Genomic DNA, 72,089 nt, shown 5'->3' with positions numbered 1-72,089 from the left:
TTTTTTTACTTATATTGCCTACACCAAGTGTGACTAGTGTATTGGGCACAAAAAGATGTAGTAATAGAGCCTCCAGGGACTTCCAGTTTGGTGTTTATGATGTTTTGTACCATTTTTTTCCCTGAAATGAGACTTTTCACTCACTCCTGTCACATTGAATTACAAATAGTGTTTAAATACCATGAAAATTAATTAACAGTAGTGCGATGAATTGGACCACACTTGTATGGGAGGCAGAAAAGCTGATATTACTTTTTGCATAGCGATAAAATAACGTTTTTTGTGGATTTAAAGTGTACATGGCGAAAATCGTAAAATGTCAATTTGGTAAGCCTTCCGATCCATTTAAAAAGCGTTCTATAGCAGAACAGCACTCCTACTGAGGGTAACCCACAGTTAAACTTTAAAAATTTGAGTCAAAAAATTTTTTGCCTTAAACCAATTTTTCTCTCGGGCCTAAACAGAAAGTTTCATATGTACTTTACCGGCGATAACTTATTTGAAAGACCGGTTTCAAAAAAAATTATTCAATAGTTGTTTTTTTTTACTTATATTGCCTACACCAAGTGTGACTAGTGTATTGGGCACAAAAAGATGTAGTAATAGAGCCTCCAGGGACTTCCAGTTTGGTGTTTATGATGTTTTGTACCATTTTTTTCCCTGAAATGAGACTTTTCACTCACTCCTGTCACATTGAATTAAAAATAGTGTATAAATACCATGAAAATTAGTTAACAGTAGTGCGATGAATTGGACCACACTTGTATGGGAGGCAGAAAAGCTGATATTACTCTTTGCATAGCGATAAAATAACGTTTTTTGTTGATTTAATGTGTACATGGCGAAAATCGTAAAATGTCAATTTGGTAAGCCTTCCGATCCCTTTAAAAAGCGTTCTATAGCAGAACAGCACTCCTACTGAGGGTAACCCACCGTTAAACTTTAAAAATTTGAGTCAAAAAATTTTTTGCCTTAAACCAATTTTTCTTTCGGGCCTAAACAGAAAGTTTCATATGTACTTTACCGGCGATAACTTGTTTGAAAGACCGGTTTCAAAAAAAACTATTCAATAGTTGTTTTTTTTACTTATATTGCCTACACCAAGTGTGACTAGTGTATTGGGCACAAAAAGATGTAGTAATAGAGCCTCCAGGGACTTCCAGTTTGGTGTTTATGATGTTTTGTACCATTTTTTTCCCTGAAATGAGACTTTTCACTCACTCCTGTCACATTGAATTAAAAATAGTGTATAAATACCATGAAAATTAGTGAACAGTAGTGCGATGAATTGGACCACACTTGTATGGGAGGCAGAAAAGCTGATATTACTCTTTGCATAGCGATAAAATAACGTTTTTTGTTGATTTAATGTGTACATGGCGAAAATCGTAAAATGTCAATTTGGTAAGCCTTCCGATCCCTTTAAAAAGCGTTCTATAGCAGAACAGCACTCCTACTGAGGGTAACCCACAGTTAAACTTTAAAAATTTGAGTCAAAAAATTTTTTGCCTTAAACCAATTTTTCTCTCGGGCCTAAACAGAAAGTTTCATATGTACTTTACCGGCGATAACTTATTGGAAAGACCGGTTTCAAAAAAAATTATTCAATAGTTGTTTTTTTGACTTATATTGCCTACACCAAGTGTGACTATTGTATTGGGCACGAAAACATGTAGCAATATAGCCTCCAGGGACTTCCAGTTTGGTGTTTATGATGTTTTGTACGATTTTTTTTTCTTGATATGAGACTTTTCACTCACTCCTGTCACATTGAATTACAAATAGTGTTTAAATACCATGAAAATTAATTAACAGTAGTGCGATGAATTGGACCACACTTGTATGGGAGGCAGAAAAGCTGATATTACTTTTTGCATAGCGATAAAATAACGTTTTTTGTTGATTTAATGTGTACATGGCGAAAATCGTAAAATGTCAATTTGGTAAGCCTTCCGATCCCTTTAAAAAGCGTTCTATAGCAGAACAGCACTCCTACTGAGGGTAACCCACAGTTAAACTTTAAAAATTTGAGTCAAAAAATTTTTTGCCTTAAACCAATTTTTCTTTCGGGCCTAAACAGAAAGTTTCATATGTACTTTACCGGCGATAACTTGTTTGAAAGACCGGTTTCAAAAAAAAACTATTCAATAGTTGTTTTTTTTACTTATATTGCCTACACCAAGTGTGACTAGTGTATTGGGCACAAAAAGATGTAGTAATAGAGCCTCCAGGGACTTCCAGTCTGGTGTTTATGATGTTTTGTACGATTTTTTTTTCTGTATATGAGACTTTTCACTCACTCCTGTCACATTGAATTACAAATAGTGTTTAAATACCATGAAAATTAATTAACAGTAGTGCGATGAATTGGACCACACTTGTATGGGAGGCAGAAAAGCTGATATTACTTTTTGCATAGCGATAAAATAACGTTTTTTGTTGATTTAAAGTGTACATGGCGAAAATCGTAAAATGTCAATTTGGTAAGCCTTCCGATCCATTTAAAAAGCGTTCTATAGCAGAACAGCACTCCTACTGAGGGTAACCCACAGTTAAACTTTAAAAATTTGAGTCAAAAAATTTTTTGCCTTAAACCAATTTTTCTCTCGGGCCTAAACAGAAAGTTTCATATGTACTTTACCGGCGATAACTTATTTGAAAGACCGGTTTCAAAAAAAATTATTCAATAGTTGTTTTTTTTACTTATATTGCCTACACCAAGTGTGACTAGTGTATTGGGCACAAAAAGATGTAGTAATAGAGCCTCCAGGGACTTCCAGTTTGGTGTTTATGATGTTTTGTACCATTTTTTTCCCTGAAATGAGACTTTTCACTCACTCCTGTCACATTGAATTACAAATAGTGTTTAAATACCATGAAAATTAATTAACAGTAGTGCGATGAATTGGACCACACTTGTATGGGAGGCAGAAAAGCTGATATTACTTTTTGCATAGCGATAAAATAACGTTTTTTGTTGATTTAATGTGTACATGGCGAAAATCGTAAAATGTCAATTTGGTAAGCCTTCCGATCCCTTTAAAAAGCGTTCTATAGCAGAACAGCACTCCTACTGAGGGTAACCCACAGTTAAACTTTAAAAATTTGAGTCAAAAAATTTTTTGCCTTAAACCAATTTTTCTCTCGGGCCTAAACAGAAAGTTTCATATGTACTTTACCGGCGATAACTTATTGGAAAGACCGGTTTCAAAAAAAATTATTCAATAGTTGTTTTTTTGACTTATATTGCCTACACCAAGTGTGACTATTGTATTGGGCACGAAAACATGTAGCAATATAGCCTCCAGGGACTTCCAGTTTGGTGTTTATGATGTTTTGTACGATTTTTTTTTCTTGATATGAGACTTTTCACTCACTCCTGTCACATTGAATTACAAATAGTGTTTAAATACCATGAAAATTAATTAACAGTAGTGCGATGAATTGGACCACACTTGTATGGGAGGCAGAAAAGCTGATATTACTTTTTGCATAGCGATAAAATAACGTTTTTTGTTGATTTAATGTGTACATGGCGAAAATCGTAAAATGTCAATTTGGTAAGCCTTCCGATCCCTTTAAAAAGCGTTCTATAGCAGAACAGCACTCCTACTGAGGGTAACCCACAGTTAAACTTTAAAAATTTGAGTCAAAAAATTTTTTGCCTTAAACCAATTTTTCTCTCGGGCCTAAACAGAAAGTTTCATATGTACTTTACCGGCGATAACTTATTTGAAAGACCGGTTTCAAAAAAAATTATTCAATAGTTGTTTTTTTTTTACTTATATTGCCTACACCAAGTGTGACTAGTGTATTGGGCACAAAAAGATGTAGTAATAGAGCCTCCAGGGACTTCCAGTTTGGTGTTTATGATGTTTTGTATGATTTTTTTTTCTGTATATGAGACTTTTCACTCAATCCTGTCACATTGAATTACAAATAGTGTTTAAATACCATGAAAATTAATTAACAGTAGTGCGATGAATTGGACCACACTTGTATGGGAGGCAGAAAAGCTGATATTACTTTTTGCATAGCGATAAAATAACGTTTTTTGTTGATTTAAAGTGTACCTGGCGAAAATCGTAAAATGTCAATTTGGTAAGCCTTCCGATCCATTTAAAAAGCGTTCTATAGCAGAACAGCACTCCTACTGAGGGTAACCCACAGTTAAACTTTAAAAATTTGAGTCAAAAAATTTTTTGCCTTAAACCAATTTTTCTCTCGGGCCTAAACAGAAAGTTTCATATGTACTTTACCGGCGATAACTTATTTGAAAGACCGGTTTCAAAGAAAATTATTCAATAGTTGTTTTTTTACTTATATTGCCTACACCAAGTGTGACTAGTGTATTGGGCACAAAAAGATGTAGTAATAGAGCCTCCAGGGACTTCCAGTTTGGTGTTTATGATGTTTTGTATGATTTTTTTTTCTGTATATGAGACTTTTCACTCAATCCTGTCACATTGAATTACAAATAGTGTTTAAATACCATGAAAATTAATTAACAGTAGTGCGATGAATTGGACCACACTTGTATGGGAGGCAGAAAAGCTGATATTACTTTTTGCATAGCGATAAAATAACGTTTTTTGTTGATTTAAAGTGTACATGGCGAAAATCGTATAATGTCAATTTGGTAAGCCTTCCGATCCCTTTAAAAAGCGTTCTATAGCAGAAAAGCACTCCTACTGAGGATAACCCACAGTTAAACTATAAAAATTTGAGTCAAAAAATTTTTTGCCTTACACCAATTTTTCTCTCGGGCCTAAACAGAAAGTTTCATATGTACTTTACCGGCGATAACTTATTTGAAAGACCGGTTTCAGAAAAAATTATTCAATAGTTGTTTTTTTACTTATATTGCCTACACCAAGTGTGACTAGTGTATTGGGCACAAAAAGATGTAGTAATAGAGCCTCCAGGGACTTCCAGTTTGGTGTTTATGATGTTTTGTACGATTTTTTTTTCTGTATATGAGACTTTTCACTCACTCCTGTCACATTGAATCACAAATAGTGTTTAAATACCATGAAAATTAATTAACAGTGGTGCGATGAATTGGACCACACTTGTATGGGAGGCAGAAAAGCTGATATTACTTTTTGCATAGCGATAAAATAACGTTTTTTGTTGATTTAAAGTGTACATGGCGAAAATCGTAAAATGTCAATTTGGTAAGCCTTCCGATCCATTTAAAAAGCGTTCTATAGCAGAACAGCACTCCTACTGAGGGTAACCCACAGTTAAACTTTAAAAATTTGAGTCAAAAAATTTTTTGCCTTAAACCAATTTTTCTCTGGCCTAAACAGAAAGTTTCATATGTACTTTACCGGCGATAACGTATTTGAAAGACCGGTTTCAAAAAAAATTATTCAATAGTTGTTTTTTTGACTTATATTGCCTACACCAAGTGTGACTAGTGTATTGGGCACAAAAAGATGTAGTAATAGAGCCTCCAGGGACTTCCAGTTTGGTGTTTATGATGTTTTGTACGATTTTTTTTTCTGTATATGAGACTTTTCACTCACTCCTGTCACATTGAATTACAAATAGTGTTTAAATACCATGAAAATTAATTAACAGTAGTGCGATGAATTGGACCACACTTGTATGGGAGGCAGAAAAGCTGATATTACTTTTTGTATAGCGATAAATTAACGTTTTTTGTTGATTTAAAGTGTACATGGCGAAAATCGTAAAATGTCAATTTGGTAAGCCTTCCGATCCCTTTAAAAAGCGTTCTATAGCAGAACAGCGCTCCTACTGAGGGTAACCCACAGTTAAACTTTAAAAATTTGAGTCAAAAAATTTTTTGCCTTAAACCAATTTTTCTCTCGGGCCTAAACAGAAAGTTTCATATGTACTTTACCGGCGATAACTTATTTGAAAGACCGGTTAAAAAAAAATTATTCAATAGTTGTTTTTTTTACTTATATTGCCTACACCAAGTGTGACTAGTGTATTGGGCACAAAAAGATGTAGTAATAGAGCCTCCAGGGACTTCCAGTTTGGTGTTTATGATGTTTTGTACGATTTTTTTTTCTGTATATGAGACTTTTCACTCACTCCTGTCACATTGAATTACAAATAGTGTTTAAATACCATGAAAATTAATTAACAGTAGTGCGATGAATTGGACCACACTTGGATGGGAGGCAGAAAAGCTGATATTACTTTTTGCATGGCGATAAAATAACGTTTTTTGTTGATTTAAAGTGTACATGGCGAAAATCGTAAAATGTCAATTTGGTAAGCCTTCCGATCCATTTAAAAAGCGTTCTATAGCAGAAGAGCACTCCTAATGAGGGTAACCCACAGTTAATTTTTAAAAATTTGAGTCAAAAAATTTTTTGCCTTAAACCAATTTTTCTCTCGGGCCTAAACAGAAAGTTTCATATGTACTTTACCGGCGATAACGTATTTGAAAGACCGGTTTCAAAAAAAATTATTCAATAGTTGTTTTTTGACTTATATTGCCTACACCAAGTGTGACTAGTGTATTGGGCACAAAAAGATGTAGTAATAGAGCCTCCAGGGACTTCCAGTTTGGTGTTTATGATGTTTTGTACGATTTTTTTTTCTGTATATGAGACTTTTCACTCACTCCTGTCACATCGAATTACAAATAGTGTTTAAATACCATGAAAATTAATTAACAGTAGTGCGATGAATTGGACCACACTTGTATGGGAGGCAGAAAAGCTGATATTACTTTTTGCATAGCGATAAAATAACGTTTTTTGTTGATTTAAAGTGTACATGGCGAAAATCGTAAAATGTCAATTTGGTAAGCCTTCCGATCCATTTAAAAAGCGTTCTATAGCAGAACAGCACTCCTACTGAGGGTAACCCACAGTTAAACTTTAAAAATTTGAGTCCAAAAATTTTTTGCCTTAAACCAATTTTTCTCTCGGGCCTAAACAGAAAGTTTCATATGTACTTTACCGGCGATAACGTATTTGAAAGACCGGTTTCAAAAAAAATTATTCAATAGTTGTTTTTTTGACTTATATTGCCTACACCAAGTGTGACTAGTGTATTGGGCACAAAAAGATGTAGTAATAGAGCCTCCAGGGACTTCCAGTTTGGTGTTTATGATGTTTTGTACGATTTTTTTTTCTGTATATGAGACTTTTCACTCACTCCTGTCACATTGAATTACAAATAGTGTTTAAATACCATGAAAATTAATTAACAGTAGTGCGATGAATTGGACCACACTTGTATGGGAGGTAGAAAAGCTGATATTACTTTTTGCATAGCGATAAAATAACGTTTTTTGTTGATTTAAAGTGTACATGGCGAAAATCGTAAAATGTCAATTTGGTAAGCCTTCCGATCCCTTTAAAAAGCGTTCTATAGCAGAACAGCACTCCTACTGAGGGTAACCCACAGTTAAACTTTAAAAATTTGAGTCAAAAAATTTTTTGCCTTAAACCAATTTTTCTCTCGGGCCTAAACAGAAAGTTTCATATGTACTTTACCGGCGATAACTTATTTGAAAGACCGGTTGCAAAAAAAATTATTCAATAGTTGTTTTTTTTACTTATATTGCCTACACCAAGTTTGACTAGTGTATTGGGCACAAAAAGTTGTAGTAATAGAGCCTCCAGGGACTTCCAGTTTGGTGTTTATGATGTTTTGTACGATTTTTTTTTCTGTATATGAGACTTTTCACTCACTCCTGTCACATTGAATTTTAAATAGTGTTTAAATACCATGAAAATTAATTAACAGTAGTGCGATGAATTGGACCACACTTGTATGGGAGTCAGAAAAGCTGATATTACTTTTTGCATAGCGATAAAACAACGTTTTTTGTTGATTTAAAGTGTAAATGGCGAAAATCGTAAAATGTCAATTTGGTAAGCCTTCCGATCCATTTAAAAAGCGTTCTATGGCAGAAGAGCACTCCTACTGTGGGTAACCCACAGTTAAACTTTAAAAATTTGAGTCAAAAAATTTTTTGCCTTAAACCAATTTTTCTCTCGGGCCTAAACAGAAAGTTTCATATGTACTTTACCGGCGATAACGTATTTGAAAGACCGGTTTCAAAAAAAATTATTCAATAGTTGTTTTTTTGACTTATATTGCCTACACCAAGTGTGACTAGTGTATTGGGCACGAAAACATGTAGCAATATAGCCTCCAGGGACTTCCAGTTTGGTGTTTATGATGTTTTGTACGATTTTTTTTTCTTGATATGAGACTTTTCACTCACTCCTGTCACATTGAATTACAAATAGTGTTTAAGTACCATGAAAATTAATTTACAGTAGTGCGATGAATTGGACCACACTTGTATGGGAGGCAGAAAAGCTGATATTACTTTTTGCATAGCGATAAAATAACGTTTTTTGTTGATTTAATGTGTACATGGCGAAAATCGTAAAATGTCAATTTGGTAAGCCTTCCGATCCCTTTAAAAAGCGTTCTATAGCAGAACAGCACTCCTACTGAGAGTAACCCACAGTTAAACTTTAAAAATTGAGTCAAAAAAATTTTTGCCTTAAACCAATTTTTCTCTCGGGCCTAAACAGAAAGTTTCATATGTACTTTACCGGCGATAACGTATTTGAAAGACCGGTTTCAAAAAAAATTATTCAATAGTTGTTTTTTTGACTTATATTGCCTACACCAAGTGTGACTAGTGTATTGGGCACAAAAAGATGTAGTAATAGAGCCTCCAGGGACTTCCAGTTTGGTGTTTATGATGTTTTGTACGATTTTTTTTCTGTATATGAGACTTTTCACTCACTCCTGTCACATTGAATTACAAATAGTGTTTAAATACCAAGAAAATTAATTAACAGTAGTGCGATGAATTGGACCACACTTGTATGGGAGGCAGAAAAGCTGATATTACTTTTTGCATAGCGATAAAATAACGTTTTTTGTTGATTTAAAGTGTACATGGCGAAAATCGTAAAATGTCAATTTGGTAAGCCTTCCGATCCCTTTAAAAAGCGTTCTATAGCAGAACAGCACTCCTACTGAGGGTAACCCACAGTTAAACTATAAAAATTTGAGTCAAAAAATTTTTTGCCTGAAACCAATTTTTCTCTCGGGCCTAAACAGAAAGTTTCATATGTACTTTACCGGCGATAACTTATTTGAAAGACCGGTTTCAAAAAAAATTATTCAATAGTCGTTTTTTTACTTATATTGCCTACACCAAGTGTGAATAGTGTATTGGGCACAAAAAGATGTAGTAATAGAGCCTCCAGGGACTTCCAGTTTGGTGTTTATGATATTTTGTACGATTTTTTTTTCTGTATATGAGACTTTTCACTCACTCCTGTCACATTGAATAACAAATAGTGTTTAAATACCATGAAAAATAATTAACAGTAGTGCGATGAATTGGACCACACTTGTATGGGAGGCAGAAAAGCTGATATTACTTTTTGCATAGCGATAAAATAACGTTTTTTTTTATTTAAAGTGTACATGGCGAAAATCGTAAAATGTCAATTTGTTTAGCCTTCCGATCCATTTAAAAAGCGTTCTATAGCAGAACAGCACTCCTACTGAGGGTAACCCACAGTTAAACTCTAAAAATTTGAGTCAAAAAATTTTTTGCCTTAAACCAATTTTTCTCTCGGGCCTAAACAGAAAGTTTCATATGTAATTTACCGGCGATAACTTATTTGAAAGACCGGTTTCAAAAAATTATTCAATAGTCGTTTTTTTTACTTATATTGCCTACACCAAGTGTGACTAGTGTATTGGGCACAAAAAGATGTAGTAATAGAGCCTCCAGGGACTTCCAGTTTGGTGTTTATGATGTTTTGTACGATTTTTTTTTCTGTATATGAGACTTTTCACTCACTCCTGTCACATTGAATAACAAATAGTGTTTAAATACCATGAAAATTAATTAACAGTAGTGCGATGAATTGGACCACACTTGTATGGGAGGCAGAAAAGCTGATATTACTTTTTGCATAGCGATAAAATAACGTTTTTTGTTGATTTAAAGTGTACATGGCGAAAATCGTAAAATGTCAATTTGTTTAGCCTTCCGATCCATTTAAAAAGCGTTCTATAGCAGAACAGCACTCCTACTGAGGGTAACCCACAGTTAAACTCTAAAAATTTGAGTCAAAAAATTTTTTGCCTTAAACCAATTTTTCTCTCGGGCCTAAACAGAAAGTTTCATATGTAATTTACCGGCGATAACTTATTTGAAAGACCGGTTTCAAAAAATTATTCAATAGTCGTTTTTTTTACTTATATTGCCTACACCAAGTGTGACTAGTGTATTGGGCACAAAAAGATGTAGTAATAGAGCCTCCAGGGACTTCCAGTTTGGTGTTTATGATGTTTTGTACCATTTTTTTCCCTGAAATGAGACTTTTCACTCACTCCTGTCACATTGAATTAAAAATAGTGTATAAATACCATGAAAATTAGTGAACAGTAGTGCGATGAATTGGACCACACTTGTATGGGAGGCAGAAAAGCTGATATTACTCTTTGCATAGCGATAAAATAACGTTTTTTGTTGATTTAATGTGTACATGGCGAAAATCGTAAAATGTCAATTTGGTAAGCCTTCCGATCCCTTTAAAAAGCGTTCTATAGCAGAACAGCACTCCTACTGAGGGTAACCCACAGTTAAACTTTAAAAATTTGAGTCAAAAAATTTTTTGCCTTAAACCAATTTTTCTTTCGGGCCTAAACAGAAAGTTTCATATGTACTTTACCGGCGATAACTTGTTTGAAAGACCGGTTTCAAAAAAAACTATTCAATAGTTGTTTTTTTTACTTATATTGCCTACACCAAGTGTGACTAGTGTATTGGGCACAAAAAGATGTAGTAATAGAGCCTCCAGGGACTTCCAGTCTGGTGTTTATGATGTTTTGTACGATTTTTTTTTCTGTATATGAGACTTTTCACTCACTCCTGTCACATTGAATTACAAATAGTGTTTAAATACCATGAAAATTAATTAACAGTAGTGCGATGAATTGGACCACACTTGTATGGGAGGCAGAAAAGCTGATATTACTTTTTGCATAGCGATAAAATAACGTTTTTTGTTGATTTAAAGTGTACATGGCGAAAATCGTAAAATGTCAATTTGGTAAGCCTTCCGATCCATTTAAAAAGCGTTCTATAGCAGAACAGCACTCCTACTGAGGGTAACCCACAGTTAAACTTTAAAAATTTGAGTCAAAAAATTTTTTGCCTTAAACCAATTTTTCTCTCGGGCCTAAACAGAAAGTTTCATATGTACTTTACCGGCGATAACTTATTTGAAAGACCGGTTTCAAAAAAAATTATTCAATAGTTGTTTTTTTTACTTATATTGCCTACACCAAGTGTGACTAGTGTATTGGGCACAAAAAGATGTAGTAATAGAGCCTCCAGGGACTTCCAGTTTGGTGTTTATGATGTTTTGTACCATTTTTTTCCCTGAAATGAGACTTTTCACTCACTCCTGTCACATTGAATTACAAATAGTGTTTAAATACCATGAAAATTAATTAACAGTAGTGCGATGAATTGGACCACACTTGTATGGGAGGCAGAAAAGCTGATATTACTTTTTGCATAGCGATAAAATAACGTTTTTTGTTGATTTAATGTGTACATGGCGAAAATCGTAAAATGTCAATTTGGTAAGCCTTCCGATCCCTTTAAAAAGCGTTCTATAGCAGAACAGCACTCCTACTGAGGGTAACCCACAGTTAAACTTTAAAAATTTGAGTCAAAAATTTTTTTGCCTTAAACCAATTTTTCTCTCGGGCCTAAACAGAAAGTTTCATATGTACTTTACCGGCGATAACTTATTGGAAAGACCGGTTTCAAAAAAAATTATTCAATAGTTGTTTTTTTGACTTATATTGCCTACACCAAGTGTGACTATTGTATTGGGCACGAAAACATGTAGCAATATAGCCTCCAGGGACTTCCAGTTTGGTGTTTATGATGTTTTGTACGATTTTTTTTTCTTGATATGAGACTTTTCACTCACTCCTGTCACATTGAATTACAAATAGTGTTTAAATACCATGAAAATTAATTAACAGTAGTGCGATGAATTGGACCACACTTGTATGGGAGGCAGAAAAGCTGATATTACTTTTTGCATAGCGATAAAATAACGTTTTTTGTTGATTTAATGTGTACATGGCGAAAATCGTAAAATGTCAATTTGGTAAGCCTTCCGATCCCTTTAAAAAGCGTTCTATAGCAGAACAGCACTCCTACTGAGGGTAACCCACAGTTAAACTTTAAAAATTTGAGTCAAAAAATTTTTTGCCCTAAACCAATTTTTCTCTCGGGCCTAAACAGAAAGTTTCATATGTACTTTACCGGCGATAACTTATTTGAAAGACCGGTTTCAAAAAAAATTATTCAATAGTTGTTTTTTTACTTATATTGCCTACACCAAGTGTGACTAGTGTATTGGGCACAAAAAGATGTAGTAATAGAGCCTCCAGGGACTTCCAGTTTGGTGTTTATGATGTTTTGTATGATTTTTTTTTCTGTATATGAGACTTTTCACTCAATCCTGTCACATTGAATTACAAATAGTGTTTAAATACCATGAAAATTAATTAACAGTAGTGCGATGAATTGGACCACACTTGTATGGGAGGCAGAAAAGCTGATATTACTTTTTGCATAGCGATAAAATAACGTTTTTTGTTGATTTAAAGTGTACATGGCGAAAATCGTATAATGTCAATTTGGTAAGCCTTCCGATCCCTTTAAAAAGCGTTCTATAGCAGAAAAGCACTCCTACTGAGGGTAACCCACAGTTAAACTATAAAAATTTGAGTCAAAAAATTTTTTGCCTTACACCAATTTTTCTCTCGGGCCTAAACAGAAAGTTTCATATGTACTTTACCGGCGATAACTTATTTGAAAGACCGGTTTCAAAAAAAATTATTCAATAGTTGTTTTTTTTTACTTATATTGCCTACACCAAGTGTGACTAGTGTATTGGGCACAAAGAGATGTAGTAATAGAGCCTCCAGGGACTTCCAGTTTGGTGTTTATGATGTTTTGTACGATTTTTTTTTCTGTATATGAGACTTTTCACTCACTCCTGTCACATTGAATTACAAATAGTGTTTAAATACCATGAAAATTAATTAACAGTAGTGCGATGAATTGGACCACACTTGTATGGGAGGCAGAAAAGCTGATATTACTTTTTGCATAGCGATAAAATAACGTTTTTTGTTGATTTAAAGTGTACATGGCGAAAATCGTAAAATGTCAATTTGGTAAGCCTTCCGATCCATTTAAAAAGCGTTCTATAGCAGAACAGCACTCCTACTGAGGGTAACCCACAGTTAAACTTTAAAAATTTGAGTCAAAAAATTTTTTGCCTTAAACCAATTTTTCTCTGGCCTAAACAGAAAGTTTCATATGTACTTTACCGGCGATAACGTATTTGAAAGACCGGTTTCAAAAAAAATTATTCAATAGTTGTTTTTTTGACTTATATTGCCTACACCAAGTGTGACTAGTGTATTGGGCACAAAAAGATGTAGTAATAGAGCCTCCAGGGACTTCCAGTTTGGTGTTTATGATGTTTTGTACGATTTTTTTTTCTGTATATGAGACTTTTCACTCACTCCTGTCACATTGAATTACAAATAGTGTTTAAATACCATGAAAATTAATTAACAGTAGTGCGATGAATTGGACCACACTTGTATGGGAGGCAGAAAAGCTGATATTACTTTTTGTATAGCGATAAATTAACGTTTTTTGTTGATTTAAAGTGTACATGGCGAAAATCGTAAAATGTCAATTTGGTAAGCCTTCCGATCCCTTTAAAAAGCGTTCTATAGCAGAACAGCGCTCCTACTGAGGGTAACCCACAGTTAAACTTTAAAAATTTGAGTCAAAAAATTTTTTGCCTTAAACCAATTTTTCTCTCGGGCCTAAACAGAAAGTTTCATATGTACTTTACCGGCGATAACTTATTTGAAAGACCGGTTGCAAAAAAAATTATTCAATAGTTGTTTTTTTTTACTTATATTGCCTACACCAAGTTTGACTAGTGTATTGGGCACAAAAAGTTGTAGTAATAGAGCCTCCAGGGACTTCCAGTTTGGTGTTTATGATGTTTTGTACGATTTTTTTTTCTGTATATGAGACTTTTCACTCACTCCTGTCACATTGAATTACAAATAGTGTTTAAATACCATGAAAATTAATTAACAGTAGTGCGATGAATTGGACCACACTTGTATGGGAGGCAGAAAAGCTGATATTACTTTTTGTATAGCGATAAATTAACGTTTTTTGTTGATTTAAAGTGTACATGGCGAAAATCGTAAAATGTCAATTTGGTAAGCCTTCCGATCCCTTTAAAAAGCGTTCTATAGCAGAACAGCGCTCCTACTGAGGGTAACCCACAGTTAAACTTTAAAAATTTGAGTCAAAAAATTTTTTGCCTTAAACCAATTTTTCTCTCGGGCCTAAACAGAAAGTTTCATATGTACTTTACCGGCGATAACTTATTTGAAAGACCGGTTAAAAAAAAATTATTCAATAGTTGCTTTTTTTTACTTATATTGCCTACACCAAGTGTGACTAGTGTATTGGGCACAAAAAGATGTAGTAATAGAGCCTCCAGGGACTTCCAGTTTGGTGTTTATGATGTTTTGTACGATTTTTTTTTCTGTATATGAGACTTTTCACTCACTCCTGTCACATTGAATTACAAATAGTGTTTAAATACCAAGAAAATTAATTAACAGTAGTGCGATGAATTGGACCACACTTGGATGGGAGGCAGAAAAGCTGATATTACTTTTTGCATGGCGATAAAATAACGTTTTTTGTTGATTTAAAGTGTACATGGCGAAAATCGTAAAATGTCAATTTGGTAAGCCTTCCGATCCATTTAAAAAGCGTTCTATAGCAGAAGAGCACTCCTACTGAGGGTAACCCACAGTTAATTTTTAAAAATTTGAGTCAAAAAATTTTTTGCCTTAAACCAATTTTTCTCTCGGGCCTAAACAGAAAGTTTCATATGTACTTTACCGGCGATAACGTATTTGAAAGACCGGTTTCAAAAAAAATTATTCAATAGTTGTTTTTTGACTTATATTGCCTACACCAAGTGTGACTAGTGTATTGGGCACAAAAAGATGTAGTAATAGAGCCTCCAGGGACTTCCAGTTTGGTGTTTATGATGTTTTGTACGATTTTTTTTTCTGTATATGAGACTTTTCACTCACTCCTGTCACATTGAATTTTAAATAGTGTTTAAATACCATGAAAATTAATTAACAGTAGTGCGATGAATTGGACCACACTTGTATGGGAGGCAGAAAAGCTGATATTACTTTTTGCATAGCGATAAAATAACGTTTTTTGTTGATTTAAAGTGTACATGGCGAAAATCGTAAAATGTCAATTTGGTAAGCCTTCCGACCCATTTAAAAAGCGTTCTATAGCAGAACAGCACTCCTACTGAGGGTAACCCACAGTTAAACTTTAAAAATTTGAGTCAAAAAATTTTTTGCCTTAAACCAATTTTTCTCTCGGGCCTAAACAGAAAGTTTCATATGTACTTTACCGGCGATAACGTATTTGAAAGACCGGTTTCAAAAAAAATTATTCAATAGTTGTTTTTTTGACTTATATTGCCTACGCCAAGTGTGACTAGTGTATTGGGCACAAAAAGATGTAGTAATAGAGCCTCCAGGGACTTCCAGTTTGGTGTTTATGATGTTTTGTACGATTTTTTTTTCTGTATATGAGACTTTTCACTCACTCCTGTCACATTGAATTACAAATAGTGTTTAAATACCATGAAAATTAATTAACAGTAGTGCGATGAATTGGACCACACTTGTATGGGAGGTAGAAAAGCTGATATTACTTTTTGCATAGCGATAAAATAACGTTTTTTGTTGATTTAAAGTGTACATGGCGAAAATCGTAAAATGTCAATTTGGTAAGCCTTCCGATCCCTTTAAAAAGCGTTCTATAGCAGAACAGCACTCCTACTGAGGGTAACCCACAGTTAAATTTTAAAAATTTGAGTCAAAAAATTTTTTGCCTTAAACCAATTTTTCTCTCGGGCCTAAACAGAAAGTTTCATATGTACTTTACCGGCGATAACTTATTTGAAAGACCGGTTGCAAAAAAAATTATTCAATAGTTGTTTTTTTTTACTTATATTGCCTACACCAAGTTTGACTAGTGTATTGGGCACAAAAAATTGTAGTAATAGAGCCTCCAGGGACTTCCAGTTTGGTGTTTATGATGTTTTGTACGATTTTTTTTTCTGTATATGAGACTTTTCACTCACTCCTGTCACATTGAATTTTAAATAGTGTTTAAATACCATGAAAATTAATTAACAGTAGTGCGATGAATTGGACCACACTTGTATGGGAGTCAGAAAAGCTGATATTACTTTTTGCATAGCGATAAAACAACGTTTTTTGTTGATTTAAAGTGTAAATGGCGAAAATCGTAAAATGTCAATTTGGTAAGCCTTCCGATCCATTTAAAAAGCGTTCTATGGCAGAAGAGCACTCCTACTGTGGGTAACCCACAGTTAAACTTTAAAAATTTGAGTCAAAAAATTTTTTGCCTTAAACCAATTTTTCTCTCGGGCCTAAACAGAAAGTTTCATATGTACTTTACCGGCGATAACGTATTTGAAAGACCGGTTTCAAAAAAAATTATTCAATAGTTGTTTTTTTGACTTATATTGCCTACACCAAGTGTGACTAGTGTATTGGGCACGAAAACATGTAGCAATATAGCCTCCAGGGACTTCCAGTTTGGTGTTTATGATGTTTTGTACGATTTTTTTTTCTTGATATGAGACTTTTCACTCACTCCTGTCACATTGAATTACAAATAGTGTTTAAGTACCATGAAAATTAATTTACAGTAGTGCGATGAGTTGGACCACACTTGTATGGGAGGCAGAAAAGCTGATATTACTTTTTGCATAGCGATAAAATAACGTTTTTTGTTGATTTAATGTGTACATGGCGAAAATCGTAAAATGTCAATTTGGTAAGCCTTCCGATCCCTTTAAAAAGCGTTCTATAGCAGAACAGCACTCCTACTGAGGGTAACCCACAGTTAAACTTTAAAAATTTGAGTCAAAAAAATTTTTGCCTTAAACCAATTTTTCTCTCGGGCCTAAACAGAAAGTTTCATATGTACTTTACCGGCGATAACGTATTTGAAAGACCGGTTTCAAAAAAAATTATTCAATAGTTGTTTTTTTGACTTATATTGCCTACACCAAGTGTGACTAGTGTATTGGGCACAAAAAGATGTAGTAATAGAGCCTCCAGGGACTTCCAGTTTGGTGTTTATGATGTTTTGTACGATTTTTTTTCTGTATATGAGACTTTTCACTCACTCCTGTCACATTGAATTACAAATAGTGTTTAAATACCAAGAAAATTAATTAACAGTAGTGCGATGAATTGGACCACACTTGTATGGGAGGCAGAAAAGCTGATATTACTTTTTGCATAGCGATAAAATAACGTTTTTTGTTGATTTAAAGTGTACATGGCGAAAATCGTAAAATGTCAATTTGGTAAGCCTTCCGATCCCTTTAAAAAGCGTTCTATAGCAGAACAGCACTCCTACTGAGGGTAACCCACAGTTAAACTATAAAAATTTGAGTCAAAAAATTTTTTGCCTGAAACCAATTTTTCTCTCGGGCCTAAACAGAAGGTTTCATATGTACTTTACCGGCGATAACTTATTTGAAAGACCGGTTTCAAAAAAAATTATTCAATAGTCGTTTTTTTACTTATATTGCCTACACCAAGTGTGAATAGTGTATTGGGCACAAAAAGATGTAGTAATAGAGCCTCCAGGGACTTCCAGTTTGGTGTTTATGATGTTTTGTACGATTTTTTTTTCTGTATATGAGACTTTTCACTCACTCCTGTCACATTGAATAACAAATAGTGTTTATATACCATGAAAAATAATTAACAGTAGTGCGATGAATTGGACCACACTTGTATGGGAGGCAGAAAAGCTGATATTACTTTTTGCATAGCGATAAAATAACGTTTTTTTTTATTTAAAGTGTACATGGCGAAAATCGTAAAATGTCAATTTGTTTAGCCTTCCGATACATTTAAAAAGCGTTCTATAGCAGAACAGCACTCCTACTGAGGGTAACCCACAGTTAAACTCTAAAAATTTGAGTCAAAAAATTTTTTGCCTTAAACCAATTTTTCTCTCGGGCCTAAACAGAAAGTTTCATATGTAATTTACCGGCGATAACTTATTTGAAAGACCGGTTTCAAAAAATTATTCAATAGTCGTTTTTTTTACTTATATTGCCTACACCAAGTGTGACTAGTGTATTGGGCACAAAAAGATGTAGTAATAGAGCCTCCAGGGACTTCCAGTTTGGTGTTTATGATGTTTTGTACGATTTTTTTTTCTGTATATGAGACTTTTCACTCACTCCTGTCACATTGAATAACAAATAGTGTTTAAATACCATGAAAATTAATTAACAGTAGTGCGATGAATTGGACCACACTTGTATGGGAGGCAGAAAAGCTGATATTACTTTTTGCATAGCGATAAAATAACGTTTTTTGTTGATTTAAAGTGTACATGGCGAAAATCGTAAAATGTCAATTTGTTTAGCCTTCCGATCCATTTAAAAAGCGTTCTATAGCAGAACAGCACTCCTACTGAGGGTAACCCACAGTTAAACTCTAAAAATTTGAGTCAAAAAATTTTTTGCCTTAAACCAATTTTTCTCTCGGGCCTAAACAGAAAGTTTCATATGTAATTTACCGGCGATAACTTATTTGAAAGACCGGTTTCAAAAAATTATTCAATAGTTGTTTTTTTTTACTTATATTGCCTACACCAAGTGTGACTAGTGTATTGGGCACAAAAAGATGTAGTAATAGAGCCTCCAGGGACTTCCAGTTTGGTGTTTATGATGTCTTGTACGATTTTTTTTCTTGATATGAGACTTTTCACTCACTCCTGACACATTGAATTACAAATAGTGTTTAAATACCATGAAAATTAGTTAACAGTAGTGCGATGAATTGGACCACACTTGTATGGGAGGCAGAAAAGCTGATATTACTTTTTGCATAGCGATAAAATAACGTTTTTTGTTGATTTAATGTGTACATGGCGAAAATCGTAAAATGTCAATTTGGTAAGCCTTCCGATCCATTTAAAAAGCGTTCTATAGCAGAACAGCACTCCTACTGAGGGTAACCCACAGTTAAACTTTAAAAAATTGAGTCAAAAAATTTTTTGCCTTAAACCAATTTTTCTCTCGGGCCTAAACAGAAAGTTTCATATGTACTTTACCGGCGATAACGTATTTGAAAGACCGGTTTCAAAAAAAATGATTCAATAGTTGTTTTTTTTACTTATATTGCCTACACCAAGTGTGACTAGTTTATTTGGCACGAAAACATGTAGCAATATAGCCTCCAGGGACTTCCAGTTTGGTGTTTATGATGTTTTGTACGATTTTTTTTCTTGATATGAGACTTTTCACTCACTCCTGTCACATTGAATTACAAATAGTGTTTAAATACCATGAAAATTAATTAACAGTAGTGCGATGAATTGGACCACACTTGTATGGGAGGCAGAAAAGCTGATATTACTCTTTGCATAGCGATAAAATAACGTTTTTTGTTGATTTAATGTGTACATGGCGAAAATCGTAAAATGTGAATTTGGTAAGCCTTCCGATCCATTTAAAAAGCGTTCTATAGCAGAACAGCACTCCTAATGAGGGTAACCCACAGTTAAACTTTAAAAAATTGAGTCAAAAATTTTTTTGCCTTAAACCAATTTTTCTCTCGGGCCTAAACAGAAAGTTTCATATGTACTTTACCGGCGATAACGTATTTGAAACACCGGTTTCATGAAAATTGGTTCAACAAAAGTTTTCTACATAAATATGGCCTACACCATGTGTGATTAGTTAAGTAGACACCAAAAAATGTAAGAGTAAGGCCTCCAGAGATTTCCAGCCTTTTGTTTATAATGTTATTTTCGATTTTTCTCACTTGATATAAGACGGTTCACTGACTCCAGCCACATTTAACTATACATAGGATTCAAATACAACAAAAACTAATTGCAGTTGACAGGTTGAGTGGGGCCATACACCTAGAGGACACAGAAAAGTTGGTCTTACGTTTTGCGTAGCGATAAAATAACGTCTGCACTTATTAAATGTACACATGGCGAAAATCGTAAATGGGCACTTTTGCTAGCGTTTCGATTACTTTAGAGATTGATCTATAGCAAAGCAGCACTCTTTCTGAGGCTAAATAAAAAACTGAGCTAGATCTCTGTTATTAGAACAACAATTCTTGTTTCTGAAAACAATGAAAAGAGGTTTTGTTGATTTTTTTCAATCAAATAAGTCATTTTTAACAAGTTTAATCAGCGTGAAAAACAACTTCAAGCGTTTTTGCAATTTTTTAATCAATTGAATCGCTTGTTCGTGTTGTGTTACAGCCGAGGAAAGCTCAAGATTGTTTTAAAAGAAATTTTAGCGTGAAAAAATGTGTTAAAACATCAAAAAACTTAAATTTTCTTCAGCTGTTTTAAAAGCTAATTTAGAGGTATCTAATAGAGTATAGCAATTCCAGAGCACTTCTTCTTCTTCGCTAGCTCTTAAATGTTGTATGCCAACAGAACCTCATCAGAAAACGACAGAACAGTCAGATTTTCAGTTCTTTTTTGACTATTTTTTTACGATTTTGCTCTACTCCTTCACGTCCTGCTCAAAACATTTTCCAAAAAAATGTGTCACTTAGTCAGTTACTGACCGTCAGAGTGGTATTGCTGAGTCACAAACAAGTCTCCCCTTAGAGTGTTGGGTATATTTTGTATGCAACTTGTGTTTGGACTACATTTTTCTAATGTAACAGAAAAAGAAATTTGAAGAAACTTTTGTCTTTCGTTTTTAGTGAAACTGATGCATTAATCATGTTTTCAAGTGATGGTTTAGCTATCAATTGACCCTATTAATCTCTCAGTAGGGAGTTTCTATTATTTTTATCGTGATTTGATAAGGTTATTCTTCGCCTTCAGTTTTTGCTAACAAAATTAGTGTTAATTGATAGTATTTTTGATTGACAAAAATATCGAACATTTGCATGTTTTGTCAAGTGCTCAGTTGCTTTACGTGCACGTGATATTGCACGTTTATACTACACAAATGCATGCTTAGTACCTGTCTCTCAATTGTGTAGCCCAATCACTCGTTTGAGTAGGCTTTCCTGCTTTTTTGTAGATAAGTAGTTTGAATGAGCAGAAAAATTCGAGTTCACTTGCTTTGTGATACAATTTCTCAGCGGTTTTTCAGCGAAAATTGTCGGGAAATATTCCGTTAGACTCCCCATGAACTGGGGGTGCTGTGCGATGTTGGTTATTGCGCCCGTTTGCTCTTTTGGTACCGTTATTATTTTGATATTTAGCTCGTTTTGGTGCATATCTGAAATTGGTGCATACCCTAAAATTTCGGTACCTGAAAAAAGCCATTTTAGCTGTTTACAATGTCTGGGTTTTACTTATAGATGTACCCCGAGTAATTCTCGGCCATTTTTCTGCATGGTTTTCAGTGATCTTCAAAGTGAACTTGGTCAATTTTGGTGATGCTTCGCGCTTCTTTTCCTGATTTGGTACATTCCCTTTAATGTTGAATAACTCTGCGTAGAGTGAACCGATTTTCAATATTGATAGCCCGTTGAACTCAGCTTGAGCCCTGCTTTAATTCTAGTAGGGTCCTTTATAGTGTTTTTCCAACCAGTTTCGAGAAATTGACCGGTACACCCCCAAGTGCGTCTTTGCCATGGAAGCGGAAGTGTTTAGGAAATTGACGTGGAAAACCTTTCCATTTCAGTATTCACATGTATATTTATAGCTCAAAACATCGGGTATTATCTCCTGAGTGTAATGGTGTATAGTTTGTTGTGTTTCTGAAGGTTTTAGATGTCTATTTTAGCCCAAACTCGTTGGGTACCAAGTCATATTGGCTACCCCGGTACGAAACGCTAAATCCTTAATAACTTTTTACTGAGTGGACCGATTTTGTTCGTTGATAGCCCGTTGAACTCAGCTTGGATTCTAGTTTAATTTGGTATATAGTACGTATTTTTTAATGCATGTACAGCCGAAAACTTAGCCAGTACTCGTCATGCCCGTTTTTGACCCATTTGACCTGTTGTCCCAGGAAATTGACCTTGTAAACAGTTGTAAACAGTGTTGTTATAAATATTTATAGCTCTTTACATCCGCGGTTACACCAGGAGTCTAATGGTTTATAGTATGTTGCCTGGTTATAACTTTTAGATGGTTATTTTAGCCGATACACGTTGTGTACCATGTCACTAGTGGGACCAGGTACAAAACGCTAAATCCTTAATAACTTTTTATTGCGTGGACCGATTTTGCTCATTGATAGCTCATTGAACTCAGCTTGGATTCTAGTTTCATTTGGTATATAGTACGTTTTTTTTAGTGCATGCACTGTCGAAATCTTAGCCGATACGTATCAGGCCCATTTTGGCCCATTTGACACCTGTTCTGACGTGTATCGGTGATAAAATAGCTGTTTTAAAATGTTTTAAGCTGTTCTGTATGTAGCTACAGTACTGTGGAGTTCCCCTGAACGTTTTATCAAAGTTTGGATGTTATAACTAATTTCTATAACTGATTTTGATGGTCATTCTGCGAGGAGAGTTGGCTATTAGGTACTTTTGGTACCAAACGCTAGATGTTGAATATCTCGTACTAGAATTGGCGAACTGTTGGTCTGGTAATTAAAAGTAACGCAGCATGGAATGTTGTTTCGCTCATATGAAAGCCGTTGGTTTTCGTTTTTTGGGTTTTGAGTGATTAGACTTTTAATGTATGGTCATATTACCAATTTTCAGCCATTTCTTCAATAGAAATTACTTGTTATATGTCGTATTTATGATACAGTTGGTTCAAGAGTGAGTTCATTGTAGCTGTATACAAGTGTCTGTACTGCTATTAGCTGGATTTTGGCATGCTGGTAGTCAATCCGAGTTTTTTATATTACTTTTGACGTGATAGTCAAAGTGACATTTGGCCATGGTGTACCGTTCATAAAAAGTTTAATTGTTCTGTGTATATCTGATCAATTTAACCCTGTTTGTTGATACAAACTCATTGCGTTCTGAGTGATCTCTTCTAATTGAACCAGGGAGGATTGATTTTTCAGTAAGTTTAAGTTTTTCAGCGAAAACTACGTCTTAATTTTTTTCCCGTTTCTGCCCATTCTGTATCAGAAAATGGCATTTAAAGTTGTAATTGTTTAGTCAAATCTCCTCTGGAATGACCATCAAACTCGGTTCCAACTCTGTGAGTGCACATGGCTGACAGAGTTGAGTTTTAAAGTTCTTTTGGTGTCAACAAACCTTTATTTGATAGTATCGTAATAGTGAAACTGCTTTCAGATTTGATAATCAATTTGAACAATCTTGTTCTTTGGCAAATTTGCGAATTTGAAATATTGACATTGTTATAACCACGCAGCTTCTCAAAGACAGCACCAGTAAGTTCCTTTCATGATCTGGTATTCTAATTCTGCTCTTACGATATTTTTGCGTGTGGTTCAATGGTAGCATTGGACCGATTGTTTTTTTACTTTTATTGATATTCTATTTTCAAACTCAAGTTTCCTCTTGTGTTCTAGCGACTCCACAATGAGGTAAGATCAACTCCTTTATGTTTATAGTGACTGCCTGAGGTAGCTGAGACAGTCAAAACCGCAATTTTTGTCAAAAGTTTGGCATAAAAAATAAGAAAAAATGTATTTGGTTTTTGTTTCGTTGTAGTTCTCTTCTGCTTGCTATTAGCTGCGCAAAGTGTTTCTTTTCCCTACAAATCGATTAGATATCTTGAATCATTTCCTGTAGGTGACTTGAAACACAGCGCAAATGTCAAATTAATTCAAAATCAGAATGTCTTTTTTTGTTCTTGTCTTTTTTTTTCTTTCAATTTCTTTGTCTTTTTTTTTCCAATTTTTCTCTTCCAATTCTTTCTTCTGGTTCTCTGAATGTCCTATTGTTTGCCTTTTAAGTCTTTGATGCTAGGCTTTAAAGGATTCTGGATTTTGGGATTTCTGATTTCAAATGTTTATGAAAATTGTTATAAAAAATTTGTTTCTATTTTCTGTTTTTCCTTTTTGAACCATTTTCTTTTCTCATTTGTGTTAGCATTAACCTAACATGAACTCGTTTTCGATTCCTCACCGAAAAGACAAAATTGTTATTTTACATCTATCTGGGTTTTTGTCTACTTTTCGCAAAAATCTTGTTTTGCATGTTTATCTTAAGAATTTTAATACTTGATCTACTTCGACTTTTTTTCTGATCGAAACTTGTTTTTGAAACCTTTTTCTTGTTTTTAGATGACTTCTACACAGACAAAATCAAAATCTAAAGGAGTAGCTGCTCAGAAGTGTACTCCTATAACATCGAGAAAAATGTCTGTGCGAAATCTTCAAAAAGAGGAGGATGTCGAACTTCCTCCAGGATACAAGTTTCTGGTTTACTTCGAATGTGACAATAGTTTTGACATTGTAAAGGCAGACCATGGTGGCTGGCCTAATCACCTATCGAATAAAATTAAGCTCTCTATGAAGTACGAAGACGCTCCGTTCAAGTCAGACAAAAACCCTAAACATTTTATCAACGGCCTTGTTATAACGAATGGGCCTAAACCGATTCTCAAACGATTGGGTGATTACATGAATATGCAAATGCTCAAAGGTATTAAAATTGTGGACATGGATCTGACGCAAAACTTTGAAACTGCTCGTCAGGAGGTTGAACAGGAGATTAGCGGTGTTTCAACTCAACAGTCTTGCAATAAAAGTCGTGAAGTTTCTGCGGTCGTTGAGGAATCTGATGAGGAAAGTTGGGCTGATGAAAATGAGGAAGAAGCTGACATGCCGGCTTCTGAAGTTCTCCAAAGGCCAGTTGTTCCCAGAACCGAAGCCAGTGTACCCATAGAGTACAATCAAATGGTATACATTTAAAACAAGTAGTAAGACTTCATTACTGTCAAACATTTTTGCAGTTGGTAGCAGCTGTTTCCCCTCTCACTGTTCAGTCCGTTTTTTATAAAAATTTATTAACATTCTGGAACTGTATTTTTTTTTCAGTCATTGCACTGTATTGATAACTTAATCTTAGGAAAGATTTTTGATAGAAATAATAAAAAGAAATAGGGAATTTTTTGCTGATGTCCGTTGTGGTTGGTAGCAACCATAATTTTTTCTTAGATGGAGCTGACACGACGATTCGAAAGAGTGATATGTAGACTTGAGGCGCGAATGGACCGGAGTGATCGTTTGCTTGATGAGTTGTCGAAATTTTCCAGGAGAGCCCTAGACGAAATTTATCGCATGTCGGAAGCACCGGTGTATATATCGCGTCATGCAGAGTTGGCTACTTCGGAGAAGGAAAATATTGAAACTGAGAAAGAGGTTCTGATGTATAAAGACAAGAATTTGTACGATCAAGGTGGTGTCTCGTTAGTTGAAAAGGCGTACAATGTTGTCAAGGCATTGTGGGATGAAGATGAGAGGCGAGAATTGTGCATCGATCCTAAGAAAACTCTGTCGGATAAAGGTGGAAGAAAAGCCGGGGATGCAGAGCGTACCCATTTGTATCAAACGGCTGTAAAGTATCTCTTTGGAGAGGAATACAGCGTTAAAACATACCAAAGCGTTCTCAAGCTCGTTAACCAGCGCCTTCGTGAGAAGCGTTCTAGTCATGGTGCTCAATTTTGAGCTTCGCTTTAATAATGGTCCAATTGTTTCATTTTGTTAGTTTTCTTTTGATATTCTTGCAGAAATTCATTTGTTGACCACTCATTTGTTTTCGCACTTATTGTTTTGCTCTCGTTTTTTTAAAAGACATTGGTTTGCTTGAAAAGTATATGAATTTGTTTTTGAATGCTTCAGAGATTGAAATGTTCTCATTTCCTGATGCAGTTGATTCGTTGAATACTTGTATGGAATCTCTAGAAACAACGCTTCGACGAAGTAATGTCGTTGAAGTTGATGCGCGGAACAGAATGATGGAGGTATCTCGTGGTCTGAAAGTTCTTGTAAGTTTTTTTGTTACATTGCGGTTGTGTTATAATAATTTTCTTCAGCATGATTGCAAGTTGTTGCGGTGTTTTAGAATGATAGACAGGTGAAAGCACAGAACTCGGTTCCTACAAGAACCCTTATGTATAAAGGCGTTAACTTGTTGTCTTATGAAGGACCTTGCGATGACTACGCTGCAGTGGGTAGATTTTTAGCTCGGTCTATTTTGACGAAGGAAGAGAGGTTGACCACTTGTTGGTTGGGTCAGCGAAGCAATCATAATTTTGCTGATAGAACGTTAGCATCAGCTGAGGACGAGGCTTATTTCAAAGGTCTTATTTTTTAGCTGTCAATTTATTTATTATTTTTTTTTTTAATTCATCTTTTTTTAAGAAGCCGTAAAACTTCTGTGTGGAAACAGCCTGTATGCTCTAAGACGCGCCAAGGACGCCGCCAATTCACTTGGTAGACATGAAAAATTTCATAATCGAAACTCTCTTGCTTGAGATCTTATTTTGTCTGTGAATTGCTTCTGATTAATTCAGTTCAACTCCCTTTCTTCTTGTTTTTTTTCTCAAAAGTTTCTTCTTGTTTTTTCACAAAAGGTTGTTCTAACTTCAAATTGCTAAACTTTTTTTCGTTTTAAGATTAAAATGTCAATTCTTGATCACAAGAAATACAAACAGTACCTCAATCTCGCTCAGCAAATCAGCAAGTTACCACTGACGTGGCAGCAACTGGCTTACGTTGACGGAAAACTTACACAGAAGTGGGTCGATTCGAATGAAATGGTGTCTCATAGAATTTCTATTGAAGTTGATTGTCCTGCATTTGTGCAAGATGTTGAAAACTCTCTGGATTGTGAATACGGCAAAAGTCTTCGGTGGGCGACTTACAGTCCTGTAAGATACTTGCACACAGAAAATTTTTCTCAGATTGGCCTTTTTGCGAGAAATGATATTAACATCAACACAGAAATTCCTGGCGTCATTGGTTACTTGGTCAGTATTCCTGAAGACGATATTTTAGAAGGTTATAATGATTTTTCGATTGTACAAAGTTCTCGCGTTGGAGTGCAGTGGCTAATGCTGGGTCCCATTTCTTTTATCAATGCCTCTTGTAAACCTAATGTTGCCTATGTAAACGTTAAAAATATTATGGTTTGCGTTCCTCTGCGGCAAATAAAGGAAAGAGAAGAGTTAACTATTTCCTATCAAAATCATTTTTTTGGTCCCAATAACCAGTTTTGCTTGTGTCCCTATAAAAGTATGCATGGTAATCCTTTCCCCGAAGTTCCCTCCAAAAAACGAAAAGTTGACAAAATGATAACAAAAATGCTTTTCTTCAAAAGTCAGAGGAGACAACAGTTCGCTCGAGCAAAAGTTTGTCTAGGCAAAGTTTCCCCACTCGATTTAGAATGTTTTTTCCTGAGGAACAAAATTCTGATGTTTTGGATTATGTTAGCTATGGAAGTTTTTTTAGTTCAGTTCCAGCGTCGCCTAGAAGAGCTATGTTTTCTGATGAGCCCCCGCTAATTACAGATAATTCTTTTAATGATGAAAGTACTGTTGCTCCCGAAATTTTTGATCTTTCACAGCCAATAGTTTCAACTTCCTCTCCAATTGTTGAGCACAATAACAGCTTTCGAGCTTCCTCACCAGTTAACTTAGTTAATTTTGAAGAATCAGATTCACAAAATCCAACACACATTGAACCACCCCTATTTGACAACTTAGATTTTGGTTTATATGAGGGCTGTAAGGTTTCACAAGATGAGTTTAACAAAAGATTTGATCGAATTGATGACAAGCATCACCTCTCGGACATAGCTAAGAAGGACATTTTAAAATTGATCGCTTCTATTCTTCCTCAACCGAATCAAGTTTTCGCAAAAATTCCTATATCTGATCTACCCCTCGTAACAATAACTTCTGTAGGCACATCCAAAATGATATTTGTAGACCTAATTGCTCAGATAAACCGCATTTCTTGCAGAAATGCGAATTTTATACACGAATCGTGGTCAAATGATTGTAGCTGGGAAATGCAAACTGATTTGTTCTGTCACGGCGAACTCCAACTCGTTTTGAATACCGACGGTGCCCCCGTTTTCAAATCAAATAAATTGTCAATGTGGCCCCTTTGGGTTCAATTATATAATTTGCCTCCGCTTTTGAGAGCTAGTTATGCTAATATTTGTCTTCTTGGTTTGTGGCACGGAGAGTCAAAGCCCGATTTTAATTACGTCTTAAGAAGCGTTTCTTCCGAATTAGAAAATTTGTCAAAAGGAACGTCAAACAATCATTTAGGTCCTCTTCGTTTTCGATTTCGAAGTATAGTTTGCGATGCCCCCGCCAGGGCTTATGTTTTGTGCATGAAGCAGCATATGGGATATGAAAGTTGCTCTCATTGTTTCATCAAAGGGTTGCATGAAAACAGACGGATGCTTTTCAAGGTAACGAAAGCTTTCTTTGCTCGCGAAAATGAACATTTTGTTAGATGCGGAGAGCTGGCTGAAGAGCAAAAAGTAGCCACGCACGGGATAAAGTCCAAAACTCCTCTCAATAAATTTTTTTGCTTGACATGGGATTGTACCATAGACCCGATGCATCAAGTTTTTCTTGGAACAGGAAAAGTTCTCTCAAAATTTTTGATATCTTTAACTAAAGGCCGTTTGCTTGCAGGTTTGGAAAACGGGTTTTTTCATGCATGGTTCCTTTTGACATCCAGCATCGCACGCGAAAAATTAGGGAACTTCATTTTTGGAAGGCATTTGATTTTAAATTATTTTTTTTTCATGTTGCACCTCTTGTATTTTTCGATTTAGGAGTGTCTGCATCGCATTATCTAAGCTTCTGTAAATTAAGTTTTGCTGTACGTCTGCTATCTGTTGTTAACTTTGAAACACAAAATTTAGAAAAAGCCGATTCTTTAATCAAAAATTTTTTCAAAAATTTTGTTGAATTATATGGAGCTGACGCGCAGTCCTATAATTTCCATACAATGCGTCATTTAGTCGAACAGGTGCGCCGAAATGGTCCTCTTTGGTTGTTTTCAGCTTTTTGTTTCGAATCGGCTAACCATCAACTACTTTCAGCTTTATCGGGGACAATAAAAAATCCTGAAAAGATGGTCGACAGGTTTTTGCGACACCAAATTGCTTACGGAGAATATTTACAAGAGGAAAAGGCAGCTAAGATCACTTGCCTCGATAATTTTACAAAACTTACAGAAGAAGCAAAGATTTTTTGCCGTGAAAAAAATATTGAAATAGTGTTTTCTCGGCATGTTAATTATCTCGGGAAAAAGTTTTGTTCTGTTTCGTATACTAGATTAAACGGCAATTTAAGTGAATGTGTGTTTCAATTGAAAGATGAGACCTTTGTTAAAGTTGATTGTTTTGCTAAATTTTCAGACTCTGTTTTTGCTATTGCTGGAAAATTTCTGACTGTGAAAGAACTAAATATTTTACCCGACATAACTAATGCCTCCTTTAATTACTGCTTTGAGTTAAGTGAGTTGAGTTCTCTTAATTTATTTGATGTTAGTAAAATAAACTTCAAAACAGTTGTACTTCCTTTGGACAGTTGCCTACGAGTTAGTGTGCTTAAAGAGGGGTTTGAGCACAATTTTTTTTTTTTGAAATATTGCTTGGAGAAGCAATATTTTTTATCAAGTAGTTTTTTCTCCGGCCATTTTATTGAATGCACTTAATATTTCACTCAGTCAAACGATTTCTGGATTCATCGATACTGCGCTAGCATTGTTTAGGGACCAATTTGACACATGGTTCAACAAAATCCAGATTGCTTCATCTTCCTTCTGTAAGTGGCCTTTGAATAAATTTCACTCATTGCTCTTCGTTTTCTATAATTCAATTTTCTCTTATAACGAGTCGATTCAGCATAAGATTTTTTAAGTTCTTCAAATGATTAGCGGTTTTGACTGTCTCAGTCTTTGTCTTTGCTCTTTAATTTCTAAATTTGTTTAATGTATGCCCAATTTGTTTCTTGTATTTATGTTTTTTTTTGTGTTTAGTTCTATCCTTCTTATTGGCGATTCAAATATTCGAAATCTGAGAAACGATATTCAAGTTGATCCACTTCTTCGACAGCATCAAATCGATGTACTTGCGTTTGGCGGTATGAGAAGCAACGAGCTTGGACCAAACGTGAGCTTGACAGCAAGACAATATAACCATGTTGTCGTTGCAGTGGGTAGTAATGATCTCACTGAATATAGAGATATAAAGGCAAAGTCCCCGTTCGAAATTATGTTTAACCTCGTAAGTTTTGCGCGCTGTGTTGCTCGGTACGAAACCGAAGTGTTTGTTGTTGGTGTCTGGAAACGAAGAGACGTTGAAAGTAATTTGGTTGAAGAGACAAATAAACTTTTGTTCGATCAGTTGCAGCAGAAATTTGTTCCTCCAAAACTGAAAAACAAGCACTTTAACTCAATTGATACTTGTCATTTGAACCGAAATGGCCGTCTAGAAGTTCTTGCTTTGCTTAATAGAACCATTTCTAATCGCTTTTAAATTATTCGATTTGTTATTGTTCTTTTGGTTGAGTTAATTGATTGTTGACTCCCTTCATTTTTGTTGAAGTAAATTTTTGAGGCTGGTTGGAGATCCAGTCTCTCAGAGTTTGTTTCTTTGAATTGATGTTTGCTATACTTGCCTATAATGTTCATTGTTGATTTTTATATGCTTTCGAAAGCTCTGTTATCCGAATGGCAAAGTTTGAGTTCTGTTTTTTTTATGTTGTGGAGATCTGTGATTCAATTAGTGTATGAGCATCCTGATAGTTTCAATGTTCTTTTTTGACTTATGAAATACTGACAGAAATTGTTTTTTTTTTAATATGAGTTCTTTTGTTGTCTTCTGGTTTTCATTTGTGAAATATAGAAGTGCTGTGAGAAAACTAATAGTCGTATAATGTGTGTATATTAGTTTTCTTGGCTTTTTGGCGAACAAAACTGATAGCTATTTTTTTCTTGACGCCTGTTAAGTTGATCTGCCGAGTTGAATCATGATACATGGCAGAAATTTTTTTGGTTGTGATGCTTTTTTTCATTACGTTTGAAACCGGATGGAGATCCGGGTTCTTTGTTTTTATTGCACGTTATGTTTGCTTCTCCTTGTTTGTTGTTTTTATAATGCGAAAAGCGTTGTCACTATAGGAGAAAAATTCGCCTCTTTTTCTCTGCCTCCTTGATTCAAGATAGATGGCAGAAATCTCTTTTCTCTCATGTTTTTTCTCTGCTGTTTTCTCTTTTTGTCTGATTTTTTTTCTCTGTGGCTCTTTAGTCGCTTGCTTGTCCCTATGCTTTCTGGTCTTCCTGGTTTTGCAGGTTCTGCTTGTTTTTTTCTTTGGTTCCATAGATGCGCTATGATGGGAAAATCCAATTTTCTGAGCGCTGACAGTGATGAAATACCACAGAAATCATTATCAATGATTACAAATTTCTGATTTACTGCTATCTCTTCTTTTTTGCCTCTCTGTCTCTCTCTCTCTCTCTCTCTCTCTCTCTCTCTCTTCTCTCATGTTTTTCTTCTCTGCTGTTTTTTTTGTTCTATTGTGTTTGATTTATTTTTTCTCTGTGGCTCTTTAGTCGCTTGCTTGTCCCTATGCCTTCTGGTCTTCCTTGTTTTGCAGGTTCTGCTTGTTTTTTTTCTTTATGGTTCCATAGATGCGCTATGATGGGAACATTCAGTTTTCTGAGCGCTGACAATGATGAAATCCCTTAGAAATCATTATCAATGATTACAAATTTCTGATTTACTGCTATCGCTTTTCTTTTTTGCCTCTCTCTCTCTCTCTCCCTCTCTCTCTCTCTCTCTCTCTCTCTCTCTCTCTCTCTCTCCCTCTCTCTCTCTCTCTCTCTCTCTCTCTCTCTCTCTCTTGTGGTCTCTCTTCTCATGTTTTTCTTCTCTGCTGTTTTTTTTTCGTTCTGTTGTGTTTGTCTGATTTATTTTTCCTCTGGTTCTCTAGTGGCTTCTTTGTCACTATGCTTTCTGGTCTTCCTTGTTTTGCAGGTTCTGCTTGTTTTCTTCTTTGTGGTTCCATAGATGCGCTATGATGGGAACATCCAGTTTTCTGAGCGCTGACAGTGATGAACTACCACACAAATCATTATCAATGATTACAAATTTCTGATTTACTCCTTTCGCTTTTCTTTTTTGCCTCTCTCTCTCTCTCTCCCTCTCTCTCTCTTGTTTTTCTCGTTGATTATACTGTTTGGTCTTTCTTGTTTCGCGGTTTCTGCTCTTGTTTTAATTATGGTTTCCTAGATGCGCTATGATGGAAACATCCAGTTTTCTGAGCGCATATAGTGATGAAATCCAATAAAAATGATCATTGATTTTCTTTCTTTTCTCTTTTTTTGCCTCTCTCTCCCTCTCCCTCTCTCTCTCTCCCTCTCTCTCTCTCTCTCTTGTGGTCTCTCTTCTCATGTTTTTCTTCTCTGCTGTTTTTTTTTCGTTCTGTTGTGTTTGTCTGATTTATTTTTCCTCTGGTTCTCTAGTGGCTTCTTTGTCACTATGCTTTCTCGTCTTCCTTGTTTTGCAGGTTCATCTTGTTTTCTTCTTTGTGGTTCCATAGATGCGCTATGATGGGAACATCCAGTTTTCTGAGCGCTGACAGTGATGAACTACCACACAAATCATTATCAATGATTACAAATTTCTGATTTACTCCTTTCGCTTTTCTTTTTTGCCTCTCTCTCTCTCTCTCCCTCTCTCTCTCTTGTTTTTCTCGTTGATTATACTGTTTGGTCTTTCTTGTTTCGCGGTTTCTGCTCTTGTTTTAATTATGGTTTCCTAGATGCGCTATGATGGAAACATCCAGTTTTCTGAGCGCATATAGTGATGAAATCCAATAAAAATGATCATTGATTTTCTTTCTTTTCTCTTTTTTTGCCTCTCTCTCCCTCTCCCTCTCTCTCTCTCCCTCTCTCTCTCTCTTGTGGTCTCTCTTCTCATGTTTTTCTTCTCTGCTGTTTTTTTTCGTTCTCTTGTGTTTGTCTGATTTATTTTTCCTCTGGTTCTCTAGTGGCTTCTTTGTCACTATGCTTTCTGGTCTTCCTTGTTTTGCAGGTTCTGCTTGTTTTCTTCTTTGTGGTTCCATAGATGCGCTATGATGGGAACATCCAGTTTTCTGAGCGCTGACAGTGATGAACTACCACACAAATCATTATCAATGATTATAAATTTCTGATTTACTTCTTTCGCTTTTCTTTTTTGCCTCTCTCTGTCTCGTTTTGTGTTTGTCTGATTTATTTTTTCTCTGTGGTTCTCTAGTGGCTTCTTTGTCCCTATGCTTTCTGGTCTTTCTTGTTTTGCAGGTTCATCTTGTTTTCTTCTTTGTGGTTCCATAGATGCGCTATGATGGGAACATCCAGTTTTCTGAGCGCTGACAGTGATGAACTACCACACAAATCATTATCAATGATTACAAATTTCTGATTTACTCCTTTCGCTTTTCTTTTTTGCCTCTCTCTCTCTCTCTCCCTCTCTCTCTCTTGTTTTTCTCGTTGATTATACTGTTTGGTCTTTCTTGTTTCGCGGTTTCTGCTCTTGTTTTAATTATGGTTTCCTAGATGCGCTATGATGGAAACATCCAGTTTTCTGAGCGCATATAGTGATGAAATCCAATAAAAATGATCATTGATTTTCTTTCTTTTCTCTTTTTTTGCCTCTCTCTCCCTCTCCCTCTCTCTCCCTCTCTCTCTCTCTCTTGTGGTCTCTCTTCTCATGTTTTTCTTCTCTGCTGTTTTTTTTTTCGTTCTGTTGTGTTTGTCTGATTTATTTTTCCTCTGGTTCTCTAGTGGCTTCTTTGTCACTATGCTTTCTCGTCTTCCTTGTTTTGCAGGTTCATCTTGTTTTCTTCTTTGTGGTTCCATAGATGCGCTATGATGGGAACATCCAGTTTTCTGAGCGCTGACAGTGATGAACTACCACACAAATCATTATCAATGATTACAAATTTCTGATTTACTCCTTTCGCTTTTCTTTTTTGCCTCTCTTTGTCTCTCTCTCTCTCTCTCTCTCTCTCTCTCTCTCTCTCTTCTCTCATGTTTTTCTTTTCTGGTTTTTTTCGTTCTCTTGTGTTTGTCTGATTTATTTTTCCTCTGGTTCTCTAGTGGCTTCTTTGTCACTATGCTTTCTGGTCTTCCTTGTTTTGCAGGTTCTGCTTGTTTTCTTCTTTGTGGTTCCATAGATGCGCTATGATGGGAACATCCAGTTTTCTGAGCGCTCACAATGATGAACTACCACACAAATCATTATCAATGATTATAAATTTCTGATTTACTTCTTTCGCTTTTCTTTTTTGCCTCTCTCTGTCTCGTTTTGTGTTTGTCTGATTTATTTTTTCTCTGTGGTTCTCTAGTGGCTTCTTTGTCCCTATGCTTTCTGGTCTTTCTTGTTTTGCAGGTTCTGCTTGTTTTTTTCTTTATGGTTTCATAAATGCGCTATGATGGGAACATCCAGTTTTCTGAGCGCTGACAGTGATGAGATCCCACAGAAATCATTATCAATGATTTCAAATTTCTGATTTACTGCTATCCCTTTTCTTTTTGCCTCTCTCTCTCTCTCTCTCTCTCTCTCTCTCCTGTGGTCTCTCTTCTCTCATGCTTTTCTTCTCTGCTGTTTTTTTGTTCTATTGTGTTTGTCTGATTTACTTTTTGTCTGGTTCTCTAGTGGCTTCTTTGTCCCTAGGCTTTCTGGTTTTCCTTGTTTTGCAGGTTCTGCTTGTTTTTTTTCCTTTATGGTTCCATAGATGTGCTATGATGGGAACATTCAGTTTTCTGAGCGCTGGCAGTGATGAAAACCCTCAGAAATCATTATCAATGATTACAAATTTCGGATATATTGCTATCACTTTTGCCTCTTTTTTTTTTCTGGCTCTCTTCACTCTTCTTTGTCTCTATACTTTTTGGTCTTCCTAGGTTTGCGGGTTCGCTTGCTTTTTATTATAGTTCCTTGGATGCGCTATGATGAGATTATCCAGTTTTCTGAGCGCTGACGGTGATGAAATCCCACAGAACTCATTATCAATGATTATAAATTTTTGATTTACTGTTATCGCTTTTCTTTTTTGCCTCTCTCTCTCTCTCTCTCCCTCTCTCTCTTGTTTTTCTCGTTGATTATACTGTTTGGTCTTTCTTGTTTCGCGGTTTCTGCTCTTGTTTTAATTATGGTTTCCTAGATGCGCTATGATGGAAACATCCAGTTTTCTGAGCGCATATAGTGATGAAATCCAAAAAAAATGATCATTGATTTTCTTTCTTTTCTCTTTTTTTGCCTCTCTCTCCCTCTCTCTCTCTCTCTCTCTCTCTCTCTTTCTCTCGCTCTCTCGTTTTCCCTCTGTCACTCTTTCTCTCTCTCTCTCTCTCTCTCTCTCTCGGTATCTCTCTCTCTCTCTTTCTCGCTCTCTCTCTCTCTCCCTCTCTCTCTCTCCCTCTCTCTCTCTCTATCTCTCTCTCTCTCTCTCTCGGTATCTCTCTCATCTCTCTCTCCCCTCTCTTCTCTTTCTTTCTTTATTCTTAGTTTTTCTTTGTCTCTCTCTCCCTCTCGCTCTTTTTCTCTCTCTTTCCTTCTTTCGTTTCTTTTTGTTTTTCTCTCGCTCTTTCTCTCTCTCTCTCTCACACACTCTCATTCTCTCTCGCTCTTTCTCCCTCTCTCTCTCTCTTTCCTTCTTTCGTTTTTTGTTTTTCTTTCGCTCTCTCTCACAACACTCTTTCTCTCTCTCTCTCTCTCTCTCTCTCTCTCTCTCTCGGTATCTCTCTCATCTCTCCCTCCTCTCTCTTCTCTTTCCTTCTTTATTCTTTGTTTTTCTTTGTCTCTCTCTCCCTCTCGCTCTTTCTCTCTCTCTCTCTCTCTCTCTCTCTCCTTCTTTCGTTTTTTTTTCTTTCGCTCTCACTTTCTCTTTCTCTCTCTCTCTCTCTCGCTCTCTCTCTCTCTCTCACACACTTTCTCTCTCTCTCTCACTCTCATTCTCTCTCTCTCTCTCTCGCTTGCGCGCGCGCCTGCGCGTGCTCTGCCTTACGGGCAATTTTTTTTTGTTTTTTGTTCTTTTTTTGTGAGTTTTTTGTTCTCGTTTCGCTTCAGCACTCTCCTTGCTCCTTTTCGCGCTCGTTCTCGCTCGCTCGTCGTCGGTTGCTCGTTCTGCCAGCTCGTTCGCGTTCGCTCGTCTTCGTTTGCTCGGTTTTGCTTGCTCGCTCGCCGCCGGTTGTTCGTTCGCCGCCGCTTGTTCGCTCGCTCGCCTCTTCTGTTTTTCCCCCTTGCTGTTTTCTTCCCATCCCCTTTCGCCTATGGCGATGTGCTTTTCTTTTGTTTGTGTGTGTTCAGCCCCCACCCTTCTCTCTTTCGCTCCTTTTCTTTCGTGCTTCACCCCCGCCCTTTTCTGTGCCCCCTCTCATGTGCTTGTGTTTTGCTGATGTTCTTATTTATATTTGTTTGCTTTCTTTTGCAGCACACAAACCCCCTGCCCTTTCTGTGACCCCTGCTGCAGCGCAAAAAACCCCCTGCCCTTTTTGTGACCCCTTCTGCGCATTTAAGATGATGTTCCTATTTATACGTTTTAGCCTTAGCAATTTTAGGGTCTCTCCTCTTTTCTTTGACGGTTAGAGAATAGGTCGAATCCTATTCTCTAATCTTCAAAGAAGCCAAAGAGGCCCATGCAGCAGCTAAGGCACGTTTCCGGCGCTTCTTGCAAGACGGTTATCTTGCAAGAGTCTTACAAGATAGACGGTTATCTTGCAAGACTCTTGCAAATCGGACGGTTATCTTGCAAGATCTTGCAAGAATCTTGCAAGATCTTGCAAGATGATGCGTAATCTTGCAAGATTCTTGCAAGAATCTTGCAAGATCTTGCAAGATAACCGTCCTAATTTGACTGGGGCTGTTTTTAGAGTTTTTTCAATTAAAGTGACCTTTTTATCAAACGATATAAAATCCCTTTTTGTTCCAACTCAGTTGTACCAAATCTTAACAATCTGTTGTCAGAACTTTACGCACCCGTTGTTACAAATTTCGTTCATTCTGACAACTATCCAGGGTCTGCAACTTGATATCATTGCTATACATACCCCTATGTTAGCGCCCGATGCGGTTTGTTCAGACGTCATGCCAGTCTTGGACCGCAACTCCAATATTGAGGGTGCGCAATTAAAATTCTCTTATTACAGGTGTTTAAATTCAGTTAACTAAAACTATTTTATGAGAGTGGATAATTTCGTTAAGGGTGTTCGGAGCCCTGGCTCATAGATGATGTTAGCTCAGACCTAAAAAGAACAACTTGTTGATTTTTGAGAGTTAGATTAGCGAAATTGAAATGTGCCAAGTGACCTGGCTGTTACGTCTCGTATAACGATCTTTTATTTTTCGAGAATTGGAATGCAATTATTGCAATTCTTGTCTTTTTAAAGCAGACTCTTTTCGTTCCTCTTGAATTGAGGTTAATTCTCAATCTGCTCTGGGTGGTATTCTCAATCAGATCTGCTCATGGGTGGTTTTGTAGATCAAAGTTTGTTTGAATTCTCTTGTTTTTTTTGCAAAGGGAGCAGAGAGCAAGCAAGCAATTAATAAATTTAAATATAATTACAAATAGGTAATTGTTTTCAATCGTTTCTTTGTTAGGAAATCACTTACTTTGCGTTTTGGTTATGATTAGTGTACGAACTAATGAACGTTTTAGCAGCACGGGTTTAATGTCTAGGTTAATGGGAGGTGGGACGACCAATTTCAATTTAGTTTTACATTATAAAGGTTCGAAACCATGACTTATAGATGGTTGCATTCTACCGAGGAGGGTTAGGGGGAAGAGGGGGGGGGGGTTGTTTGTTACTTTATTTTAGTTGATCTATTAATATGTCACAGATTGAGATTTTGAGCTGTGAGGAGTGTGTTCTGATCTTCCACTATCTGAAGATTTAACGCTTTCGGTGGTCGATAAACTGCTCCGTCTTTCCTGTGCGTCAAGCCTACGCCTCATTTCGTCAGCCTACTTTTGGGTTTCGCATTTTGCGTCTGAATGACTGGAAGTGACATCCAACATTTGAAGTTTCTTCGATTCGACAAACAGTAATTTGAGAAAGGTCACAACTTCAGCATGAAATTTGACGCTGCAACGTTCAATTATTATAATTATTGACGCAATAGTATCAGTTACGGTTGTAAATTTGTAATTTTTGGTATGCAAATTCCAAATTTCATCAATGATTTCGAGTTTCAATTCTTTGGCTGCTGACATTTGGTCGTTGCTGAACGTTTGTTTGTTTCTTACAAGTCTCTCGAACAAAGCAAGCTTAGATGTCCTTTTATTTGTGAAGATTTTATTAAGTCGCGCACACAGAACCAACAAACTTCGGGTAGTTGTGTTGAAGTTGTGCTCCGATTTTATTAAGATTGGGTATAAAACATAAAAGGTAGCCCCACCAACGCAGTTTACCAAGCGTTGCTTATTTTTACATCAGATAGTAGGCCTACCTAACGCTCATAACGCTGTGAAATTTTATCCCAATAGCATTTGTGGTTAACGAGATATCATTGAAAAACCTCTAATTTGAGACTATTTGGTTATTTGAAATTTTGGATTTTTGCTTAGTTGAAGCGAAGTTGTATGTTAAAAAGCAAAGCTGAGCAATTAGTTATCAAGAGAAATTGAGAAGCGAGTAATGCAATGGCATTATACAGTATTGCGGATAATACAGTTCACAAAAGTTAATTGCAAAAACACAATATCCGGACAGATTTGAAACCGCTGAAACGACCTGGGCGGTGTAAAGTTTTCCTTGACTTTGATAGGAGAGCAGCCGTTACATTTTTAAACAAACGAACAGGATACAAATTTAACAATATGGCGCTCAAAGTTTTTAATGTTAATGGTAATAACTGCTGTTATCGTTTAATCGCAGCGGAACATAATTAGGCCACAACAGCGTGATATCAGTTGCCCTTTGTCTCAATATTGTCTACATTTCAGACACGTTTTTGAGCTTCACCGCTCTTTTTGCTGATTAAATTTTTTTCTTGTTACACAATACAATATATGAATGAGCTGCTATATTAACACACAATCACGATGTACGATAACTTATGTTTTTTGATAACAATGTCAGAAACTTGGATTATGAGGTACAAAAGGAATTTGCTTGTTTTTTTTCATAACATTTCCTGACGAGCTTCATTTACAACAACAGTACTCATGGAAAAATTGACTTTTTCATTCCTAATCAAATTTTGTAATTTACGTCCTTCCCCAATTTCATTACGGTTGTACAATTTCAATGCAGTTTATTATTATAGGCTTTCTCTTTTTTTGCGAAAACATTTTCCGTCTACATGCAGTCGTTAATTCACATGTGCAATTAATTTTTGTGTTAAAATGCAATGAATATAGATAAGGTTATTGTAAATGTTTACTGTTTGATGCAACAAGGAATTAAAGTGTATCGTATACACTTTTTGAAAATTAACTGTAAATGGTAAATAAAATGCTTTTGGATATTTTTTTGAGAAGCTGGTGAATTTATGAAGCATTCTGTAAATGACAATAAAAAACCATAAAATTGGCGCTCATTTTGGTGCCAATAACGTCAGACATCGACTACAGCACAACGTCTTGAAAAAATCTCACCGAAATATTTTTTGTTTTCTTCTCTTTATATACGTTTTTAAGATGTCTCAAAGATCAAAAAGTTTAACTTCATTGGTATATAAACCTGACTCTGTATGGCCAAATAGAAAACGTCTCTCAATTTATGAACAAGATAGTTGTGCTCTTTCCCATTCGAATCAGAACTTTTGTCAAAAACTTTGGGATGATGATTCGCAAAAACATTGAAGTCTTTTCTGACTCTGCTACCTTTTCGTTGGCCTGTTGATGTCGTTAGTCGGTTCTCTGCTTTAAAATTCATGATTTATACGAAAAACTCACAAAATTTTCTTTTTCCAGATCTATGTAAATATTTAATTTGGACTGGAATGGTTTCGTTTTAAATTTCTTGATAACTAATTTTAAGTTGAAATTATGGCGCAGATATGAAATACTTCAAAGCTTTTGCAGACCAAAAAACATTCGTTGCGTCATTTTTTTTGCTGTTTTTTTTGCAGGGCGACAATTTCTGAGAAAGCCCTATCAATTTTGAAGCAATTTGCTATCACCATTTAGTGTGCATTAAGTTGCCTGTTTTTAGAGTTTTTTCAATTAAAGTGACCTTTTTATCAAACGATATAAAATCCCTTTTTGTTCCAACTCAGTTGTACCAAATCTTAACAATCTGTTGTCAGAACTTTACGCACCCGTTGTTACAAATTTCGTTCATTCTGACAACTATCCAGGGTCTGCAACTTGATATCATTGCTATACATACCCCTATGTTAGCGCCCGATGCGGTTTGTTCAGACGTCATGCCAGTCTTGGACCTCAACTCCAATATTGAGGGTGCGCAATTAAAATTCTCTTATTACAGGTGTTTAAATTCAGTTAACTAAAACTATTTTATGAGAGTGGATAATTTCGTTAAGGGTGTTCGGAGCCCTGGCTCATAGATGATGTTAGCTCAGACCTAAAAAGGACAACTTGTTGATTTTTGAGAGTTAGATTAGCGAAATTGAAATGTGCCAAGTGTTACGCAGTAAATGAACGAATAATATTAACCAATCAGATTCCAGTATTTTAAACGCATATAGAAATCGTTCTAAATTAATAAAATACGCTCTAATATACCTAGAAAGTTACGAAAAAGTTCATTTAACCTAATTTTAAGTAAATATAACCATGATATGTATCGATTAAGCTGGTTTTCGGCTTAATATTTTTAGGTTTTCTAGACAATTGCCGATTGAATACGAACTGATTTGACGTCAATGACATCAGACAAAAAACCAGTAAAAGAGCATCGAAAAAACCTTGCCGTCTAAGTTTTCACTTGTTGTCTTGATCGTTACTTTGTACATGACTGATACTGACACGTTGCATTGATCGTTGAAACTATACGTTGCTATATGTCGAAAAAAGTTGAATTAAATCATCGAACTACAGTTCTCGTTTACTGAGTTTATATTGGTGCCGTTCCCAACTCAAATTCGGGCCTCGACTGCGCAATAGCAGAATCAAATAGGCACAAAGGGATTCGACAACTCCATTAACTCAAATGATTTTCGGAAGTAGGAAGAAGGAGTCGTGGGAAAAAGGACACTATACTGCTGTGGCTCTGTTTATTTTCTTTGTCATGATCGCTGAAGTGGAAAGTGTCCAGTTCAGATGTGTGTATTACCCTCCCGCCACGTGCAAGCCTGGAATATTTGAGTGCGAGGATTCCAATGGATGCATTTCTGCGAGCTGGCTCAACTTCCTATCAGACTCAGAACAGCAATGACCATTAGTGTATGAGCAACTTCAATTGCAGTCCATTGCTACTGAGAGTCATAGTGGGAATAATAGGCTGTACTGGACAAGGCTGCTAGGGCTCGGGTTGGTCGCACTTTGTACTGGACACAAAGCTGGACCACAATACTGGAGCAAAATAGTAGCGGAAACTGTAAGAACAGAACAAATATTTTTGTGGCAGTAAATTAAAATTTTCAATTTAGACGGCAAATTCCAACCCCGAATTTCCCACACTTCTCAATCAAATATATTGGGTTATCAAAAAATTAACGGTATCAGATCAAAAAATTAAAAATTCCGTGTTTTTTAAACACGGAAATCTTAAGTTAAGAATTCCGTGATTTTCGATACGGAAATCTTAAAAATTCCGTGTTGTTCAACGCGGAAATCTTAAATTAAGAAGAATTCCGCGATTTTCAGCGCGGAAATCTTAAGAATTCCGTAATTTTCAACGCGGAAATCTTGAATTAATAATTTCGCGATTTTCAACGCGGAAATCTTAAGAATTCCGCTATTTAGATATCCGGTCATCATCAAACCCCACATATCAAAATTTTCGTGACGAAAAAACATCGATTTTGAAAATTTTTGATAGATTTACCAAAAAGTCGAGAAAATTGATATAGCCGGTTCGTATATCAAAGAATAACCTATGATAAAGAGAAAACTGCGAGAACATTATGCTAATTTGTCCAATTTTGAAAATTTTTGGTCAATTTTGATGCAAATCGAAAAAACATAGAATATCAATATCGAATATTGATAAACCGTATTTCTGAGTTTAAAACCGTCCAGTTTACTGGATTACCGTTCCGTAAACAAGAATTTGCAAAAAATTGACCAAAATTTGAAAAAAATCGGACAAATGCATAAAATTTTGACAAATTTGTCAAAAAATCATTTTCTCAACAAGGAGGTTCGTTAATTGAGTGAAACTCATTACACAAAAAAAGTTGTGAAAATTTTTACAACCCCCGGCCTACAAAAAAAAATATCGAATTCCCATAATTATTCTCGTCAATCGTTTATGAACCGTTCTGCAGGCGTCCTTTTCGTCCTTTCACTCTTCAGTTTTCCGTGTTACATTTTTTTTTCTTCTCAATAACGTCGCTCTCCCAAAACTTCGCTTTTCGTTTTCATCGCTACTTTTCCAATTTTCGATGTAGTATGTCATATGTGATGAAGTATGTTGTTGTTTTTGATGTAGTATGTTGAGTATGCTAGTATGCTTGTTTGTTGTTTAGGTCTTACAACTTTCTAGGGTGTGACTTAAGTTTATTCTCGAGTTACGGCTGGATTGTCTTTTGACTTTTCAACTTTACTAATTTACTAGCCTTCCTGTTGTAGTATATTGATTTTGCTGCGTTATGTTTGTGTGTACCTGTATGATTGCTAGTTGGTTTGGTCTTGTTGCCTTCTAGGGTGTGACTTAAGTTTATTCTCGAGTTACGGCTGGATTGTTTCTTGACTTTTCCAACTGTCTTAGTCTACAAATACACTATTGTAGTTAATTCAATTTTGCTGTAGTTTGTTTAATACCGTTAGTATGCTGATTGTTTGTTTTGGTTTGGGTTTTGCTAGGATGTGACTTAAGTTTATTCTGGAGTTACGGCTAGTAAATTTCTCGACTTTTTCATCCTTTTAGTGTACTACTGCATTGCCGTAAAATAGTTTGTCGTTAAATTTGTCGTTATAGACCCATTATGAACTATATTAGATTGTCTTGCAGTAGCTTCTCTCCTTCTTCCTAGGGTGTGACTTAAGTTTGTTCTGGAGTTACGGCTAGGATGTTTGCTTGAGTTTTTGCTGTGGTCTGCTAACATAGTTCTATCCAACCTCATTTTCCCGCCCGTTCTCTCCCACCGTCCCGTTTCGTTGCGTAGCGCGTTTTCCACCCGCGTTCCCGCACGTCCCGTTTCCGTTCCGTCGCGCACTGCTCGCTCGACTTCTCGTCTGTCCCGTTTCCGTCGCGTCGCGCGTTGCTCGCTCGACTTCCCATCCGTAACGTCTCCGTTTTGTCGCGCGTTGCTCGCTCGACTTCCCGTGTGTCCTTTGTCTCCCTCCGCGTTGAGCGCATAGCGTTCAGCCCCCCACTTCTGTTTTTGTCGGGCACTGTGTGCTCGACGACCCTTTTTGCTCTTTGGGCGGTTTGTTTTGCAGACTGTCTACGTTGTGCTGTGTTTGGGGCCCTTTTGCGTTAGGTTTGATTTGCGTGGATTTGATTTATTTGGAGTGTGCATATAATAGATAACCGTGTGCTGTGGTAGTTTTGCTGGTCATTGGAAGTAATAACATCATGATGTCTAGTAGTCTTGATCAAAAAGTTAAAAAGTTGTACGCTGCCAGGTCAAAGCGTGAAGCTGATTTGCATGCTATACATGAAGATATCCTTCATTGTATAAATATTCAGAGTAGGCGAGTGAAAGTTGAACGCCTAGTAACAAAGTGCAACGATGCATTTATGACCGTTGTAGACAAAAATGAGGACCTGATTGCATTTGCTGGAAAAACGGAGGATCCAAGTGCACTTGTTCCTTCACTAGAGTCTTACTTAGAGGCAATGACAACTAAGAACGACAAGATCCTCACTTCAGCACGAAACTACATCAACTCTGCTGATGATAAAGTGAGTGAGTTTCAGGAACCGAGGGCTTCCATTTGTTCTAGACTTCCCTCATTGATGACCTCGTCAAAAACATCTAGTCAGCGTAAACATGATTACGTAATCGCTAAAATGAAGCGCGAAGAGATTGAAAAACAGAATGAAGCAGCCATTCGCCTTGCTAAACAGAAAAAGCAAATGGAATTAGATGAACTGGAGGAAAGCAACAGGAAACGGTTGGCAGAGGCAACTCTGCAAGAATTTGAACTGCTGGACGCCGTTTCCAAAGGTAGCCACTCTGAAACAACTGCAAGTGCTAGGAGCTCAATGAGAAGTGAAAAGGCTGTCCAGGATTGGATCAACACCTCACTTGCTTTAAGTTTTAATAACAACGAGAACACTGGTGAACCAGAGATTACGAAAGACCCTCCAGAATGCCCTAGCCATAATAACGGCGAAGCAGTGGATGATCACGACACTGACATTTCAAGGCATTCGATTCCAAAAAATTGTCGAGGCAATTACTTTTTAAGCGTTGAGACCTTACAGCAACTCGATCCATATTATACGCCACCTGAAAATTTTTTGGCTGCTGCTAACACACAGGCGTTGTACCAGGCGCACCTAAGGGCGCAAATGGATCAAACAGGCCAGCAAGGCGTGGCGCTTCCAACCATAACTAACCAAGGAACCGCGGATAGTCAGCCACCTTCTGTACACGCCCCAGGGGCTTCTTCACCGCCCATTCAACAGCCCATTCCACCACAGACGTTCGCACCACAAGAAAATCAAAATAATGCATCCGAGTTTTTTCCACACGCACAATCCAGGGGACCTGAAACATCAAGTCTGCCGAAGAATAATTTGGCCCAGCGAATATTATCCCAACAACAAATTAATTTTGTCCCCCGAGCACCAAACAACACTCTTCCTCCCTTTTCGACAAATCATCCAGCCCCCACAATCAACGTTCCCCTGCACCCAAGCGCCCCACCAAGTCCAAACATTCAACAGCACAACTCCGAACCCGCTCATCCTAACGTCCTTCCGATTCCGAACCCAGTCTTTGCACCTAACCTCACTGCTCCCATCCCACAAGCCACTTTGAGTAATCAGCCTCTCGTCAACGAAACTTTTCGAAATAATAATAACCGAGTACACAAAGTCGTACGTTCCGTTGCTCCTCCTGTCCCAAATTTGCCCACTATTCCTCTTGGCCAAAACTTTGTGCCAAATATGAGTCATTGGCGGTTTCCACAGCACAGACCGTCAATAGTCAACCAAGACACAACCACCGTGAATAGTCTGCCTCCAAATGTACACACGCATATCGCACCATCAAGCACTAATGTTCCACTACGAATTTATCAGAATTCGCCCCTTTTGATTGATATGCAATCACCATCCGGCACACATCAGCAAAACCCGATTGCAACTACAAGTAATATTGTACCTGGTCTAGCCACTCCGGTTTTTCAGCCAACATACCCCTATATTGGGCCCACCCCGTTGAGTTGGAGTGGTCCGCAGGTGTCTGCACCTGCTCCTTCGACACCGGACAATGCGTCATTGATTAGGGAGTTGGCTGATGCAATAACCAGCAAGAAAAATGACCCCTTGCCAGAATGGAAACTTGCTCAGTATAATGGCGATCCATTACAATGGCACGAGTGGTATGGTCAATTCAAAAGCGCGATTGACTCGCAGTCGCTCACTGATGACGTTAAATTGACGTACCTTAAAACACTCGTCACCGGTAAAGCAAAGATTGCAATTGCCGAGTTTGCTTACTGTGGTTTAATGTACAAGGACGCACTAAGGACTTTGGAACGTAAATTTGGCCAGCCACAGGCAGTCGTAAGTGCACACTTGGATAAACTAAGCAACTTTCCGCCTCTTAAAATGCACAATAGTGATAACATCATTAACTATTCTGCAGCCATATCCAGCCTCGTTGGGGTTTTCAAGTCACTATCATATGATGCTGACCTGAAGAGCGCCTCCCTACTTAGCCAAGCGGTACAGAAGTTACCACCAAACATGAAAGAGTCATGGTCACTCTTTACGGTTAAGAAGCACTGGTTTAAGCCTACCCTCCTTGACTTTAACGACTGGCTTAAAGAAAAGGCTGAGGCCCACGATCTTATGAAACAAAGCGCAACCAAGGCAAGGCCTGAAGATAACAGCACTTCAGTAACCAAGACCAAAACAGCCTCAAAAGTGTTTGCATCAAATTCACAACAAAGGGAAAAAAAGAAGCAAATGCCATCTTCTTCCACAAACACTTACTCTTGCTGCATTGTATGCAAAGGTAACCACCGGCTATGGGAGTGTCGAGTTTTCAAGGAAAAGACTCCAACCCAGAGAGCTAAGTTGGTGGCGGATAATAAACTTTGCTTTTCGTGCTTACGGGACAAGCACACATTCCGCCAGTGCCCTCAACCAAGAAAGTGCCGAGCAGAAGGGTGCAATAGTTCGCATAACACACTATTGCATGGAGCAGATAGGGTTTTCCCAACAAAACAGTCGACAAATTCCAATACCATTCAACCTTCTGGCAACACAGGGCAAAGTAAAGCAGCTTCTAGTCAACTCCAGCCTAATAAGACCACAACAATGTCATCTGTTACTGATGTTAAGGGGCTCCTTCAGGTGACTGAATTGCAGTTGGTCAATTCGTCCGGTTTAGATACCAAGGCTTTAGTTTTGTGTGATACCGCCTGCAGTAACTCTTGGGTGGCCGGTAGTCTCGCAGATAGACTCGGTTTGCACGGTAAAGCACTAAAGCTAACTGTCAAGGGTATTAATACCGAAGAAGTAGTTGATACTAGGGTTGTTGAAGTTACTGTAAAACCAAAAGAACAACAAGATTTCGAACCATTCACCGTCAACCCTTTCGTTAAAGAGAGTCTGAACGTCGGCTCAGATATAATTAATGTACAGGCCCTGCAAGAGACTTACCCACACTTAGCAGTCCTTGATCCCGTAACATATTCCTATAAAGACATTGAGATGATACTCGGACAAGATGTCTATCATGCCATCCGCCCGTTAGAATACTTCTCTGCCGATGAGAAGCGTTCACCCGTTGCCGTACGCTTGCCCATAGGTTGGGTCTTAAGCGGTCCGTTACCATCAAGTTCGTGTTTAACCTCAACGTGCTTTAAAGTGAATATCGAAGAAGACAATGAGTTAGCAAGTCAAGTAAAGTCATGGTACGACATTGAATCATTCGGGGCAAACAAGCAGGTCGACTCAAGATCTGCAGCAGACGCAAGGGCTCACGAAGTCCTTGAGAGTACCACCATACACAATGGCCTGAGATACGATGTCGGAATGCTGTGGGCAGCAGACAACATCCAGCTCCCAAATAATTACTTCTCCTCCCTTGTGCAACTAAAATCGCTCGAAAAACGATTGGCTAGGGATGAAGACCTTAGAGAGAAGTATACTAGTACCATCAAGGAAGACCTAAACAAGGGGTATGTAATTGAGGTTCCGGACGATCACAAGGTTGAGAGTCGGTCTGATAAAGAGTGGTACCTACCCCACCATCCGGTTTTAAACCCGAACAAACCAGGTAAGGTGCGTAGGGTGCTCAATGGAGCAGCAAAATTTCATGGCGCCTCACTGAATAAATCTTTGCTCACTGGCCCTGATCTGCTCCAAAACCTTATTTATGTACTTCTTCGCTTCCGACAACATCCATATGCCGTCTCTGCCGACATCGAGGGAATGTTTCTACAGGTTGGTGTATTACCATCAGATCAACCATCACTTCGCTTTCTGTGGCGGGAGGACCCCACAACTAACGTTGTAGTGTATCAATATACGCGCCATATATTTGGGGCTAAGGACTCGCCCACATGCGCCAACTATGCATTACAACGCACTGCGAGAGACAATGCCAAATTTTACCCCGAAGCTGCAAAAGCCGTCCTTGAAAACTTCTATATGGACGATTACCTTGACTCAGTGGAGTCTCCTGAGAAAGCCATCAAAAAATCGAAGGAATTGGTACATCTTCTCCATCTCGGTGGGTTCAAGCTTACCAAATTCGTAAGCAATGTGCCAAATCTGGCTGATCGAATTGATGGCTCTCCTCAATCGACTGAGCCCAAGGTTATTGTTTCATGTCAGGAGGATTCATCGCATGTGCTAGGGTTAAAGTGGGATCACACTAATGACACTTTAGTTGTGAGTCGGGGTACAAGCTGCGCTATCACCAAGTCCCTCACGCAACGCTTGGTCCTAAGTCTTGTCTCGAAAGTCTTTGACCCCATTGGTCTTGTCGCACCGTTTACCGTCGGTGCGCGATTGCTATTAAAAGACATCTGGCGTGTCACAGGACAACAATGGGATGACGAGCTCCCACAGGACATGGTTCAAAGATTTTTGGTCTGGAGTGCGGACTTACCAAAGCTTGAAAACATCAAAATACCTCGAAGTTACTTTAGTGGACCTTTTGATAATACAGAGTTGCATATGTTCGGTGACAGTTCCCAGGATATTTTTAGTGCCGTCGCATTTCTTCGAGCCCGAGTAACAACTCCTACGGGCAAGATAAAAACAGAGCTTGCGTTTGTTTTGGGGAAAGCGCGTGTGGCGCCAATGAAAGTAATGACTGTCCCTAAACTGGAATTGCAAGCAGCTCTACTTGCCGCTCGACTGAAGAACGAAATTATTCAGGCACTTACTGTAACTGTTAACCAAGTATTCATGTGGACGGATAGCACGACCGTTCTTCAGTGGATAAACTCTAATGAAAAGCAACCAATCTTTGTTGCAAACCGCGTTTGTGAAATTTTGGAGTATACCAGCGTTGACCAATGGAACCACGTCGCAACTAAGGATAATCCAGCTGACGCTGGCACGCGTGGAATGTCCGCTGAGGTTTTGCAACTAAGCAGTTGGGTCAATGGTCCACATTTCTTATCTAACTCAAGTTTCCCTTTCGTACCGAACAAAGACGTCATTAATAACATCAAACTTGGCGTCAACCAAGCAGCCATCATAGAAGACACTGTCTCTCTCGCTACATCTGTTAAAAAACAGACAATTCCCGTTCCGTCGTTATTCCCATTTGATAAGTTTAGTTCTTATCAAAAGTACTTGCGCATTGCCGCGTACGTTCTCCGGCTTTTGCCGAAACATGCCGGCTACCGTAACCCCGATGGTAGCATTACCGACCCTACTGAGCTTGACGAAGCCGAGCGTCATCTACAGTATTTGGTGCAAGGAGAATCTTTTGAAGCCGAAAGAAAAGATCTCATTGACAATAAATTCGTTAAACGGAGTAGCCGAATTGCTCCACATTCACCGTTTATTAGTCCAAATGGGCTAATCCGTTCCTCGGGCCGCATCAAGCGGTTAATTGAAGTTGGGTTCAACGTAAAGCACCCAATCATCTTAGATGCACGTCATCCATTTGTAAAACTGTTCCTTGAACACACGCACGTAAAGCATTACCATCAGGGCGTTGAATACCTAAGATCAATTGTGCAGGAACACTACACAGTACTGAAACTAAGATCATCCTTGCGTTCCATCAAAGCACACTGCCTAAGATGCCGAGAATTCCAAGCTGTAACTATGCAACCAATCATGTCTGACTTACCTAAGGAGAGACTTGCTTACCAGTCTCCTCCCTTCACGAACACTGGCGTTGACTACTTTGGGCCATTCTATGTAACTGTCCGCCGTACTACTGAGAAAAGGTGGGGCTTCCTCTTCACCTGTCTCACTACTCGCGCTGTCCATGTTGAGATAGTTACATCCATGGACACCAGTTCTTGTGTTATGGGAGTTGAGCGGTTTGTGTCACGTAGAGGTACACCTGCCATGATTTGGTCGGACAATGGCACTAACTTTATTGGAGCGGAGAAAGAACTCCGAGAAAGTATTGAAAAGTGGAACGTTGTCAACATTGCAGCTGAGCTCGCTCACAAAGGTATAAAGTGGAGGTTCAGTCCACCCAGCGCACCACATCAAGGTGGTATCTGGGAGAGGTTGGTACGCAGCTTCAAGCGCGTGTTGTATACTATTCTTGGCACGCGTCGCCTCACGGATGAGGTACTGCATACCACCTTTTGTCTCGTGGAGAATGCTCTCAATTCGCGTCCTTTAACACCCGTAAGCGCCGATCCGTGCGATTTGAACGCTTTAACACCCAACCACTTTCTTTTAGGTGAATACTCTACCGGTATTCCGTCTGTTGTCGGTAATAATGAGCTCAACCATCGTAAACGTTACGTCCGTGCGCAGTCATACGCTAATGCGATCTGGTCCCGTTGGATCAGAGAGTATGTACTGACGCTGAACCGACGCTCTAAGTGGCAGACGCCTGCCGAGCAACACCTTAAGACCGGTGACTTGGTTTGGATAGTTGAGGAAACCAACCCTAGGGGTTACTACCCAACCGCTCGGATTGTGGAACTCCGTTACGGCTCCGATAGCGTCGCGCGCTCCGCCGTTTTACGAACGTCTACCGGTTCACTCGTCCGCCCGCTTGTAAAACTTGTACCAGTTTTCCCAACATCTTCTTCCGGGCCGGAGGATGTTACGCAGTAAATGAACGAATAATATTAACCAATCAGATTCCAGTATTTTAAACGCATATAGAAATCGTTCTAAATTAATAAAATACGCTCTAATATACCTAGAAAGTTACGAAAAAGTTCATTTAACCTAATTTTAAGTAAATATAACCATGATATGTATCGATTAAGCTGGTTTTCGGCTTAATATTTTTAGGTTTTTCTAGACAATTGCCGATTGAATACGAACTGATTTGACGTCAATGACATCAGACAAAAAACCAGTAAAAGAGCATCGAAAAAACCTTGCCGTCTAAGTTTTCACTTGTTGTCTTGATCGTTACTTTGTACATGACTGATACTGACACGTTGCATTGATCGTTGAAACTATACGTTGCTATATGTCGAAAAAAGTTGAATTAAATCATCGAACTACAGTTCTCGTTTACTGAGTTTATATTAAGGCAGACAAAAACCAGATCAATATTGGCTGAAAATTTGTCGTTTCGATGCAATTTAATTAAATACGCAAAATCTGATGATAACGGAGCTAATTGTAAAATTTGCTCAACGTTTTTCCATCCTTTCCGGCCAAAATATTGCTCAGACCCGGTATTAATATAAGTATAGTGTCGAAAAAATTTGCTAGCTTATCAGAGTCTGCCATAGAATTGCCTCGATAGAACTCAGGTATTTCATATTTTATTGTTCAGAGTTCAATTTTTCTGTAAAGACCAAGCAAATTTTTCCAAAATTTCGGCAGTTACTTTCGGTTGCCCAACTTGGAGAGCATGTTCAATTCCACAATTTGCAAAACCTTCCTCGTAAAATTACGCTCGAAATAAGCCCAGTTGTTTTCTGCGACTAATTAGCTATGGCTGCTTCAAAATACATGAAAATTTCTCAAATAATTTCTACCTGAACAACCTCTTGTGCTACTTCCTCTCACATTAACCTGTTAATTTATGGGAACTAATGTACCACACCAGGAACTTTTATAACACCATTTCAAATCTATTCCAGCTTAGTTATAATCTTCCTGAACATGTAGGGGCAGAAATAAGCACCCGAATCATTGGTTACAATAAACTTGTAAAAACTTGCAGACATCTATTGAGAGGGTCTAATTTGACATTTTCTAATAAACTGGGGCGCCATGTCATCTGAGAGTGGAGACAATCTTCTCTAAGTTAACAGTAACTTAATTACTACTAACGAATTGAGAAGACTAACGTCAATAAGGCCCATTTAGTTTGGGATAACAGAATGACAACAAAAGTTACTTAGTGTTATTCTTCGCTTCAAACTTTGTCTAAGTTCAAATGCGGGCTTTATTGCAAACGTAAATTTGATCAAACCGCATAGCCAAAGAACGAAAGGTGTAAACTTAGAACTCCGGCTAAATTATAACTCATTTCTAACTAAGGAACATTACTAGTTATCATGAAATTATTTTATGCTGTTGGTCCTAATACCCCTCGCTGTGAACAAATTCCCACAAATCCTGATAGTGGAAGAACCAGCCGTGAAATTTAACAGCTTTTCCTCAAATCCCCCCGATTGATCTCAGCAAGTTATTGATCAGTGCAGTTATAACTACTAACCAGTCTGATTATGAGGCCGATCAGCTATCACAATCAAGGCTTACGGGCATTGGACTTTATGTTGAGGATATAATTCGGGTATATTAGGGGTACAAATGATTAATTGGCAAATATTAAAAACCCAGAAGTGTAATCATTCGTATACAATGACAAGATCGAGTACACGGTGATAAAATCTGACTTTATAAGGCTCCAATAATTTGTCTTGACAAATCTCTAACTCTCCATATTGCATAAGGTAACTTTGCAATAACAAAAGATTAAATCTTTATGTCACACAACACTATTGAAACTAGTCTGGCGCTGATAGCGGCGCAGCGGTCCTGTCTGATGCATTTCAGGAACCCTCAATCTTTTCAATAAATTTAACAACAATTTTCTTATAACCCCTGAAACGCACGCATTTAACAGACAAAAATGTGTTGAATTATTGGATGCTTTGCTACTAACAGCTTCAAATAAAGTTTTAAAATTCGGTTTACATGCTTCTGTATAATAGATCTCGGAATGATCTGGGCTATTTTTTAATCAAGCAACTATAACCTCACTGTTAGGGATCTAGGTCCCCCATGCTCAATGCTTAGTAGTTAGTTCTAGAGATTATTTTAATGATGTCAAAAAACGGCTGGCAAATTTACCACTGACTTCTATAATGTCAAATACATTCTTTTTTACGATTTTTTCGGCTCATTTCTTCCGTGTTTCTTAACTCATTCAGATCATCTTAGCTCAAAAACAGCTATTATTTAAAACTGAGAATTCTAAGGACGGGTTCGGCCCATATGTAGCTGAACTCGTATACTTTTTCGACAATTCCTTGTCCTCAACTTGTGATAAGGATTGATGGCTATTCAATCATATAGTTGCTAAGTTCAATCGTCTAACCTGCCACGATTCGAGAAGATCTGGGAAACAGTACACTCTAACAATCAAGTCATCTTCCGAAGCACATTGGGGAGAATTCGAAGCGAACACTGCAACTCTCACTCGCTTTGCAGTCGGCTTCACTTCTATTGCATCATCACTGCGCAACTTCGGGCATCCAATTACGCAATAACTAGGAGCGAGTGAGTTCGTCACGATATGCACGCTGCTTGCCGAGGTGTAGAAATTTTCGTGCTTGTGAAGATTTCCCGGGACTGTCAAAGATTTGGAGCTCAACTGACCAATGGCAATAACGCATAGAGACCAATCCGAAACGTCCAAGAGAAATTCATCATTGCTGAAGGATTGTTCGCGAGCGGTTCTTGTATACACAAAATGGGGAAGGGTTAATATCAATGGCTTTAAAAAAGTGACATCTGATGGTGCGACAGTTACAATTGGGCTTATCAAGGTCGCATTTTTGGGCAGATCTAGAATTTTTCGGGTTGATTCTTCGGACAGATTGGAAATTAGGTTAATATAATGCTCAGTAGTATTGACAGTTAAGGATATTTCTGGTTTCTTTCCACTTTCAATTGCGTTGGGGGGAACCACCAACGATGCTCCGAAATCGGGAATAGAGATTCTCCCTCCAGCGGCGCCGACCACTCCCCGCGCCGTGTTGTAATCGAATGTTCTAGAAGAATCATTGCGGCTTGTCAGTGAAAATGAACCGAATCCGCTGTCTTCACCTTGAGGTGTTGGAAGTTGTTTAGCGGAATTGTTGCGCGTTAGGAAATTCTTGCTGGACGAGTTGTCGCTTAAAGGTGCATTGCAGAAACTTCTCCTTTGGAGTTGTTTGTCTCGCTGGAGTTTTTCCTGATCTGAGAATTGGGGTTTGAAAAAGGAATCCTGGTCGTCTGAGAAGTCTCGTTCTGAAATGAACACTTAGGTGAGTCTTTTCCCCTTATGCTTAGTCCAGCCGATTAAATTAAGAAGCCAACATTATCTCATTTCGGCAACCGTATTTCATATAAAATGATTTGTCCGTTTCTCCTCATCTACAACCCCCGCCTGGGGTGACGTTTATAATCCCCAACCGCAGATTAAATTTAATATGGCACCGTAAGAGAAAATTACTTGCTCATATAGGTGTGCATTTTTTGCTACTACAAATACATCAATTTGAATTTTTTTCTCACAGTGCAAAATAGAAACTATCGAACCTTTTGATAAATGGTCGTAGTCAAAGTATTCGTTCTGGCTCTCAAAATAGGGATCCTCGTATTCTGGACTCTTTGCAGCAAATTCTCCCATCAACCTTGGATCTGAGTTGAACTCAATCGCCTTCATTGAACTAGCATTGCGCACATTTCCAGAATTTGAGTTCGGTTGGGTCTGATTTGCGAATGTTAAATTGGCAATCGACAAACTTCCAAATGATGCGTTACGGGCAGCGTTGTTCAGGATACTAGGGCTCATGATAGTAGTCGGAACTGGGTTCATAGATCCAGGGTTGCAACATGACGTCATAATGCATGTCGCCCCAGATGCTGAGGGTGGTCCGGGTAGTTGGTGCGGTACCGGCGGTGGGTTGAGGTAGAAGTTGCTAGCAGGGTGAAAAGTGGCTGCACCGGTGGCGTTAGGGGGTAGACAGTTGTTCACATGCGCTGCCGGTAGACTGTGGTGGCTATTTGAAGGTATGATGTTTTGCACGGGGACTGAAATAGTTGATTGATTTCATCAAAATTGTTTTCTTGAAGTAAAATATGAAAAAATTTCAGATTTTTTTTTAATTGCCAAAAGTTTCCCTTCCTATTCTTCTTTTTTAAAACATGATGCTATGAAATGCCAGAATTAATGGGCGCGAAAAGATAGTGTAGATGTTAAAGAGCGTAATGAATCGACAAAAAAGCTTCTGAAAAATCATTTTAGTATAGTCGACAAGATGAAGCTAAATAACTTACATATATCAATATTATAACAAGACGCACATCCTGATTGTGTTTGCAGAAAAGGCCCTTTGTTCATGCCTCCCAGTGTTGAAACCTCATGCATTGTGTTCATGGTACAAGAGGGTGGAACACCGTTGACAAAATTCACATTCTGCAAGTGATACTTCTCTTTAGTAGTCGAGTTATGGCAGAAACAACCAAAACAGAACATCGAAGCACAACAGCAGTACGACTCTGAGCTCGTTCGGTTCCCGTTTGCGCTCAATTTATGATGAGATTCTAACGATGAGTTGTGCAAAGTTACACCTCGAATTGATTTGCGTTTTTGTCGCTGCAGACATAAGAGGACGATGATTATGATTGCGATGACTGAAAAGACCAGAATGCACAAAGCCATGTAGACGAACAAGTGGTCATCCAGGGTCCCGCCTGAAGTAAAATAGTTACCGAATAATTCTTCGTAAAAAAATGAAGTAATCATTCAGATTCATTTTTGAGAGCATCATTCGAATCCGTGTTTTTCAACTGCGAATGTTCCCCGACTAGTTATCCCTATCACTAAATTTTAAGGCAAGAGTTAGTACTTTTAGTTTCGCAGATTTCAAGAACTAACTTTTGAATACACATTCCTGCTCGCACCCTTTTTCCACTTAACTCATCAACAACAGCTTCAAATATGTAAACTATTGACGGTAAAGTTTTTCTCGCTTTTAATTTGCTGTTCTAAAACTTTCTAATAATACAAGTAACTGCAATTTATCCTTACGTCGCAAGAATTCTATGTGCTAAGGACTCACTTCTCGCATCGGGTGCAAGCGTATTAGGCCATGGATAATCTTCCTTTTCTTTTCCCTTGCCTTTTCCTTTTCCGTGTATAACTTGACCCTCACCGGTTCTATCCCCAGAACCATCTTTCTGTCCCCCTGGAGCCACTACCACCACCTCACAGTCAGCTTCATCACAGGGTCTGAGTTGATATGCATCGCCCACGCATTTCGAATCAACGCCGACCTGTCCTGTATCGGGTGCCAGGAAGTCCAGGGTGCAATCACGCTTTCGCTGCTGGTTGCATTTGCTAGTTGATGATTCGGCTGCAGTTTTTTCACCTGCTCGCACCTTGTCGGTTATGGAGGGTGGAGTTAGTTCACAAAGAGACCACGGTGACCACGGTGTCCAACCACGTTCGTCTAAATATAACAAAAGGAATGAAATTGGGAACTGAACACCTTTTATTAGAGCATGAACTGTTAACTGAAGAAAAGGTCATTCTGATAACTTTTGGCTTGATAACGTACAGATTTTAAGTCCAAGCAGCTGAAAATCCTGCCAAAACTATAATTTTTTGAATGCATCGGCTATTTAATTGTTTTCCCAGCAAAAACTCTTTCATTATGATGAGTGAACATTATTTTATGGCGATGTACCCCTTTACAGAAAATCGATCGAAATTTTGTAATGATTTTGCACCCGTTTTTGCACCCCCCCCCCCCCCCCCCAACTTAGTGGTTGCATAACATTTGCACCCCCCCCCCCAACGCACGTACCATATTTTTACATTGATTCAGCAAAGGATAAACATAGCTGGCAGATTACCAGATAATAGCCGCAATAGCTTCTTAGATCTGCAGTCTCAAAAAAATAGTACATAAGACAAACCAAAAAACGTCTTTTCATTGAAGGCTGATGTTATATTTTGATTAAAAATCTGTAAACGTTTTTGCTGCCTCTATTAGCTGCTCTCAAATAACTTTCATTTGGAGTGACAAACACCCATTTGACCTTATCTCTTCGAACTAAAGTAAATAAAAGTCAATTTAAAAGTGAGGAAGTCATTTTGAGAGTGAGGTAAGTCAAGTGTGACCAAAAATTTAATCACGCGAATGAACAAAAAAACTCGCTCCACTAAGAGCGAAAAATGACGTCACGCACGCACTTCAGATGAGATTGCTTGAACAATTGACCAAAAAGCAGAATTGAAGTGGTTGTGACGTCATATGGCCGTAGCAAAAATCTTGACGACGAAATAAAAACATAGCCAGAAGAATTCCGGAAGTGACTCGAAGCGTCAAAACATCACAAAAAACTGTAATTGCAGCTGAAGCCATTAACTTTTTGTAAAAAACCATTAACTCATTACCTGCCCTGGTCTGAAATTTTAAACCACAGTCACCAAGAGAAACATAATGCAGCATAATTTTATATTATTGAAAACTTTCGGTAACGTCTAAAAATTCCGAAATAACTAGGATGCTCAAAATACTCATAGATTCAAAAAACTGAGAGGGCTGTCAATTTACCTCAAATAATTCATGATTCTAATTTAAAAAAGATTGCGAAAGCAAAACGCAGATAATAACCTTAGAAACTAAGCTAAATTTTTCAAAAAAGAATGCTCAAATTTAAGAATCAGAAAACCACTACAATTACGTTTCTAATCACTTCAATAACTACAAAAACAACACATACGTCTTCTTTGGTGTATATATTCTAGACTTGACTTCATACTCATTCAAAAATTAATTTAATAAAAAAACATGAGCAACAAAATAAAATTCAAAGGCAAAAAACCGTTTAAAAATAATACCAAAGCAGGAAAAAATTGCAATAATTAGAAATAAGTGACAGTTTCGGAAAAAAAACTCTATAGCAAACACCAGGTACTTCCTTAGGTTAAATGAAATCAATTGCAAAACGAAGAAATGACGAAAATCCAAAAGACGAATTCTTACAATTTTTTAACAACTGAAAAAATCAATATAACGAAAACGAATGACAGGACAAAGATCTCAGGAAAAAACTAGAATGATAAAAACTTAAATGTGAAAAATGTGGACACAATATAGGGAACACCGTAACAAAAAGACTAATTCTTGATTTTCTAAAATTAAAAATCAAATTTAAAAAATCAAGAAAAATAAATACATTTCATTGTTCAGCATTTTTGACATAGAAAAGAAAAAAATCATCCAAGACAATTATCCATCTTCCTGAACGGAACAAAAAGAACAAGCAAAATTCAAACCTGCAAAATTTATGAAATATTTTGCGAAAAAAAATTGTCAACAAATTTTTGAGACTGCACTTACGAAAAAAACTTTAACTGTTTTTCAAAAACTTAACGCCAGAAAGTGACTGATTTTTCATTGAAACAGAAATAAAGTCCCTCATGTTGCACAGAAAGACTTTTTCTAGAAATGAAAACGAAAATACAAACAAAAAACTGAGAAATATTGGAAAAAAACTTCCAAAATCAGATTAGCATATGAAAACTTTCTAAAACAAAATTACATCGAGGTAGAAAGAGTCATTGAGTATATAAATTATCAAAAAAAAGTTGCCGTATTAACTGGTTTTTGACAAAAAGACGGCTGACCCAAAAGAGCCAAAATGAAGAAATTGATAGAAAAAAGCCAAAAAATTACTAAAAAATCAGGAAAAATGTGCCAATTTTGAACTTCAAACGCATTTTCAGGCTCTGCAAAACACTGTGGTATCAATTTCTGAGGTTAACATTTCAATATAGCATCAAAAAAATTATATCTACACAAAATCAATTTACAAGCAAAAAAACTGGGCCAATTGGACGAAAAAAGCGGTTATCTAGAAGTGCCATTCAGACAAAAACTACTTTTCAAAGTCAAAAAGTCATTCACTAAACGCAGCGCATGATCAAAAAACACCTCTCGCTCAGAAAAAATTAGTTTACACTGAAATTTCACTCACTTTCGCTTTCAGGTCAAATCATCGTCTGAACGAATAGTACTTCCGGTTTAAAAAAACCTTAAGAAAACCAATACTCCTCTTCAAGTCAAAAACCAAGAGAAGGCCAATATTAGCCCCAGCTATCACTGTGCGGCTATTAATCGAACAGCAAGCCACTCTATTTAAGCACAAAACAAAAATGGCCAACACAGCTCAGCCAGAACGAATCATTACATCGGAAAGGCAGGCATGATTTATATCAAATTTGACCGACAATATAACTTAATTCCGTTATGCTATGTTAATACATGTGATATGCATTAACTTTGCGGAAACAGATTACATTCAAAAGCTAGGCTTGTTTTGAAAAGAAATTAGTAACCGAACTGAACTCCCTAAAATTAGAACATTTAAGACTTCCACAACCAGACTACAAAAATCATTGTTTGAATTACGTTTTCAAACGTATCGCAATTCTTTTTTTTTATCGAATTCACCGAACAAAGATTCAAATGAAATTTTTGCCGAAAAAATCTTAATAAACTGATAAACTTAATAAACTGAAATAACACACTTCTCAAAATTTACCTTAAATTTTATAATCTATGTTTACGACGATCTGATCCGATTATAATTAAGTGCAATTAAGTGTATAAAAAGTTTAAAAAAACAGTGGAATTAAGTAACACACTGTGGACCTCTGGATCTTCAAAGAGTTGGTCATAAATTTACAAAAATCCTTTTTTTCTCGGAATGTATCCCGAATTCCGCAATTTAACATAACCCAAATGTGGACCTGTGGATAGTACCACGTACTGTGAATCTGTGGATCTTCAAAGAGTTGGTCTTAAAATTACGAAAATCCATTTTCTCGGAATGCATCCCGAATACCGCAAATTAACGTAACAGAAATCAAAGAGGGCAAAATCAACCAAATGCAATTCCAGTTTGCTGCCTTTGCGCCGCTCAATGACTAAGATCTAAAATGACTATCTATTTAAAAAAATTTAACCTCTTCTATTTTTGTATCAGACATTTTGAGAGTTGAACTCAGCAATAAATTAATAATTGATGAAAAATCTAACCGCAGAACACAAATTTCTGACTACACCAGCTTCGAAAGGAAAAACCCAACTGCTGCAGTTCTAATTTGCCAGTTTTCAATAAGTGAAATCGAAAATTTTATGATAGGGTGTAAATTTACAAATTAATGCAAAATAACTGCTAAATTTAATTTGTTGAGATCTCAAATTGTTTTTTATGATAAAAAAGAAAATTTTAATTCGATATTTTAATTAATTGGCGATCTTTGGCATTAACCTTCCCCACTTCCCCAGTCAGTGTAATGAAACATCCGATTGAATAAAGTGCGAAAAAAATTTTTCAAACCATTGTTCTTAATTTCATTAAAATATGCCAAATTTTGAGCAATGCTCAATAAACAAAACTGTCTTTTTCCTACTTTTTAAAGAAACAAACAATCCAATTATTTTAAATTATGTGAGAGATTTTAAATTGAGAACAGGTTAACATTGAAACGAAATTAAACAACCAATTGAACCGAAATTTAACCTTTAGTAGATATGTTCAATTCACTAGCAAATTTCAAGAAGATAAAACATGGCTGGCAGATTGCCAGAAAAAGCTAAGATAGATGCGTATATTTGCAATACAAAGACAGTTAGAAATTTTTCAATTGATGGCGTTACATTTTTATCAAGAATCTGCATAACTTAATGCTGCTCTTAAATAACCTTCAATTAAAATGACACGCAAACACACATTCGGTTGACCCGTTCTCCTTGATTTAAAGCAAAAAAAATCCTTTTGAAAGTAAGGAATTCAATTTAGAGAGGCAAGTTTTCTGTGACCAAAAATTTTATTACGCCAATGAAAAAATCTTCCCTATGATTAGAACAAAAAACGACACGTATGCATTTCAGTCCAAATTGCTTGAATGAATGAACAAAAGGCAGATTTTTGTTGGACAAAACCTCATGTGGTCCCAAAAAAGCTCTAAATGATGTGGAAAAAAATTTACACAACAGTATATTTACTGCCTGACGTTGCAAAGAAAAAATTCGTAAATTGACATAGAGAATATTCGGAATGGATTTTAAAAAACATTTAGAAAAACGATCAAAAACAGTAAAAACCTGAGACATTTCATATGAAAACAAAACAACAAACAAGAAATGTTGTTCAAACGCCGTTTATTAACTCGACTGTAATATTAGAGTGAGAAATGTTCACGGGCAAAATTATTTTCTGTTACGCTCCACTTTCTGTTTCGGCGTGCCCAAGGCACTTTGCCAATTTAACTCCAGCAATCATGAGAATGTATGAACAGACCATAAAAAAACAGTGGGACAATTTCTGCACTATATTTCATGAAAAAGAACTACAACTAGAAAATACTAGGTATGGAACCTTTAAAAAAACTCGATCAGAAAAATTCAAAAACCAGTAATAATTAGAGACCTTTTGCCTATGAGCCTATGTACACAAAAAACCACAACTGAGGAAGGAAATTCTTCAAACGCTTTTTTTCACTGAACCTTAAACTTAGAATGAAAAATGTTGAGGCCAGAAAACACTTTCTTCGCTCCAATTCCTGTTTCAGCGTGCACCAAATCACATCAATTCGACTTCGATTATCGTGAAAATTTGTGAACAGACAGCGCCCTAGTACAATTCAAATTCTTCGAATTATTAAAAACCAAGAAAAGGCCAATAATATACCCGGGCTGTCCCTATGCGCCTATCAAAAACGCCAACTTGTTTCATATGTCAATCAACAAAATTTTTTTGAGAGAAGTGAAGTGAGACTAAATTTGATGGACAAATTAAATCAAATGGAGGGATTTGAACCACTCAGAAAAAAGATAGCCAGGTTTTCAACAGTAACTTTTAGCAAAATACAAAAAGCAGAAGAACCTTAGCTGACAGAAACAAAGGGCAACTAATGGCAGCATCTTGAGTGTAATTTTGTTTGCTTTTTCAAAAAAATAATACAGAGAAAAAGACAAAAAACCTAATTGAAATGAATTAATTTTTTTTTCTCCTTTTCTAGTTTTTAAGAGACAATTTGCACCTAAAATTTTAATCTCGCCCTTCTACAAAAACGTTTAGTCGAATTTTTTTTTCAAATGTGCGCAAACTATTGAAAACTTGATTCAATTGAATTCTGGCGTTCAACTTTCTCTGTTGTTCCAAGTAATTTTTGACACTAGTTTAGGGCAAAAGTCAGCATAAAGAATTCACCTGAGTTGTAGCTCATATTTTGATTTTTGCCGAATTTATGCATTGTTCATTTTAGCGTAAATTTTCAGCAAACGTGCGTCACAATCTCATTATTTTCCGTTTCCCTCCGCTGAAGAAGGAAATATTATCAGGCACGGAGCTCAATTTGGCTTTAATGATAGCCTCACTCGAGCATTTTCAAAGGCTAAAAAAGGAGTCTTGAGGGAATAAACCCTTTTAGACAATTTATAAGAGCCCAATGAGATACGCTAAAATAACATTAGGCTGTTCGCCAACCCATGAACACTTTTCCCAATTTCAATGGAATGAAAAATGGCTCTGCATTTTTAATTCAGTTGAGCCCCCGAATTTATAAAGAGCCTTCTTGAAGTGGCTTAATTAGAACTGAAGGCTTGAAAATTGTTATTTTTCAGCAGCGTGAACGAGAAACTGTTTCATTACTTTTTTCCTTTAGTTTCCCTGCAAAATGTGTTCACAATTCTTTCTGGAGCACAAAAGTGAAATTCTAATTATGTCACGCCAAATGCAAGTAGAACAGGAGCAAATGAATCATCATGTTTCTTATATTTCGAAATTGAATTTTAGGTAGCAATTTTGTCAGTTGAACTTGTAAGCAAATCTGCTTGTTTCGTTAACACAATTTTGCGTGGAATTTCCAAGTTCTAGTCCATAACATTCTCCTCAAAACGAGTTCAAATTAGATCTAAAATTTGAAAAATTGTTTTTTTTTTAACAAATTAAATGAAAAACATATTCAAACATACTCGCAACAAACAAATATTACATACAAATAATGCGAAAATTTATATTATTTCACACATTTTAAGAGAGGATGATGATCAAACTTTCAGTCGTTATTATTTTGTTCTCAAGGTGCTTTTTTGATGAGTTTGTGTAATGTAATGTAATGTAGTTTGTTTTATTACGCAAATGTAGTCGTATAATCATTACATAAGATGTGGTATTTACGTCAATTTGTGTTTGTACTTGGAGTGTATTTTGTCAAAACTGCCGGAGGTCACAAACAAATCTCTACTAATTTATAATCAGCAGAAATTATAAGCACAAGAGAGCGAGCGAATAACCAGAGAGTGGTAATGTGGTGTGGTTGTATGTCTTATCTTTATCTTGAGAAGAACATTACAATAAATTCAAAGGACTTAGGCCGTCCCTTGGGCAAATTTGTGTCAAAAACACATTTAGAGAGAGCCATAAATTATCTAAGAACGGGGTACAAATATCTGGGGGGAATTGGCGTGCATTTTGATGATGTGAACCTTGACAAAAAAGGAGAATTAAATGTCATCAAACAACTTCACATCTCATTAATGACAACACTGATCCCCATCATCTGATCTCATTTTCAAAGCTGATTATTTTGGGGTGCACCACGGGATGAAAAAGATGAAAAAATGATTGATGGGATTTGGGGAAAGGCTTTCATTTTCTCTTGAAAGTACTACGTGTTCATAGTGCAACATCTTTTGAGGTAAATTGATTAAAAATGGTTCACCAAATCTAATTTTGAACTACACAGACAAACTAAAAATTTGAAAGTTCACGCTTCATTTCCTGCATTTATCCATCGGAATATTTGCACATTCACATCCCATTTTCGTCCTAGAACGCACTGTAGTGCTTACATTGTTATTTGGTTGTAATTAAATTTTCCCATATACTTCTAGCTGTTTTCACGTCAAAATAGTTGAACGAAGGATGAATTCTAGACATGTCTCAATAAATAATTTAATAAGGCCTTTGATTGCTTTTACTCAATCGTAAAAAAAGACAGATGTAACACCCGGTACGCAAGAAAGCATATATTGAATAATATGCATTTTAGCCTTAATTCTTAGGGTTTAAAGAGCTATAGCTCTTTCTGCTTTTTTTGTTTACAATACCCGGTAAATATCAAAATGGAGCCCCAGAAAACCAAATTTTGAACATGCAAGAATCACATCTAAACTTTTATTTGTTAAAGCAAAATTTACACCACCTATTTAAAATTTGCAAAATTTTAAAATTATTTCTTAAAAATGTCAATGTTTCGAAAACATAATTTTAGTAAGCGGTTAAAATAGCGTTACTAAAGATTATTTAAGCTGACGGTTTAAAAATAAATTTCAAATTAAAAAAATGAAACCAATTGCAGCGCACTTTTTAATTTGAATAGACAACTGCCGGCAATCGAGTTTAGCTGTTTGAAATTGTGAATATGAGGGCTATTAAGATCCGAAACTAAAAATTCACGGAGGGAAAAAGTCAATCGAAAAGTCAAAACCGATCCAGCAAATGAACAACCCGTCAAGTGTAGGAACCGATTTAGGGTGCAAAAGATCATCCGAAATTTTGCTTGTTTCATCAGAAGCAAGATCAAAATTTACAATCCGATCAAATTTTTGTATATGCATAACTGTAACGACTGCTATCAATCGGTTGCGACAAGGAAAGCAGCCGTTACATTTAGTCCGCCGAGCCGGACAGTATAAAACAAACTGCTGTCCAACATATCAGTTGAACTGCCAAAGGCATTGACGAACAAAACAAACCCTAACATCGTAATTCCACAAAAACTTCCATCTTTACTTTTCAATAAATAATTTGGTTTTTTTATTGACGTCTCTGCGTCCTACGTCTCTGCGGTAATAAAATTTCTGAAATTGTTAGTTCGGATGAAATAAGAAGGTTCTCAAAAATAACAAGAATTTAGAAAAGAATACCTTTTTCTTCTCTTATTTTTACATTTTACATCTAATTTTTGCTATTTTGAGAGCCCTAAATTGCGTGAGGTCTTTTCAAAACAGAGAGATGCTCAGGGCTACAAAAATGGTCTCTCTGCGATGCGTAAGCAAAAAGTGAAAAATTATTTGAAAAAAGCCAGCCTTGCATATTTATTCCCCCATGTTTTTGCTGGTTTTTACGGAACTTGCCGATTTAACTTTCATGCTGCTAAAAATATCAAAATCACAGTATCACAAAACAAAACTCCAGATCACCAAATATAAAGCACAACTCAGATTTGGTGCAGAGACAGAAACTTTATTCTAAACCAGTTTATTCATTAACGATGCGGGAAATTTATGAAGAGAAATTGAGACGGCGCTTTTCATTAAGACCGCTTACTAATCCATATAGTTTCAGCGACAAGTTTTGAGACAAAATGTTAAGCGTCTTCCAGCCTTTAATTATTTGTAGTCTTGTATTGTAGCCCAGTCATGGCACAAGTTAATTTTTATGTTACATTTCATGCAAAAATAGTTGATCCCGAGCAAAAAGCAGAAGATAAACCCCTAAATAGTTTCAGAGGTCATAGCACACACCTGGACATTTTACATCACAGTTCTGTTCTTCATGCCGATCTCCTTCACAATCATTGCCTCCATTTTTAGGCTGAGGATTAGTGCATGTTCTGGACCTTGACTGGGTGCCTCGTCCGCAGATGGAATCACGAACAAAGAGCTCGCACTTTGACCAAACAGACCAGTCAGCCCAATCTCCATTTCCTGTAATAAAGTATTAAAGATTATTCATGAAGATAGAAGGTACATATAGTTACAAAAAAATTGATATTTTTGGGATTTTTCCTATATCTTCTATAACTCTTATAATTGAGACTCCAGTCATGTAGCCCGAATAGTTCAAAGCAAACAGCGTTGTCAAGTTGCTCTAGTTAATCTGTTGCCTAGTATCACTTCTAACCAAATTGGCATTGAAACGAAATAATTTGAGTCCATAAAGTGATCATGCTGATCCTCTTTCAATTAAGCGCCTTTTGAAAGTTGAGCTTCTGTTTATATTGTTTCTGAATTGATCTCTCCAGCTAAGCGGTTCTCTTGAGATAAGTAACATAAAACCTGTTCATGTTAATTAACAAAAGTCCACTCAAACTCTTCGTTTTGTGAGTCACTTCAATTTATGAATCTGTGGTTATTAATTATAAAATCTCGATTTTAACCGATCGATTGTTCTTTTCTTTTGCATCTTACATCCACTCACGTAACGTTTCTTTGTTTGATTAATGATTAATTCGAGTGAAGAGCGATTGGTTACTTTATTGTTTCTATTGTCAAGCCAAAATGGACAGCTCTGAATAATTAACGAAGCCGAGTAATGTTTAATCTAAGAGCGTCATTCATAATTAATGACAGCGGTTTTCAATCTTAAATATCTGTCATTTTTCAAACAAAATATAACATGAAAACGTGATACTTAACAAGTAAACAAAAAAGAAACGTTACATATCGGATAGGAAATTCTTTTTCACGTTTGGACAGTTAAGAACCAACTTTTCAAATTTTTCGGCTGCAACGCTCCATAAAAAAAGGGCTAGAAACCTTATAGCAGCCCGACTTCCGACTTTTCTGTAGAATCAACTTTAGGTGATCAACATCTTTCGACGAGAGATACAAACATTAACCGACTAACGCCAGATGAATTTCTCTCGAACGACAGGCAGGGGATTTATTTTAGGGGTGTAGCTTATAACTTTTTTTATGGGTGCAAAAACTCGGACCTCAAAATGGATCGACCCGGAGACCTCCAGGATAGCAGTCAGACATATTAACGACTAACCTACAACTGCTTTGAGACAACCGCTCACAATCCCTTTATATTAACAGCACACCTTATTTCGGAGTGAGCAATTGAAATCACACAAAATGCTGAAGTGAAGCGTAAAAAAGTCACTTGAGAAGTTACAGAATGGTCTTTAATAAAAGTGAAAAAAACAGTCAAGCAAATGTTATGCGTACAAAACCAACATTTTAAAAACCAACATTTCAAACTTCGTTCGAGAGCAATTAAAAATGCAACAAATAAAAACCTCAAAAAATGAATGAATGGTTGAAAAACATTTTCTACTTTTTTTTCTTTCTGATGTGCATTTCTTGAAAGTTTAAATTTTGGCTTCTGATTTTTCGCTTTTCAAACTATACAAAAAAAGACGAAAAACATTAAACTTTTTAAGATAAAACAGATTTCAAAAGGATTAAGATTTAGTTTTTTTTTTAAAAATGCCCAATCAGCATGGAACAGATTTAGTAGATATGACTGATCAGGTCAAATTAATGGAATAAAGAAACGAAAAAACTCATATTTTTTAAATTTCATGCATCGAAAAATTATATTCTCAAGCATATGGTGATGCGAATCGTTGGGTGGGTTAGTTTTCACAGTTCAATTTACATTTTCAGAAGCACTTAATGAGAATTCGAAATAAAGCCGCAAACACCTTCCAGCCTTTATAAACAAAGAGACTGTAAATGATTTTCTTCTGAGGAACAGTTAAGATTTGAAAATTTGAAAAGTTTTTCCCAACTAAGACAGACTTAAGAAGGCGTAGAAATTATTTTTGGGTTAACGATTTCATTATATTGAAGGTTTTCAGGTTTCGTTTGTGTACTTGCTTAAATTTTTCATTGCATGTTCTCTGTAAAAAATTTTTCGAGGATAATATATCTGTACTTTTGGAACAATAAACTGTTAATTGATAAATTTTTATTATTGCAATAAATGTGTGTTCTATATTTAGAACAATTTCCTTATAACTCTAGACGTGGAAGTGATTAACAGGAACAATAGCAAAGAAACTAGAGAACAATACGATGACAGTTGGAAACTTTAATTTGGTAAACGATAACTTCAGGAATATGTTGTCCATTTCACTTCTTGACTCCATCCGTTCATACTTCGAACCAGAAATGTAAAAACAAAAGTCAATTTTAATGTAGGCAGTCTATTGTAATAAGGTAGAGACATCCTTTTTGGTTTTTGGTGTCCAATTTTTTTTTCCAAATTACTGATTCTCTCGTAAATGTTGGCTTTGCACTAAAAAGTACAGCCTAAAATCAATTCGTGATGAGGTTCTTTGTGATTGATGAACCATTTATTTTCAAAAATTGGTTTCAGGCAGTTATTGGCGAAATCTTTTTATGATATTCTGCAGTGAGTAATGCCCTGAAGATTACTTTTTTCCGGTGTACAAACATTTAAGATGACGCTTTTTTTCCAAAATTAAACAGTTAAACAGGTGAGTCTTACTTTCTTTCGCTTAAGCTAAGCCCGCTATAAAAAGCGCAGCCCCACGCCATTTCACTAGCATGAAAATATCATCCAACGTTTTTTTCTCAATGTTCGTTTTTTTCACTTTCTTCATTTGACTAGTCAAGCTATCTCAATTAGTTTCGCTTGAAATCTAAAACAAGTAAATGATTCGAATGACCAAAAATCAGAAATTGGAACAATTATATAGTCGGTTACTGGTCAGCCCTCACTTATAGTAGAAGAATTACTATACTGAAACATTTATTAGTAGATTTGCATCTCTGTTAAACCTATATTACGATTTCAAATTTCAATAAATTGTTTAGCGTATGACAGGTAGGAACTTTTTGCACGAACACATTAACGGTCCTCTTTGTTTAACTTAATACAGGAGGCCGATCTCATATCTGTAAAGGTTGTCATGGAAGCATGTTTAAAACGTCTGTTGTAATTCATAAATCTGCCCCGTTTTCACAAAAACAACATTTCAAATACAAAATGTGTCTTGACCTGAAAAATTATAAACATAAGTCATCATAAATAGCTTCCCCTCTCCTTCTCTCATTTTGATACAGAAAACTTGAGGGAAATAGAAATGAGGAATGCACGCAAAAATAACAAAGAACGCCCGTTATCCATAAAAATTGTGATCAAGTTCCGCCCCAGCTAATTTTTAAGGACCGCCTAGCCACTTAATTCTTGTTGTTCAAAACAACCATACAATGTTCCAAGCATGCTCTCTCTTTCTGAGCGGTGTTGGCGGAATTCAATTTGTTTTCAATTATAGGACTCCCCTTTTTCAAATATAAAGAGGATATTTTCTGCTCAAAGTGCGATGTTTTGCGTTCTGCGATGCTTTTTTTAACAATTGAAAGATCGGTTTTGTAGCCTAACTCAAGTGATTTTGCTCTTGTTTCAAAACTGTATTGTGTGTAAACAAAATATACTGCCACTTTTGAAACAAGCTGAATTGAAGCTTTTTACTCTTGTTTATTGTTTAGATTTTTTATCACATTTAGCATGACTATAGAGTGAATTTTTTGTAAATTTCCAACTCCTCGACTAAATTGGTGAAGAAAGTTTTCTAAAAAGGCATATTTTTGTCATTTTCGTCTGTTAATTTGTAGAAAAGAAACTGATCATGAGGCTTTTTTCTACGGAGGTAACTTTATGCTTCGTTGAAATTCGGTCTAAAGGTGCACGCTTATTTTTCAAGGTGAGTTTTTAATGGATTAGGAGATTTACGCATGGTTTAGTATCGTAAGGGGAGGAACACGGCCGTGTACTCTGCTTTTCCTTTCTGCCTGCCTACTTTTTAGAGCTGCATTTTCTACTTCTGCTCTTTTGGCTGTCGCTTTTTCGTTTTCTCTCTCTTGTAGTCATAAATTATCAATAAACAGTTATAACAAGTGGCGTCTAGGGGTCGCGTTAGCTTTATCATTACAGAGTGAAAAAGCAAATTTTGTGAACAAAATGAGGAAATAGTCAAAGATGTTTGGAGCCATGGCGGTCTGAACAACCATGGCTTTCTAACCACAAAATCCTCCCATAAAGCGTTCAAAGTCACGGTGAAACTTGCATTTATGCGTGTATCTTTCAATTCTCAATAAAAAATAAACAACTGTTTCCGCAGAGTCTGTGAAAAGATCTAAGACAGTCGGCATATAGGCGCCATTGTGATGTCATTTGTTCAATTTGAAGTTAAAAGTTTATTTGATGTGCATATTAGAGTTCCAAACCCATAAAATATTATGGGCTTTCCTATGACCATATCACCAAACCACTGTGCCCTATGGTTAAATATGTCAGCACGCTTAACAAACTACAACAGTGAATTTTTAAAATTGCGGCAATAGATGCCGTCTAGTTTTTAAAAAAAAATTACAAGTATAATGAAAAAAACTGCTCAATCTGTTCTTTGTCACACAATTGAGCTTACAATCCCTCTTTTGTTATTATGCATAATTAAAAGCAAAATCTGGAAATGAGACAAAGAAATCTGGTTTAAACTGATTGAAAAACAAACAAAAAGGGAAACCAGAATGAGACAGACGTTTTTATAAGAGAACTATTTCTACGCTTGAGAGCTCTCTGTGATCATATTACATTAAAGAATTAGCCAAATAAAAATGCTTTTGAAGGGACGGAGATTTGAGGATTAAACTAGCCTTCAAGCGGCCGAAAATGAGTCACGTTGTATATTAAAATCCACTTTAACAAATCACTTTGTCACTTTGTAGCCGATACCGTACAACTAGCAAAAAAGAACAAAAGCAAATCTAACAACCAAAGCGATGAATCAACCATGAATAAACCAAATGCACAAAAATAAACACAAAACCAAAAAGATTATATATATTAGCCAAGTATAAAAATGAGGTTGACCGATTTATACAAAGCCAAATGTATTATATTGACGATCCGAGCGAGGGCGGGGCTCGAACCCTTTTCTTGTCATTTTGATAAATCTAACTGAACTTACTGTATATAGTGATCTCAACTGTCTGTGACTTTCGGTGTCCAATCACATTTGAGGCCACACAGGTAAAGTTACCCGAATCCTCAATTGTTGTCGGCGTGATTACAAACGTTTGGTTGTTCTGAAAAAAATAAGATTGAGAACGTGTTCCCGATGAAGAAAATGGTCAGCTGATTAACACATTTAACATATGTATTGAATCAAATTAGCAGAAATCCACCAAATGGTCGTTACTAGAGTTAAGACCTTGCGACATTCGCGAAAGCATCACTAAAACATCGTTATTCTCAAAACAGCAAGCTCCATCAATTGCAAACTTACTCGCATTAGGTATCTCCTATTACCCCCAGTCATCAACTCGGCATGAACACCTTCATCGAACACCCCCTTTTCGATGTTCTCATCAATCGCTTCTTTCTCAGGTGCTGTAGTTTGAGTTATTTTGTACCATTCAACCACTGGCGTCGGGGTGCCTTGCGGGGGCACGCATTTTAGTTCCATTGTCTCTCCTTCCTTTATTCTCTGACTTATTGGTTCTTGCTCGAAGTCTTTTCTGAGACCTAAAGAAACAAAATAAACTTTCGTTTTCCCTACAAGCTGCAAAAGTTCTTTTGATGCTTCACAGCCGTATCTGTACAACTTTGTTTGGTACATCTTAATAATTCATTCTTTGCACGGAATCCCATAACGCATAAACTACAACAGTAAAAACCATAGTTTCGAAAATTACGATCCCTTCTGCTATTTTTAAACTCGGCAACGGTACCAACTAATATTTTAAAAGGAGCAACATAGTTTTCATAGTTAATTGGATAGGAAATCAAAAAGTTCTCTCTTATTTTGAAAAAAAAACAAAGAAAATTGATAATTTTGAAAAACCGCGCCCTGTCTGTATTTGTTATTAACCAGAGACAATGATAATCTTTTTCCCTCTATGATTTATTTTTGAAACACTGTATGAAAATATCCATGAAAAATTTGATCTGTCTTCGATTGTGAGATATTTAAATGCAAATTAGCAGCAACGATTGGATATTTTTTGTCACCAGTCAATTTAAACCTCCAAAGAAGTTGAATTTTCCTCTCCATATCAACTTTGCTTTATGTTTGATAATTTGTGTTTATTTTATTAAAGAGAAAACATCTTTGACCAAAAAGGAGAACATTTTGGCGGAACTGAACCATGTAAATATGAAAACTGTATACAGCGATAAGCTTATTAATTTTTTGTTTCTAGTAATTACAAAATAGTCACGTTGTTTTTGTCAGTCTACTAGGGTAGGGCTCGAACAAAACGTTCTCAAATTATTATTTATGGAAAATTTTATCCGACTTTGATTGATCTCCGGTTTTGAGATAACTACAAGACTGTGCCTTTGTACACTAATTGGTAAGTTGCAAAAACGCGGAAACGAATTTCGAAAGTGTTATTCTATTTCTTATAACCTATAACCACAAATATTGTTTCATTTTTCTTCGAAACAATTAAATTGGATTATAATAAAAAAATTAATGATACCTCAAACAAAAAATAT

General features: G+C 36.6%; 1 protein-coding gene and 1 pseudogene across 2 annotated transcripts; both read right to left on the bottom strand.

Moving 5' to 3' along the window:
* Positions 1–32,650: 32,650 nt before the first annotated feature.
* Positions 32,651–45,678, bottom strand: LOC142355609 (uncharacterized; annotated as a pseudogene).
* Positions 45,679–53,088: 7,410 nt separating this feature from the next.
* On the bottom strand, positions 53,089–71,223 carry LOC142355610 (uncharacterized). Of its 2 annotated transcripts, none has more exons than XM_075407722.1 (7): positions 70,876–71,223; positions 70,558–70,675; positions 65,354–65,536; positions 55,865–56,254; positions 55,080–55,496; positions 54,339–54,833; positions 53,089–54,047 (listed from the first exon to the last, which is right to left on the bottom strand). In XM_075407722.1, exons 1-7 carry the CDS (start codon positions 71,206–71,208, stop codon positions 53,104–53,106), a joined length of 2,880 nt encoding a protein of 959 aa, XP_075263837.1. In that variant the 5' UTR covers positions 71,209–71,223; the 3' UTR covers positions 53,089–53,103. The 2 variants fall into 2 exon arrangements, with proteins under 2 accessions (XP_075263837.1, XP_075263838.1); XM_075407723.1 differs by having other exon boundaries at positions 55,958–56,254.
* Between the last annotated feature and the right edge of the window lie 866 nt (positions 71,224–72,089).

Source organism: Convolutriloba macropyga, unplaced genomic scaffold (genome assembly GCF_964194025.1).
Source record: "Convolutriloba macropyga unplaced genomic scaffold, txConMacr16.3 SCAFFOLD_779, whole genome shotgun sequence".
In the NCBI taxonomy this organism is placed as follows: domain Eukaryota; kingdom Metazoa; phylum Xenacoelomorpha; order Acoela; family Convolutidae; genus Convolutriloba; species Convolutriloba macropyga.
The sequence above is the reverse complement of the archived record's forward strand: the minus strand, read 5'-3'. Positions and strand labels throughout refer to the sequence as shown.

Bases quoted from the DNA above. Each gene is read 5' to 3' on its own strand.
- LOC142355610 (XM_075407722.1), bottom strand. From the start codon at position 71,208: ATGTACCAAACAAAGTTGTACAGATACGGCTGTGAAGCATCAAAAGAA. The intron at 65,537-70,557 runs GTAAGTTCAGTT...ACTTTATTACAG, and splicing joins AGTTGAGATCACTATATACA to GAAATGGAGATTGGGCTGAC. The intron at 55,497-55,864 runs GTGAGTCCTTAG...ATTTTACTTCAG, and splicing joins GCTTGCACCCGATGCGAGAA to GCGGGACCCTGGATGACCAC.